The 69263-nt window shown below is 58.0% G+C and overlaps 3 protein-coding genes and 1 long non-coding RNA gene across 5 annotated transcripts in view; 1 reads left to right on the forward strand and 3 right to left on the reverse strand.

The window, feature by feature from the left end:
- The window catches only part of Gins2 (GINS complex subunit 2), a 9878-nt gene extending 6090 nt beyond the window's left edge, over positions 1 to 3788 (reverse strand). The window contains exons 1-2 of the mRNA XM_078032781.1: positions 3570 to 3788; positions 3236 to 3350 (exon numbers count right to left, since the gene is read on the reverse strand). Coding sequence (XP_077888907.1) covers positions 3236 to 3350; positions 3570 to 3659 — 205 coding nt within the window. The 5' untranslated portion in view covers positions 3660 to 3788. The remainder of the gene's footprint in view (positions 1 to 3235; positions 3351 to 3569) is intronic.
- An 8507-nt stretch (positions 3789 to 12295) lies between these two features.
- Positions 12296 to 17245, forward strand: LOC120888095 (uncharacterized). Its single transcript, XR_013431078.1, has 2 exons — positions 12296 to 15292; positions 16154 to 17245. It is a non-coding gene; the product is annotated as an uncharacterized LOC120888095 (long non-coding RNA).
- A 651-nt stretch (positions 17246 to 17896) lies between these two features.
- Positions 17897 to 39480, reverse strand: C15H16orf74 (chromosome 15 C16orf74 homolog; the record flags this gene model as incomplete). Its single annotated transcript, XM_078032916.1, has 6 exons — positions 17897 to 18295; positions 18756 to 18879; positions 20130 to 20270; positions 25196 to 25397; positions 36123 to 36167; positions 39406 to 39480. Coding segments are annotated over 6 exons (600 nt in total), but the record flags the coding sequence as incomplete, so codon positions are not given.
- A 20316-nt stretch (positions 39481 to 59796) lies between these two features.
- Positions 59797 to 69263, reverse strand: part of Emc8 (ER membrane protein complex subunit 8) — a 14166-nt gene continuing 4699 nt past the window's right edge. Inside the window, exons 2-5 of one of the 2 annotated variants that reach the window (XM_005335447.4) lie at positions 66342 to 66418; positions 61111 to 61180; positions 60510 to 60604; positions 59797 to 60225 (exon numbers count right to left, since the gene is read on the reverse strand). In XM_005335447.4, the coding sequence (XP_005335504.1) occupies positions 60066 to 60225; positions 60510 to 60604; positions 61111 to 61180; positions 66342 to 66418 (402 nt within the window). In that variant the 3' untranslated portion in view covers positions 59797 to 60065. The remainder of the gene's footprint in view (positions 60226 to 60509; positions 60605 to 61110; positions 61181 to 66341; positions 66419 to 69263) is intronic. The other variant, XM_078032782.1, reaches the window with a different exon arrangement.

Genomic DNA, 69263 nt, shown 5'->3' on the forward strand with positions numbered 1-69263 from the left:
ACCCTCAGACATTTCCACTACTCCCTTGGCCTTCCCTTTCCTACGGGCCTGAGAAGCCCAGTCCTGGCTGCAGGGACAAGGCTAAGAAGCTTACACATCCCTATCCTTTGGGGGTCCTGGTGCACTTGCCCTCTCTCCTTACAGCCAGCTCCTTGCAACTCTCACTGGACACCTTGCCAACTAGGCCTGTACCCCACTCCCCAGCCTCCCTGCTGTGTCCTCTCTGCAGGGCTAGCCTTCCAGTGGTACCCTGGTCCTCTCACTGCATAAGAACTCTATGTACACTGTTCTCGAGGATTGTCTTCTCTCTCCCTGCTTGATCATCCCAAATGATCAAGTCACAGAGAAAACCTCCCCTGACCCAAATCCTTCTCCATCTATCAATTCATTTTAGCACCAAGCTTCCAGCCGTCTGCCCCTCTCTTTAGTGTTCCCCCATTCACTTCTTGCCCCTCTACCAGTGCAACTCCCCAAGGCCTCCATCTCCACTCAGCCAAACCCAATGCTACTTCTCAGTGTCTGCACCTGATCGGTCAGTCCTCCTCCTCTAGTGTTGACCGTGTAGCTTCTGGACACCACTCTCCCTGAGCTTTTGGCCTCACTAGCCAGTCCTCACCTCTCTTGCCTATTCCTCTTGACCCCTCAACACTAGAGTACAAAGCTCAGTTCCTAACTCCACTCCACCTCCTAAACTCACATGCCCCCATTCGATACCATCTGTGCCATTTAACTTCCACCTGGGCATCTACATACATCTCCAATATAACCAGTTCAAACCTCAGTTCCTGGTGCCCACAGACCTCTCAAACGTGCTCCCCACCTCAGGAAACTCCACCTTCTCCTCCAACTCCAGCCCACAGCCTGGGGGCTCTCTCATCCCAACAGTCAGTCCTTCACCAAATCCTGTTGCTTATTCCCTCAGAACACACCAACCATAGCCCCTCCCCCATCGGCCCTGGCAGGGATCATCCCCTACTCCCAGCTCACACAGTGGAGTGGTTATTTTTCACTCTCCTCCCATACCTAGGGATCAAATCCCAGGCCTCATGCATGCAAGGCCGTTTTTTCCCCTTCTTTTTCTTTTCCATCTGAATCAGATTATGAGGGGCTGAGGACATAGCTCAGTTGGCAGAGTGCTTGCCTCACATGAACACCACTCTGGGCTCGATCCCCAGCACGAAAGAAAGAAAGAAAGGAAAGAAAGAAAGAAAAGAAACAGATTATGAGATCTCTCTGCTCAAACTCTCCAACAAATCAAAAAGACCGACAATACCAAACTTCTGGCTAGGGCATGGAAAAATAGGAACATTCCTGGAAGGAATAATGGCTCAACCACTTCAGAGAACAGCTGGCTGTTTCTTACAAACTCAAGCCTCATCCATACTATGACCCAGCAAGTCCACCAGTCCCAAGCATTTATTTGCCCGAGAAAAATAAAAACATATAATCACAAGAAGACTTGAACAAGAACATTCATAGCAGCTTTATTCAGAATAAAGCCAAGAAACTACTCAAACGCCCACCAGTAGAATAGGTGAGCACACAGCCTGCCCAGACAAGGAGCCACACTCAAGAATGAAACTGATGCACAACACAAGCAGCGACAGAAGTGAGCCACAGAAACACCCAGGAATACAAGAAGCCAGAGACAAGATGAGATCCTGGAGGATTCCATATATGAGACCCCAGAACAGGCAGGAGAATACCTAGCACAGCCAGGAGGCCGCGGCTCTCAGAGGGGCTGACTGGCTGGAGATACAGCTTCTCACCACAGTGCAGCCTGCTGTGTGAAAGCTCAGACACTCTCTCCACACCTTCACTGTGGTCCTGCACTTTGGGTCACAACAGGTCCAAGCCCCCAGAAGCTAATCGTGAACTAGGAGCCTAGACAGGTCCCTACTGGAGTCAGGCCTGCAGGGGCTCCCACCAGAGGCCCTCAGAGTAGAGGGACTAGGGATCCCCACTGCCAGAGCCACCTGCCCCTTTAGACAAGGAGCAAGGGGGACTCCCCCAAGCAGTCTTCCCTAAACTAAGTGATGTGGCTGGCTGAAGGCGTCCTTGCCTGCAGGAGGCAGGTACGCCAGGTACCTCAGGGGGAGGGGAGAGTCAGAATCACTCAGGGCTCTTCACTGTAGAAACATGCATGCCACACACCCCTCCCCAGCAAAAACAGTGAGGGTGTTTTTCTACTTGAAGCAGCTGCTCACATCTGATATAGCGAGATCATGAGTGCTCAGGACTGCCTGCAAATGTGATGTGCCCTCACTTCTGTTTGGAGCACCAAGATGAAGCCCAGGGCCTTGGCCATGTCAAGCAAGTGCTGTATACTGAGCTACAGCCCAGTCCTTTTTATTATGTTGGCACATGGTCTTGCTAAATTGCCCTGATGGCCTTGAAGTTGTGATCTTCCTGCCTCAGCTTCCTGACTGGAATTACAAACACACCGGGCTCTTTGATTTCTTTTGGGTACTGGGGATGGAATGCAGGGTGCTTAACCACTGAGCCCCATCCCCAGCCTGGAGACAGGGTCTCACCTAGTTGCCAAGGCTGGCTTTGAACTTTCCATCCTCCTGCCTCAGCCTCCCAAGGTACTGGGATCACAGGTGTGCACCCCAAGGTGGTGGCCTCTTGGCTTTTTCTAACACCTTTATCGAGGCATAATTAACACACCACGCAATTCACTCCTGGTAAGCGTATAAAGCAGTGGGTTTTGGCATATCCGGAGCCAGGGCACCGCTCCTTCAGTCAAGTTGGGAACTTTTTCCTAATCCCCAAAAGGAATCCCATCACCTCCCAAACCCAGGCGGGCAGCACTCTGTGCCTAGGGATCTGGGTGTCCGCACGGGTCACACAGGTGGAGCCCACAACAGGGGTCTCTAGCCATGGGCCACCCGGTGTCCCCGCAGCTCGGCTGGGGAGGCTGAGGCAGGAGGACGGCGGCTTCCGAGCCAGCCTCCGCAACAGCGAGGCGTCGAGCGGCTCGGCGAGACCCCGTCTCTAAGTACAAAATAGGGCCGGGGTGCGGCTGGGTACCCCGCGCGCCCAAAGGAGGAGTGGTCTCGGCCTGGCGCCCGGGCACGGGGCTTGGGCGTCAGCACGCGAGTCCCCCCGCGGCGCCACACCCACGGGGCGGCGACCGTCACCCTCACCCACGTCGGTTCCGTCAGGAAGGCCGCCCCCAGCCTGCAGCCCGAGGCGGCCCTCCAGGGCGTGCACCCCTCCGCCCGGGCCTTACCTACGTCCATCCACTCGGCGGGCAGCAGCCGGCACTTCTGCCTCTGCTTCAGGTTCACCGCCAGCCACAGGGGCACGGCCACCGGCAGGCCGGGGCTGAACGGGCCCAGGTCCCCCTGCCGGGCAAAGGCCGTGAGTGCCGCCGCAGGACGGGGCCCGCCGCCGCGCCCCGCCCGCCCCGCCGCCCCGCGCCCGGCCCCCCGGCGCGCGCCCAGCCCGCCCGGCCCGCCCCGCGCCCCGCGCCCGGCCCGCCCCGCGCCCCGCGCCCCGCCGCCCCGCGCCCCGCGCCCCGCCGCCCCGCCGCCCCACGCCCCGCGCCCGGCCCGAGGCCTCACCCCGATGAGATAGATCTTGTCCAGGCTGAAGTTGGGGATGATGGTCACCAGCTCCTTCTCCGCCAGAAACTCCACTTCCGCAGCGTCCATGCCAGCGACCGCCCGGCACTCGCTTCTCAGGCAGCTCGGCTTCCAGAACCCGGAGACGCCGGCGCCGCTTTCCCGCCACAGCGCAGGCCCGCCCACACCGGAAGACGGATTAAGACAGCCAATAGGAGTGAGCGAGGCTGAGCGGCAGCCAATGGAAGTGAGGGAGGCTGCGCGCCGCCCCGCCCCCTCCACGCCCCCTCGCCCTCTTCGCGTTTCTCCCCGGCTCACCACCCCCTCGCCCCCCACGCCGCCCACGCCCCCTCGCCTCCACGGCCCCCCACGCCCCCTCGCCCCCCACGCCCCCCCACGCCCCCTCGCCCCCCACGCCCCCTCGCCTCCACGACCCCCCACGCCCCCCTCGCCCCCCACGCCCCCTCGCCTCCACGCCCCCCCACGCCCCCCCACGTCCCCCTCGCCCCCCACGCCCCCTCGCCTCCACGCCCCCCCACGCCCCCTCGCCCCCTCGCCCCCCACGCCCCTTCGCCCCCCACGCCCCCTCGCCTCCACGCCCCCCCACGCCCCCCTCGCCCCCCACGCCCCCCGCCTCCACGCCCCCCCACGCCCCCCCACGTCCCCCTCGCCCCCCACGCCCCCTCGCCTCCACGCCCCCTCGCCCCCTCGCCCCCCACGCCCCCTCGCCCCCCACGCCCCCTCGCCTCCACGCCCCCCACGCCCCCTCGCTCCCCACGCCCCCGGGTCCCTCGCCCGTCACCGCTCCCCTTCACGCCCCCTTGCCCCTCCCCTCCCCAGTCCCTCCACGCCCCCCGACCTTGCGGGTCCCTCCATGCTCTCTCTACCTCTTGCCCCGCGCCCCTCTGGTGCTGTGCACCTGGTACTTTGGGGTCGTCCTGCAGCTGGCGCTAGTTTTGTGTCCCTGCGCCTGCCCCAGGCGCCTGCCTGCCCACACTTTGAGTGTCCTGGAGACGGCATCTGCACTGGCTTCCGAACAACAAGGCCAAGAGCAGCTGCATTTGTTTAGCCTTATTAGGCTCAGAGCTCCTGAATACTGTGTGGGCACCAAAATGGAGGAAGGGATTTTTCCTTCCATTTCCTACTCTGATGCCCTCTCTCTACACATTTGTTAAAAACCTATAAAGATGCAGATCCTGCCACCCCACCCCACACCTGTTCAATTCTGGCGCTGGAAAGGGAAGAGGCTCAGAATCAGCAGTTAGCAAGCACCAGGTGCGACTTAGGAGGGGACCCATTTGTGAACGTGTTTTCCATGCAGACCTACCTGCTGTGCCAGCCCATGCATACCCCATGCCTTCTGTGCCTTCTATATCGTGGACATTGCTGAATCAACAGTGCTGGTTAGCACCCTCGCCTGTCAGAATCTCTGGATGAGCCTGTGACTCAGGAATCCTGGGTGAGGAAGCAAAGCTGAACTGAGCCAGGCCTGTGGTGATTTTGGAAAGGTAGTCATAAGCCAGGAAAGTTTACAGGGAGGTAAAGAAGTTACCCTAGAACTGGTGAGGGCAGGCAGAGGACTGGAATCTAATTGAATTTGAAATCCTGATCATTAGATCCTGAGAAAAAAACTCAGAGGATGTGTATCTTCTACAGGATGTGTATCCTGTAGGAAAGCTGCCCCACCCCAGCTAACTCAGTGCCCTGCTCTCTGACTCCCTGAAACCTGCCCCACGTGGTGGGGTAGTGGGAAGGTGAGGTAAGGCCATTGACAAGTTTTACTCTCTAGCATGGCCTGGAAGCTCTGCCTCTTGTTCATCAGCATCGGAAGTTGTCGTTTGCAGACCCAGAGAGTTAACTATGTGTTACCTTCATTCGGTCATGTATCAAGACAAATCCTCTCCAAGAAAATAAATAACAGCTCACTCAGTGCTAAATCATGACGCTCTGAGTTTCAGTCTCCTCGGCTTCAAAATGAAGTAGGAAGACAAGGAGCCTGGGGGTGTTCAGGAGGAGGGGAAGCTGCAGGCCACCTGGATCCTGCCAAAATAGAATCTGCCTCCGGCTTCTGGAGGGCAATGTGTGCCAGCTAGTCTGGGTTTTGATTGACGGGAGAATATTTTCTTGACTGGCAAATATTTGTGTTCCCAAGTTGGCAAGGCTTCACTGTCTGGTCTCCGCAGCCTATAAAAGAGCAAAGGAAAATGCTGCTGGAAAAGTCGTCACTCAGAGAAGCAGCAGGAACAGGAGTGTGGCCAAAGCCCAGGTATCGGGGTCCCCCAGCCTCGCCATCCTTACTGGCAATGCTGCTACTTACCCCACTGGCTTGAGAACAGACGAGGTAGTGTGCACCCTACAGGTGCCCAGCGGTGGTGTCATGATGCCTCACACTTGCCCTGCAGGATTCAAAACGCCCAAAGCTCAGGAACAACCCAGTGTCCATCAACAGATGCACTGAGGGCAAGTGGCTCACCCAGGCTGTGGGGTATTTATATATATATATGTATTTTTTTCCATGAAATCCTGGCACAGCTACCTCGTGGATGAACTTCCAAAACATGCTGCTGCGTGAACGAAGCCAGACACAAAATGACACATATGGCAGACTCCATCCCGAGAAAGTGTCCAGAATCAATTGGCAAATCCACAGAAACAGAAAAATTAACAGTTGCCAGGGGAGGAAAGGAGGGAGAAAGGGAGGGAGGGAGGGAGGGAGGGAGGTGAGCACTTAATGGTACCAGTTTTCTTTGGGGGGAGTGGCAGAAATGTCCTGGAATCAGCCAGGTCTGTAATCCCAGCGACTGGAGAGGCTGAGGCTGAGGCAGAGGATCGCAAGTTCAAAGCTACCCTCAGCAATTTAGCAAGACCCTAAGCAACTTAGAAAGACCCTGTTGTGGGGCTGGGGTTGTGGTTCAGTGGTAGAGCGCGCAAGGCCCTGGGTTCCATCCTCAGTACCACTTACAAATAATAAATAAATAAATACTAAAGTTTTAAAAATTGTTTTAAAAAAGTACACTTGTTTGTTTTCCTGGGTTCCCCCCCCCCCTTTTTTATATATATTTTTATTTTTGGTACTAAGGATTGAACCCAGGGGTGCTTTACCAGTGACCCACATCTGCAGCCCTTTATATATTTTTTTCTTTCTTTCTTTTTTTTCTTTTTTCTTTCTTTCTTTTTTTTTTTTTTTTAGCAGGGTCTCACTAAGTTACCCAGGCTGGCCTTGGACTTGTGATCTTCCCACCAGGCTTCTACTTTCTGACTGGTAAGTCTGGGTGGGCCCAGGTACCCTGCATACTTAACCAGCTTCCAGGAGGTTTTTGCAACTGAGAACCCTGAAGTGAAGGGATTGGCTCCAATTCTGAGCCAGTCCTAGGACCAAGGCAGTGGAGTGAGAGAGTCTTCCAGAAGCCCAGCCTCACCCAGGCCTCTCTGAGTGGTGATGTTACAATAAACAGACAAGAGGAAACCCAAATGGAATGGAGCACTGGGAGCCGGAAGTAGTGGAGATGGGATGCTACTAAAGATGGGTGGCCATGATTTCCTGCTCTGCAAAACACCCACCCTAGCTAGCCAGCATGTTCCCACGGCAAGGAGCCACAGGCATCAGTGTGAACTCACATCGGCCTTAATATGGATGGGCATGGGTGCATATAAAAATATTTTCGTTCCAGGCGTGGTGGTGCACCTGTAACCCCAGCCACTCAGGAGGCTGAGGCAGGAGGATTGTGAGCTCAAAGCCAGACTCAGCAACTTAATGAGGCTCTAAGCAACTTTAGTAAGACCCTATCTCTAAATAAAATTTTAAAAAATGGGCTGAGGATGTGGCTCAGTGGTTGAGTGCCCCCTGGATTCAGTCCCGGGTACCAAATAATAATAACAATAATACTTTTTTGTGTTTTACTTTTTTTTTTTTTTTTTGAGACAGGGTCTTGGCTGGTGGCCCAAGTGATTCTCCAACCTCTTCTCCTGAATAGCAGGATCTACCAGTGCAAGCCACCATGCCTAACTTTCTTTCTTTCTTGATACTGGGAATTAAACTCAGGGCCACTTGTCCACTGAGCCACTTGCCAGCCCTCATTTTTGTAATTTATTCAGAGACAGGGTCTCACTGGTTTGCCAATCGCCTCCCTGTTGCTGAGACTGGCTTTGAACTTACTGTCTCAGCCTTCCTGTGATTACAGGCATACGCCACAGTATCCAGCCTGACTTACATTATTTTTAATTAACAATTAATAATTGTATATATGCATATATTTATAGGATTCAGTGTGTTTTTTCCTTCCGTATTGAAAGTATTTTATTTTCTTCAATATTGATGGTGCTTTGCCACTGAGTCACATCCCAGCCCTGTTTAAAAATCTTTTTATTATTTTGAGAACAAGATCTCACTAAGTTGCCCAGACCGGCCTTAAATTTGTGATCCTCCTGCTTCAGCCCTCCAAGTAGCTGGGATTATAGGCATTCGGCCATGAACAACAGGTGATATTTTGATACTTGCATGCATTGAGTAAGGGCAATTAACATATACGTTACCTCAAATACGTACTTCATTGTGATAAGACTATGTAAGACCCAGTCTCTGGGCTGAGGGTGTAGTTCAGTGATAAAAGTATATGTTTAGCATGCACAAGACCCTAGGTTTGATGCCCAGCACCCCCCAAAATACAATAAAACCCCTCTCTTTTAGGTAATTTGAATACATACTACATGCTGTAACTGCAGTCACTCTGCTGTGCCTGGCCACCAGCACTCCTCTTCACCTACCAACAGTCCCCTCCCCCAGTTGCTCCACACCCTCCACCTCTGGAAACTAGAGGCTTCTATGTGGTCAACTTGTGAGGACTCCAGATATAGGTGAGGTCATTCAGAGGCCATCCCTCTGTGCCTGGCTTATTCCATTTAGCATGATATTCATACATGTTGTTGCAAATGACAGAATTTTTCTGCTTTTTTAGGCTGAATAATATTTTACTGTATATGAATACCACATTTTAAAAATATCCATTCATCCATTGATGAACACTTGGGTTGATTCCGTGTCTTTTCTCTTCTGAATGGTGCTACAGTGAGCATGAAGTGCAGATATTTCTCCTGTACTGGTTTCATTCCCTTGGATTTGTACCCAGAAGCGGGACTGCTGTACCTAGGAATATGTCAACACACGGGTTTCAACACCTTACATGTACCGTTAGTGCGCATCTCCTTCCTGTAGCCACCAGGGGGCCACGCAGCAGCACCGCCCAGCAGATGAGCACACCCAACACCCAGATGTTGGTTTCTAACACCACCTCCAAGTCAAGCAGCCAGGGCTCCTTTGAGAAAGAAGAACTGACCAATTCTAGGGTTGTCAGGGAATACACCAAAAGAACATAGAGATCTTACAGCACCAGAGAATAAGGAAGTGCTCACCACAGACAAAAGGGAACCCCACAGTGTTGGTTCAATGCCAAAAGGACAGGAGGCACAGGTAGAACTCTGAATGGCGAAAGCTGGAACAACTCAGGCAAAACAGTATCAGTGTGTGTTGGATGATCACCCAAAGCATTAGGCGGATATTCACAAGTCCATACAGAAAGAAACCCTTGAACACTCATCTATGAGGGAGATGAGACAAGACCCCCATGCAGAATTCCAAATAATGCACCCAGGGAGCTGCTCCCTGGGGAGCTGAAGCCACTACACAGGGGGACTGTGCACAGGGACCTCCCTGCAGGGAGCAGAACTGGAGAGTCAGGAAAGAATGTACGGAGCAGGAACTTGCAAACACCACCTCAGCCAGCGGGCAAGGTCAGCAGCGTCAGTGACATTGCTGGTTCACGCCTTTGATAAGGCAGGAAGAGAGGGGCACTTTACTTCTGGCACCTTCCTCCCAAAGAACCCGTCACTTTAGTAGAATCATGAGAAAAACATCAGGCAAATCCCAATGGAGGGACCTTCTGCCAAACACCTGACTACTGCCCCCAGAACTGCCGAGGTCATCAAAACCAGGGAGAGTGTGGGAAAGAGCCACAGCCCAGAGGAGCCTCGGGAGACAAAACAACTAAGTGTCCAGTGGGGTCCCGGGCAGATGAGGACACGAGGCAAAAACCAAGGAAGTGTGAAAGGAGCACCTGCCTCAGTTAGCAGTGCGTCGATGCTGGTGCACGGACTGTGACAAAGTGTGCTAGAGTGATACAGGGTGAGCACCAGGGGGACCGACTGAGAAAGCACAAGACCCGCTGGCAACCCTTCTGGACTCTACAACTCTTCTATTATGGAAAGGTGGTTTTAAAAGCCCTCAGGTATGGCTGGGGATGTGGCTCAAGCGGTAGCGTGCTCCCCTGGCATGTGCGAGGCACTGGGTTCGATCCTCAGCACCACATACAAAGATGTTGTATCCATCGAAAACTAAAAAATAAATATTAAAAAATTCTCTCTTCTCTATCTCTCTCTCTCTCTCTTAAAAAAAAAAAGCCCTCAGGTCCTTCCAGCTACCAAAACACAGCAATAAACATCATTTCCTGGAACTGCGAGAAACGGTCCTCACTTTAGGATAGTCAGGCTGTGTGTGGGGGCACCCACCTGCATCCCAGTGACCTGGGAGGCTGAGGCAGGAGGATTGCAAGTTTGAGGACAGCCTTAGCAACCTAGCAAGACTCTCTCAAAAAAAATATAAAAGGGGGCTGGGGTTGTGGCTCAGTGATAGAGCACATTCCTAGCACATGTGAGGCCCTGGACTTGATCATCAGCACCATGTAAATAAATAAATAAAAGTCCTAAATAAATAAGGACTGGGCTGTAGCTTAGCGGTAGAGCACCTGCCTAGCAGGCATGAGGATCTGGTTTTATCCTCAGCACTGAATATAAATACAAGGACAATTGCTGCAGTATCACCCGGCTACATGGGAATTTGGAGCAAACAGCTCTTCTACACAAGCCATCAGCTTGGGTGTCTTTTAAAGCAGCAGGACTTTCCACAGTGATGAAATGTTGTGGCTATCCGCTGTGGTGGACACTAGCCACAGGTGGAAACAGCTTTACAAGGTGGCATGTACAACCCAGCACAAGGCCTCGATCTTCCAAGGGTTGATGGCTCCTGTGTCCAACTTTTTGGCTGGCATTACTGGGACAAGAACCACTCATGAGTGTGACCCAGGCCCCTCTGGGACTGAGCGTGTTTGGGACACCCTGTGGTCCACCTGCAGAGGGTCTTAGTGTGGACTTGCTTCATCTTTGTTGAGGTCTGGAGTTTCCTAGGGAAGAGACCAGTGGACCAGCAAAGTGAGGAGTCTTCTGATGGACTGGGAGGGGGAGCCTCCCTGGCTAGCAGCCCGTCTGTGCGGTGCAGCCACCTGGCCTCACCAGGACAGGACAGGAGGAACTGGAGCCTCCCGGTGTGGGCCTGGGCACAGGAGTCTCTGACACCCCAGTCAGGATGCAGGGCAGGCCCCCCCCTGCAGTCTCTGGGGAAGCTGTGAGCAGCAGGCACTGTGTCACTTAGATAAGGTCAGGGCTGGAAATATAGTCACAGCAGCAGAAAACCAATGCAGAATGGAAAACCCTTCTTTTCTTATCTCAGTGAAACAGTCAGGTGTGTGTGGAGCCAGGCCCTCGTGCTGAGCGGGGCTCCCAGCTGCACTCCCTGTCCTGTCCAGCAGCCCAGGGGCCAACAGTGCCTACAGCTCCCTGCAGGTGACCCTGCATGCCCCTGCTCCTCAGTCTGTAAGGTGGGATGGCCAGCTGGCAGCATGGGCCTATTCCAGCCAGCGGCAGCCGGAAATAGGGTGGGCCTACCCCTTCATCTGTTACCTATTTGCTGAAATTTGGTCTCACCTGGTGCCTGGCACAGCAGTGGGCAGTGCGTAGTGAAGCCGGCTCTTAGCGCTGGTGGAATTTCTTTCTCAACAGCCCAACAGGTATTGCTGTCCCTGTTGAGCCTGGTATTCTGCAAGGCAGCAGTGAAGGCAAAGACAGCAGGGCCAGATCCCAGGGGCTGCCCTCATGAGCCGCTTCCAAAAACCTGGTCTGGATCCCGAGGGCAGAAGGACCATTTAAAGCATGAGGTGGGGAGTGGGGGTGATGTGGTCCTGTGCATCTTAGATCTGAGATCTCTGGGTGGGGGGGTGTGCCGTAGCAGTAGTCACCCAGGGCAGGAGAGTGGTGGTGATGGCCCGGCTTGGGGGGAGAGTGGGCCTGTCAGAACCCAGAGCCCACTGGCTGTGCATGCCAGGCGTGGAAACTTCCAGACCCCACCAGGTGGCCAGGTATTTCCCATCCACCTGTGGCTCTGCACGGCTGGGTCTGGCAGCACGTCCGCCCTCCCACAGCCCAGCTCTGCCTGCAGCTGGCGCCTCCTGGGCCTGGCAGGGGGCGGCCATGACAGCCCACCATGCACTTTCTGGCTGGGCAGGCGATCCGGCGGGCCACGCGCTGTGAATTCGCTCTGGTGACTTTCTGCCATCTGCTGCTGTCGTTAAAAGATTACATTTCCATCTGTTTCGCACTGTTCTCCCCCCAGCTCCTTCCCGGAGGAGCACGGCAGGCTTCCCGAGTTGCAAGACCAGAACATTCCTTGTCTCTTGGAGCCTGGACACAGCCCCACGCAGCAGGTCTGGTTCACCTCGATTGCCTCCTGTTCTCCACTTACTGCGGCCCCACCCCCAGCCCCACGTGCTCCGAGGGCAGCCGTACCCCAGGTTTCTGGTTGTTGATTCTCATCAGTATACAGGTTTTGGCATTAAAAATAAATGAGAAACCACCCACAGCTTTGAGCAACCCCCTCCTCCTGGATGATTCAAGGGATAAAAAGACTCAGACGCTAGGAACCGGGGAGTGGCGTTTTGGTCCCTATTAAACCCTCACTCTGGACCAGCCCCAGGGAGGCACCCACCCACCTGTGCCAACTCCTGGCCTTAATGGAGTCTCCGGTTCCTACAGGAGCCACTGAGGCCCAGTGTGGCTGTGGCAAGCTGGCCGTGGCAAGCTGGCCGTCTGTGGACCTTCTCCAGCACAGCTGTGTGAACATCAGCTCATGGCTACCACTCAGAGGCTCCTCAACCCGCGGTCAGTGTGTTCTGGTCTTTGTGTGCATTCGTTCATTCAGCCCTCCGGCGGCCTGGTCATCATCCCCACTCCAAGACTGAGGAACTGAAGACCAGAGAGGCAGATGACTCGCTCAAGGCCACTCAGCTGATAAACAGAGGCAGGGACTTGTCTTGGGCTGGGAAGTAGGCCCCAAGAAAGGAGCCAAGTGGAGGGACTTTGTCCCCAAGGCTATCCCAGGAAGCACCCTGCAGGGCGGAGGGCTGGGGAGGCAGGAGTCAGGTCTCCTCACCGCTCAGGGTAATGGGCTCAGGTAAGTGAGCAGGCTTGAAGCCTGGCTGCTCAAAGTGAGGTTCTTGGACCATCGGTGTGAGCCCTGGGAGCAGGTCAGAGATGCGCAGCTGACATGGGCTGTAGCTCAGTGGTTGGGCACTTGCCTAGCATGCACCAGGCCCTAGGATCCCCCTCAGCACTGCAAACGGACAACGGAAGGAGGGAAGGAAGGGAGGGAGGGAGGCCGGCCCAAGTGCAGAGCCCACCTCGGAGCTCCTGGATCAGCGGTGCACGTGGGCCGGATCTCCACCAGGGCAGGTGACAGCTCGAGGAGCCGGGGCTTCCCTCAGCTGCCCGCCACCTCTGAGGAAGCTGGGGTACTATCCACTAGCCCCTCCACATGAGCAAGGGCTGCTCCCCATGTCAGCTGCCTGCTGCTCCGCCCAGCCTCAAGGAGCCCACCGCCCACCTGCCACTGCACCGAGGAAGCCCTGGAGAGCAGGACGGCGCTCGGGCAGAAGGCTGCTCTCCTGTGAGTGGGAGTCAGTGCAGGAGCACCGCCAGGTATGATCCCAGGTGGTCTGCTCCAGAGCGCTCCCTCTCGCCACCTGCCCCACCTTCACACCTTCAACTGGCCCCCATGTCATTGTCCCCATTCCCCAGTGAGCAGCCGAACCCTGGGAACACTGGCAAACTGCAACAAGAGGCCAACAGGATTGGCGCGGGTGCCTTGGGCCCAGGATACCTCTCCAGGAGATAGAGGAGCCCACTCAGGGCCCCTGGAGGACAGAGAGCCAGACCTAGCCTCCTGGGCAATGCAGCCTCTGTGAACCCCGCCAGCCTGACCAGCTCCCAGCCCTCAGCCCTGTTGCCATGGCCACCACTAACAGCCGGGATGGAGCGCGTGACTAGCCTTGGCCGGGGCTGAGCGTGCCGAGGCCCTCCAGCAGTGCCACTTCAGGTGGGGGCTCCTCCCTGCCTGCGGCTCAGCCCCAGCCCTGGGACCCAGCGTCCAGGGCAGGAGAGGGAGCAGGATGGGGCCAAGGGTCAAGTGTGGCTTCCCGGGGGAGGCGGGGGGCTCCGAGCAGCCAGGAGAAGGGGAGGCCGACTTAGCCAATCCAAAGAGCAAGAAGGGCCGACTCCTGAGGCTGGTCAGAGCCTTTCCCTGGATCTGTCTCCCACTTCTGCCACCTTGGGTGACCTTGGTAAGTGATGGGAACTTGAGGTCCCTTGAGTTCTCATTCATCAAACGAGAACAACAGTAGTGTCTCCTCGTGGAGATTCTCGTCCCCAGCGCCTGCCTCTCCCTCTAATGCAGTTTCTCACCCCTTCTCCACTGGGAGACTTCGCAGCCTCCTAGCATTAGCTGGGCCAGGGGAGCATGGACAGGCCATGGCCACAGGCCGCCCCGCCACGTGGCTCAGCTTGTGCTCTGCACCCAACGTCCCCGAGGGAGCACACTTGGGTTGTCCGTGAACAAGGGGACAAGGAGGGAACTGGAACTCAGGTGCAGCCCCGCCAGGGCCACGGCCAACATGCACACCAGCGAGTGGGGACCAGAGCTTGCTGTTCCAGCCACTGACTGTCGGGGGTGCTGTTCATGATGCGCACTATCCCAGCAAAAAGGAAACTGAGGCACACTGTCACAGAGGGTTCCCAGGAGAGTTCTGTGAGTGGGGAACCATGCCCTGCACAGAGAGTGTGCCAGCCGCCCAGGCCCTGCCTGTGGCTATGCCCGAACAGCACAGCTGGTAATTTAGAAAGAGCAGGGGAGTACTGGGCTCATGCTTCTGGAGCCTGAGAAGTCAAGAGTCTTGGGCCAGAAACTGGTGAGGGCTTCGTGCCACATCCCACCACGGCGGAGGGCACCTCGTGGCAAGGCAGAGCAAGCCAGTTGGTGTCTCTTCCTCTTCTTATAAAGCCACTGATGCCATGATAAGCCACCCTCAAGACCTCATCTGATCCAAGTGACCTCCAAAGGCCCACCTCCAGATACCACGAGCGAATGGATGTGGGGGTGAATTTCCAACACACAAACTTTGGGGGACACTGTGGAACCGTGGCATGGCCACGGCATCTCCCACCCCACACGCTCGCCTTACAGAGTGCTTTGACATTGCTCCCATCAAGGGTAGTGTTGACGTTCCTTTCCCTTGAACCCAGAGAGGCCGGGGCCTGCAGCAGAAGAGATGCATCGCAACCTCGGACACCAGCTTCCACCTGGTTTTCTTGAGATGCTCATGCGTGGAGCTGGGCTGCTATCTGTGAGGAAGCCCGCACTCCCCTGTCGAGGCTCTTACAGAGAGAAACCAAGAGCCCAGGACCACCTGTCAGCCATGCAGTAGGTGGACACTCCTCTAGGTGCGCCTTCTTGGAAGCCGATCTCCTAGCTAGATGACACGTCTCAGCTGGTGTCTCACAAAATAAAGGTGAGCTATCCCTTCAGACCTGCCCAAATTGCAGGTTTAAAAGCAAAACCACTGACTTTGGAGGCTATTTGCTCTGTGGCAATAACCAAAACAAGAGGAATGTGCCAAGGAAAAGCCAGGAGCTGGGCTGGCTGGAATGAAGGTGAGGAGGCGAATGCTGGCCTCCACTCCGTCACTGGGCGCTTTGGGAGCCTGCTAAGCAGGTGGTGCAGAGTGATACTAAGCTGGCACAGAGTGAGGGACAGAGGCAGAGGAGACATGGGGTAGGGGCGATGGGCTAGTGGCCTTGCCACAGTCCTGGTGAGCGGCAAAGGCCAGAACCAGGGCGATCGAAGCCAGACTGGAGCAGACAGGGCAGGAGGACAGGCATGGACTCAGTGGACTGCAAGTCGTGGATAACTGAAAGCAGAAGAGGCCGTCAGACAGCTAGGAGCTGGGGGCAGTGGGAGAGGTGATCCAGCGGGAGGAAGGGCAGCGGAGGGGCGGGTGGGCAGGAGGAGGGCAGGTGGCCGCCTCCCGCTATTAGCTCCCCAGTCAATGGGCTGTGCTGACTGTCCCTGTCCTTCTGTGCTGTAGCTCTCTGTTGTGTTTAAACCAATTTTAATCAAGCCACTTAAGTCACTGCTGTACTGAATGTCAGAATGCCAGTGTCCCTGCAAAACTCGTATGTTGGAAGCTAATAGGCAAAGGGAGAGTGTCAGGAGGGCCTTGGGGACAAGAAGTCCTAAGTGTCACCCTCAGGGATGGGATCAGTGTCCATACAGAAGTTGAAGGAGCTCCCTGGCCCTTCCTACCACACGAGAGCACAGGGCAAAGGCTCCATCTTTCTTTTTCTTAACATTTTTTTTTTTTTGGTTGTAGGTGGACACAATTCCTTTATTTTATTTTGATGTGGAGCTAAGGATCCAGCCCAGGGCCTCACACGTGCTAGGCGAGCGCTCACCACTGAGCCACAGCCCAGCCCCAAACCGCCATCTTTGAAGAAGAAAGCGGGCCTCGCCACACACCCCGTCTGCTGACAGCTTGTCGTAGACTTGAGCCTCCAGAGCTGTGAGCAGTGAATTGCTGATATTTACTACCCAGCAGAAGGGGTTCTGTAGCAGCACCGTGGACTGGAACAGCGCCATGGATAAAGCAGGCCACCACTGTGACTCCATCTCTGTGAAGTGTCACAGGACAGGCAGATCCACAGAGGAGGGGTTGGGAGAGCGGTGGCCTTTCCAAGGGTCCAGCAAAACCCGTGGGCTGGTGAGAGCCACTCTCTTGACCCCCGAGGGGTTTCCACAGTGGACGCACGAGCTCAGCTGGTTGTGTTGTGTGCGGAGGTTCCACGTCCTCCCTGGTGCAGGCGAAGCCTCATTCAAAAGCTAGAAAAATAAGGCCGAAGAGCCCGGATGCAGGAGCCAGGCTGCTCTAGGGTGCCCAGGCTGTGGGAGAAAAGGAGTGGCTCCTGAGACCCAAGGAGGGTGGCGGAGGGAGACGGCGGGCGCCCACCAGGCCTCCGTTGCCACTGATAACCGTCCTGGGGGCCGCAGGTGCGCAGATGTCTGCGAGGGCTGGAGGCAGGACCAGGACTGCTGCGCTTGCTCAGCGGGCGTCCTTTCCAGGCCGTTCAGCCAGGCGTGGGGCTGGAGGCTGGGCCCTGTGTCAATGTGCAGGACACATGTCCAGGCAGCCGTCCTTACCCTGGGCCCTCCACATCCCAAGGCCTGGCACCCAGCACTGCCCTCTGGGGGGCCAGCCTGGCAGGGCTGAGAGGTTCCCAGCATGAGTGCGAGGTGGCAGATGCAGGCTGCTGCCTCAACCCTAAAAGGGGGGATGTGAGGGGTTCACAGCCCCCAGATCCTCAGGGGACCTCAGCCTAGGTCCCCAGGGTCTCCAGCTCCATCACTCCTCTGTGGGCCCTTCCCTTCTTGCCTCTTCTCAAGCAATAAAGGGAGAAATGTGCCCAGAGGTGAAGTGTGTTCGTGTGTGGCGTGTCCCCTGAGCGTCTTTGTTTACCTGGGGCTTTGGCTGCACAGAGGGTGTGCTGAGGGGCCTCCAGCCATGTGACACCAGCTTGGCCTCTGAGCGGCTGGAGGCTGAGGTCACCCGGTCACACAACTGAGTCCTAATAAAAAGACTCCAGCCCCTGAGGCTGGGGGCAGCTCTCCTGATCGGCCACACTCCTTGGTGTGTCCTGCACACTGTCAGGAGGGAGAGGGACAGCGGGAAGCTTGCTCCAGGCCTCTGCTGGCCAGACCACACCTCCAGCAGGCAGTCCCCTAGTGAAGGAGTAGACCTGAGGGGGGTCTTGGGGCCCCTAGCTGACTCCCCATGCCCCTGCGTGTGCTGGGACTCCTCCAAGTCACTCGTGTACCTGATCCTTGCAGGCTCTGCTATGGGGACACAGCCTCTGGTGGAAGCCATAGGAAAGGACCCAGACACAGAAAGGGCCTGTGCTCTCAGTCCCCTGAGCCTACATGGTGGTGTGAACATCGAGGGCTGGAGAGCACCGGGGGCCCGGCACAGCCAGATGGCTCCCCCTGCCCAGCGAGCCTCTGACGCCCCAGACCTTGATCCCTGGGCCGCTGCATCTCCACCTGGAGAACCAAGAGCCTTCACCACTGTTTCCCAGGATCTTTATTTACAATGCAAAAAAGAAACCGTGAATCACTGCGGCATCTGCTCCGCCTCTGGGGCTTGTAAGAAAGGCAGCCGCTCCACTGGAGGGGAGTTCTTGCTGCCCTCGGGGGCCAGGGCCCTGGGAGTGCGTGCTCATTTGGGAGATGGCCTTCCTCTGGCACCCTGGCAGGCGTCACCAGGGCCACAGGACAGGGTCAGGGGGAGCACGGAGGCTGTGGGCCTCTGGCCTGAGGTACATCATTCTTCCGGCTGCGCCATCTTTGTCCAGGGCAGGATTTGCGGTCCCTGCCCAGTGGCTCAGCACACCTGCAGTTCCTCCTCAGGCTTCAGGGTCCATGTCTCCGTCATCTGGGCAGGACCCCGTCTCATCCAGCCAGACTAGGAGAAAGAGAGGTCAACATCCGGACCCTCTCCCACCCCATCCAGGCCTTTCCCTGGGAGCTGCAGGCCAGGAGGCAGGGGCCCCGAGCCTGCCCTGCGCTCCCCCCACGTTTGGGCAGTGATGTCGCTGGAGGCCGAGAGGGGACCCCAAGCCCCCCCTGGCCCATCTCCACGCCTTGCCCTCTGGAGTCTGCTGAGGTCCTGGGGTTGGGGGTCTTCTTGGCACAGCCTCACTGGGGAGGGCTGGGGGAGCCCAGTGGCCCCTTGTTTTGTGGACAAATTGAGGCCCAGCAGAGAAGGCTAATCAGGGTCCAGGAGGCTGCTGCTGGGGAGCCCCGGGTGGCTGAGAAGAGACCCCAGCAGCCTGGGAGGGCCTGGCCAGGCCCATGTCTGTTCTCCATGACGAGCACCAGGGGCGCCAGAGCTCAGCCCCCGCTTCCCACGGGCCTGGACCCACCTTGCCTTCTGCTCTCCGGCTCCCCTGGGCTCCCACTTTTCAGTCAGGAAACCGAGGCTCACGTTTGCAGCTGGTAAGGGGCAGGCAGGACTTGGGCTCCCAGGGTTCCCTGCCGGTCCCCCTTCTCCAGGGAAGAGCCAAGGACAGTCTGAGCTTGACACAGTAGATGAGAGGGGACGCCTGCCCCTGCCCTGGACTTTCCCATCTCGGAGCCACTGAGACCCAAAGGAAACCTCTGTCCGGATGTGGGCACCTGCCTGGGGCCTGGCCTAGGTCTGACAGGCCGCCCGCAGACCTGACAGAGTGTCCCAGCAGCCCTGGGAGTGGGGAAGGCAGTGGGGCCCGCTGTGCAGGGGACGGGGCCTGAAGACCCTGATGGAGAGCTAAGCCCTGGGGCTGCAGCCGCCCACACCCTGTGACTGGACACTGGCCGGGTGCGGGAGGAGCGCGGAGAGGGACTGCTCTTCTCTGCCTGGCTGTGTGCCCTTGAGTCACGGACCTTGTCTGGACCTGTTCTCTAGATGACAGACAGGGACACTGCTGACAGCCCTGAGGGTTGGGACGAGAGCCACTTGAGGCTGGTAGGAGCCTGAACCTGGTGTCAGACCCCTGGGAAGGTCAGTGGGCTATGGCTGCTGCAGGTAGAACGTGGCTGCCCCACGGCTCCTGACGGAAGCTGGGCCCTCAGCCTGCCATGCCAGGGGCCTGTGGTGTTGGGGGGTCCCTGGGGCTGTGGCCCTGGGTGGATGGAGGCTGTTCTGGTGGGACTCTGTTTCTTCTCTGGCTGGTTGTTAGAGAAGCAGGACGGGCCCCTGCACCAGTGCCCGTCTCACCTGAAGCACTCCCTCTCACGCACCTGCCTGCTGGGAGGACAACGGGTCCTAAATCGCTCCAGTGGCATGGACCGAGAGCAGGGGGCACCTGTCTGGCTTCTCCCTGGTGTGTGGTCCCCTCCCTGCCTGCACCCAGCTGTGTCTGGAAGGCCCAGGGTCCACCCACACCCTGGGCATGAGCTGTGACCAGGCCTCTCCTGAACAGCCCAAGGTTTGCAGCCAGGGAGACGGAGCACGGTCCTCCTGTGGGCAGGGGAAGGCGTGCCCATCAGTTTCCCTGGCTGGAGAACACGCAGCATGGCGGTCAGCCCAGTCCTCCAATCCCCTGTCCCTGGAGGCCGCAAGGCCGTCTAGATAATTACTCAGCACACGGGGTCTTGCTGGGCTGGTGTCCTGGGGAGGGGCCCTCAGTGGGGCGTCCCCAAACCTGAGCGGGTATTTTAATAAACCCCAGGGCAGGTGGGACGTGAACTGGGCACGGGGCGCAGGGAGGAGCGCGTGAGCCGCCTCCAGCCTGGCAGTGCTGGCAGGACGGCCTCACCTGTCTGCTGGGGGTCCCTTGGCAGCGTCACGCCCGTGGGCGTCGGGGGAGTGATGATGATGTTGGGCACGTCCAGGTTCTTGTCACTGAGGACCGGGGCTTCATCGTGGCTGCTGCTGGCGCTGACGCACATCTTAAAGCCTGGAAGGCAGGCACACACGTACACAGGACAGAGGCCGGCCTCAGTGGCCGCTGGAGCCCCCTCCCTTTGCCACCACTGAGAGCCAACGGCACTCAGCAAAGGGGACGTCACGGTCCCTCCTCCACAGACAGGAAAGCCAAGGCTGGGGAAGGTTGGATGAGCAGTGAGTGCCCAGGGCAGGGTGGACACGGGCAGGTGTCCAGAACGTCACTAGGAATGGCTGGAAGCAGTAGAGCCTGGATTTGAGCCGACCCCGGCCTCCACCATGCCCAGAGTCGCTTCTCCCTTGGGCGTGATCCCTGCTGCGTCCTCCTTGAGGTCTGAGGAACGCAGGGCGCGGCCACCGGCCTGGGGTTGTCCCCTCGCCCAGAGACTGGTGGCACAGGTCATTTGGCTCTGCCCAGTTAAGGACCTCCAGCTGGATAAAGTCCTTGCCAGATGTCCCCTCCCCTGCCCCACCTGGGCCAGTGGCACCTGCTGGAAACCAGAGCCTCAGTCTCCGTCTCCAGGCCTCCCGATCTCTTGGCCTGACTCTGCCTCCCCAGGCCTCTGCTTCTTCCTTCCCCTCTTCCGCCCTCACTCATCCTGCAGCCTCCAGGTTCGACCTCCCCTGACCCTAACCCAGACCACCGGCTACTGACAGCATTTCCCAAAGTCCGATCCCCGGAACACGGGCTTCCTGAGACTCTCAGAAACACAATCAAATAAGTTTGGGAACCACATATCCGTCCACTCTGCCTTCCTCTTCCATGTTCACAGAGAAGTCCTGCCGCGGGCGAGGAGCAACCTCATCCATTTATTAATTTAGCAGCTTAAACAACCATCAGCAGGGCTGGGGCTGGGGCCCAGCGGTAGAGCGTTCGCCTAGCATGTGTGAGGCGCCGAGTTTGATCCTCAGCACCACATAAAGAATAAAATAAAATAAAGTAAAGGTATTGTGTCTATCTACAGCTTAAAAAAAATTAGGAATGATTCCTAACTGCTTAACCCTAGGCTTTCTGAACTTCGATGACCTTTGAGTCCATTTCCTTCTTTCTTTCTTGGTACTAGGGATTTGACTCAGGGGCACTCGACCACTGAGCCACACCCCAGGCCTATTTGTATTTTATTTAGAGACAGGGACTCACTGAGTTGCTTAGCACCTCACCACGGCTGAGGCTGGCTTTGAACTCGCCATCCTCCTGCCTCAGCCTCCCGAGCTGCTGGGATGACGGGTGTGGCCACCACGCCCGGCCTTTGAGTCCTCTCTACAGACCGTGTGCTGATGTCTGGCAGAACATGAGTCATGAGGTGTTCTGGGGAATGCTGGCCTTGGGCCAGGCAGCCTCATAGTCCAGTGTGGGCCTTCAGGATGTATCCTCATCTCCTTGTCACCTGCCACTCTTGCCAAACTTCTTGCAAGGTCCCAAACTCACAGGTCCCCTGGGCCTTTGCATAATCTGCTCCCCAGACTGGACTGGGCTTCCTCTGCCAGGGTAGTGAGCTCCTCCACACCCTTCAGAACCGAGCAGGACAGGCCCTTGCCGGGGGTGACATCTCAGCAGACCTGCCGGCTCCCCCCTTAGCCCTCCGTACTGTCACTGCCGGGAGGATACTCAAGCAACCCGGGAAAAGTTCCTGTAGCAGGCAGAGCCTACAGCCCGCAGCCCGGCCAAGCCCCTGCGCCCCAGCTCAGCCTGCAGAAGAGACAGCAGCCCAGCTGCCGGCACACATGGGCCCTCATGGGAACCAGGAACCAGAAAATCCCAGCTGAGTCCCACGGCTGTCCACGGGGCTCCGGGCAACAAGGGCCACTCCTCAGGCTGCTCACAGCTTGTCACACTGGGGACGTCTGACAGCCAGCAAGCTGGCCTGGCCCTGGGAGAAGGGGTGGCAAGTGCATGGTGGGGAGCCACAGGGACTTCCTGGACCCTCTGGTCACCTAAGGGTATTCCTCAAGGGACAGGTCACACCCAGGCCGTCAACGGATGTTCTGTTTGAACCATGAGAACACGCACATCTAGGCCACCTGGAGCCGCGCAATTTGGGCCACGTCCTCTGTCCGTCTGCAGTGTGGCCGGCTGGGCTGAAGGCCCCAGGCCCAGGGAGGACACTGGCTTTGCAGCTGGACTCTCTGTGCCCCTGGGCAATCACATCCCTGTGGGCCTTTGTTTAGTAAAGCCCTGGCCCTCGGCCCAGGAGAGGGCTGGCCTCTGCTCTCCCTCTGGGAGCTGCTCGCCAGGCCCTGGGAGCATCCTGCTGAGAGGATGGAGCCTGTCCAACAAGAGGCTCCGGGCGTGGCCGTCAGGCCAGAGCCACGCCCAGCCAGGCTGCACCAGTCTGGGTGACTTCAGCAACACCCACCTGTGGCCTCAGGCAGGCCAAAGGTCAGGGTGGAGGCGTCTCCTGAGGCTGGAGAATCTCCCAGGCCCCTCTGCTGGCTTCTGGGGTCGCTGGCAGTCTGTGGCATCTGGGCTTGTCGAAGCCTCATATGGCCTTCTCCCCGGGCACCCTGGGTCCAATGTCCCTTTCTTGTAAAGACACCAGTCATCGGTATGACCTTGTCCTGACTAGTCACATCTGCCACACCCTGTTCCCCAAGGGCCTGGGTCTGAGGTGCTGGGCTAGGACTCAGACATGTGACTCCTGGGGGACACAGACACCCTTTGCACTGGCCAGCCTGCAGACACTGAGGCTCAGGCGCTCCCCAGATGGCCGCAGTGCCTGTCTGACTCACAGGGAGCAGACGGACGGCTGCAGGGCCTGCCCCTCCACTGCTTCCCCCGGGCCCTCAGGATGCATGTGGCTGAGTGTGGCTGAGTGTGGCAGCTCCCGTGTGATCGTGTGCCCCTCCACATGTCATCAACCCCAGGCTGGCTTGGGTGCAGCTGGCAGCAGAAGCGAGGGTGGTCTGTGTGTGCCTGGGTGTCCTTGGGATCCCTAAGGCCCAGACACGCCCAGGCCTTAGCTCCGTGAAGAACAAAGTCCTTAGGTTGACACAGACCTCCTGCCAGCCAGGCTCACTGCAGAACCTGCTTTTCAAGAATGAACAGGGCGGAGCCAGCTCAGCTCCCCTGGGAGACACCTGCGCTTGTCATTCAGAGAGCAGCAGCCCATCCCTGTCCCCTCCTACAATCCAGCTCCGGCCCACAGATGGGCCCCATCTGCCTCCCAGCGCCTGGCCTCCCCCAGGGCCTGGCAGCTCTCTAAGAAACCTGGTCCTGGCCTCGGCGCACAGGGAAGGCAGCCACTGCACCACAACTCAGCGTCTCCCAGGCGCACTCTTTGTAGTTTTAATAGGGCAGACCCCCGTGGCCGGGGAGAGTAGGCCAGGGAACTGGAGCAGGGCCAGGGCTGCATAGGGACAGAGCCCAGTCACCTTCCCTCTCTGGGGCCTGGGTTTGCTCGCTCATTCCCAGCATGGAGGACTAAGGCCCCTCCCTGATGTCTCCCCAGGGCCGCAGAGCTCCTGGGTGCCCTCAGCTCTCTGGGAACCTATCCTGCTGGGTGCGAGCCGGAAACGAAGCAGGGAACTACTAGAGTGGGCCTGCTGGGTCCGCTGGTGTCCCTCATCAGTCCTGACTGGTGCTGGGGCCCAGGTAAAGTGTTACCAGCCCATTTCAAAGACATGGACACTGAGGGCCCGGGAGTCATCCACACAGGTTAGGAGCTGATATGGCAGAGCCAGGGTCTGTGCTAAACCCAGCGGTGACTACAAAGGCCTGTGCTCCTGCTACCGTGATCCCAAATGGCAGCGCTGACCAGCTTTCTGAAAGGACCAGAAAGTTTTGCTGACTTGGGGCCACACCACAGCCCACATCCGCCTGCGGGAGGACACAGCCTGTGGGAAGAGCAGGCACGGTCTGACCCAGAAAAACTTGACTTACCAGTGCAGGCGGCCTGGGGGTGTGGCTAAGGCCTGGGGGTGCCCATGTGAGCTCTGCACGCCAGCAGGCCTGGGGAGTCAGCAGGCCTGGGGACGGCCATGCCCATGTCCTCATGGGCACAGAACCTTGGGAGCCCGGCTTCTTCCTGCCAGAGGCACGGCCACCCTGGGTGGAGTAGCACCTGCCTAGCATGACCTCGCTGGCCAGGGCCACCACACTGCCTAGCCCAGCCATGGACTTGCAGGACTCTGTCCGCCTCCTCCAAGGCTTCCAAACTGCTCCCTGAGGCCCAGCAGAAGGAGGCCCCAAACCTTAGTCTCCAAAGTTCTAACAAAAGGCACAGGAGAAAGGCCTGTCCCTCCAGGCCCACATCTGCATCTTAACAGGGTCTGTAGCTGCAGGAGGAAGCCCACACACTTCGTCTGAAAGGGGTTGCTCAATGCCCTGGAGAGGGGAGGAGGAGAGGGGAGAGGGGAGGAAGGAGGGGGAGGATGGCAAGAAGGGAGCCAGGGAGGAGCCAGGGGAGGAGGGCCAAAGGACAGAGGCCAACTGCCCCACGGAGCTCTGGGTCCCTGAGGCAGAACTGCCCCTTGCTAACTGGGTGCCCTGCCACCCTGTGGCCTCCTTGAAACTGTTCCCCAAGGAGAGGGCAGGAGGGCAGGAGGAGCAGGGAGGCTTCCGGAGGACCGAGAGCTTCTGCAGGAAGCCTTCCCTGGAGCACCTGGGTCCCCAGGCCTGACCCCAGTGCTGTGGGGCCAGTGTGGAGCCCGGAAGGGCCTTCTGTGTGGTCTCTGGAAGATGCAGTGGGACCAGCTGGGCAGGCTGGGGCTGTGTCACGCTCTGCTCTGCCCTCTGCCCCATCGTGGCCACCCACTGGAGTGGGGAGCTTAGCAAACACACTGCAGCCCCGCCCTGCCCTGGGGTCCCGCTCTGCGGAGGTGCCAGGAGGTGTGCACGTCTGGAAGGTTCTGGTGGCCTGAGGTGGGGTGACGTAGCAATGGGTGGCTTTACTCTCTGAGCCTGTTTCCCTGGTTTAAAAATGAAATCACCACACTAACCTGGTAGGGATGACATCCCTGTGCGGGGCAGGTGGGAGAAGTGACCCAGATGTCCTGCTGGGCAGGGCCGGGCGGGTGGGCACCGAGTGCCCCCTCCCTGCCAGGCAGCCAGCTGGCTTCCTTCCTCCCTGACTCTCTCCACCAGGCCTGCTTTCCCTCTGCTGTTGGTCCTCACACAGCCAGGGAGGAAGCCAGTGCCATTCTAGAGAGAGGAAGGACACACAGAGGCCAGGTGGCCGGGCTGGGGCCTGAAGTGTCCCCCTACCCCCTTCTGTGTCAGCCCCCACTTCTCTTCCTTCCAAAGCCCTGGTTCTGGCTCAAACCCGAGACCCCAAGTCCATGTTCTGCCAGGATGCTCCATGCCACTGGGTACTGGACACCATTCCCCAGCACAAGCTCCGGGTTCCCCAGGCCACCCACAGGCTACCACTGAGCCCCAGCTGGCCCAGTGCCGGCACTGTGGCTCACAGGCTCCCTCTACTGGCCCCTTGGAGAATAGCACCTTGGCAGTGCTGGGTCCCTTCTGGTGACTCCATTCCCCATAACACACAGGGTGGACTCTAACCTGTGGGACCCACGGAGCAGAGGAAGGCCAGGGGGTACACCTGGGCTTCCTTCCCGAGCAGCCACTCCACTGTTACACACACTTTTCAGGGAGAAAATCCCAGAGCTGGCCTTGCACGCTCCAAGAGCATCGGCTGGCATCACCTCCATGGGCTGTCCCCAGCACCCACGCATGGATCCAGCCAGTGTTGAGCAGCTGCTGGTATGCACAGAGCCCTGAACACAGGTCAGGGGCCTCGTCACCCTGCAGGTGCCCACTGGGCACTGACAAAACACTCCTGACTCAAGCATAACCCCTGGGGACGACTTTTCCTTCTTGTGCCAGAATGTGGGCTGGGGAAGGAGGGACACAGTCTATGACAACTCCCTGGCTTCCCACCTGTCGCTCGGCTGAGTCCCACAGCCCAGGTACACCCCAGCATTGAGCCTGCCCTAGTGGTGCTAAGGTGACGGGCACTTGTGTCACTCTACTGTGTGCCTCGTTCCAGGGCCTGGGGACCCGGCTGAGAAACAGTCTCCATAGGTCTTTCTCCCAGCGCTGCCTCCCCTGCCTCCTGCTCCAGGCTCCCTCAGCAGAAATGGGACCCAAAGGTCGCAGCGTCTGCTGGGGACAAGCAGGGAGGGTCCCAGTGAGGGCAGCCCTCGTGGGAGGGGCCACGGCTGGGCTGGGAGCTCACCACCTCGTGAGCACCTGGAGGCCAGGGATGGGCTGCTGGAGAGAACTGGGGAGCAGCCAGAGAAAGGGGCTCGGAGGGGCACGGGGTGAGAGGAAGGCACCCCGCCGTCCTGCCCCGCCAGGCTGTCCTCCGGCCTCTGGCAGAGCCCCCTTCCAGCCAGGCCTGCCAAGGTGCAGCAGCCCATCCTGTCCACCTGCAGAGGCCCTTCCAGGAAGCTGCCCAGCCCTGGGCCACAGAGGAGGGGACTCAGCCTTTGTCCTCTGAACGAAGCAGATGGTATTAGAGCAGGCACCGAGAGGTCAGGGACCCCTCCCAGGACCGTGCAGGATTTGACGCAGAGCTGCCGTCCTGGGGCAGAGGCTCGTAAGCCCCCAGAGCCTGGGTCAGTTAGGAGAGGGACACGGACACATGAGGGACTGGTCACAGCGGGGAGAGGCGGGATTGAGGGGAGATGGTGGGAGTTAGAAAGGCTTCCCAGAGGGGGCAATCCTAGGGCAGCAGGAGAGGGAGAGCGGGCACTGGGTAGCCCTGTACCTGCAGAGTCCCTGGGCAGGAGGACGGGCTGCGCAGGGCAGCACCAGCCTGTCCCTGTTGGTGGGGTGTCTGAATTTAGGGCAAGTCTTTCAGAAAGCAACCTGACATGTTGGGTGTGCCATCGTGAGCCCAGCTATTTGAAGGCGGAGGCCGGTTCCCGCCCTCCTGAGCCACTTTGTGAAACCCGGTCTCAGAATTTAAAAAGGGCTGGGGGTGTGGCTCGGTGGTGGAGGGCTTGTGCGGCCCTGGGTCAATCCCCAGCTCTGCAAAAAACAACTCAGACAAACAAACAAACAACCCGACTAATGCTGGAGAGGGATCCAGATGCATCTAATCTTTTTTTTTTAATTCCAATTACAGGGAAAGCCTGGTGTTATCATGGATGAGACTGGGGCAGCCCTGGTGGCTCTACCTTTTCAAGGCAGCTGGGCCCAGCCGAGACAGCAGCGGAGGTTTTAAATCTCTTTTTAATTAAGGAAAAAGCCTCCACTTGCGTCAGGGATGAGCTGCTGGAGAGAACTGGGGAGCAGCCAGAGAAAGGGGCTCAGAGGGGCACGGGGTGAGAGGAAGGCCCCCACGCTGGGCTGTCCGGCCAGGCCGTCCTCCGGCTTCTGGCACAGCCCCCTTCAGCCCAGGTCCAGCAGCCCATCCCCGTGCCACCTGCAGAGCGGCCCTTCCAGGAAGCTGCTCAGCTCCCGGCCACAGAGAATGGGGGGACAGTGCCGAGGGCCGGCACAGAAGGCTCAGGACCAGCCCCAGAAGCAGTCCTCCTCAGCAGTGACGCCTCCTCCCCCCCGGCCAGGAACAGGCCTTCCTCTGAGGACAGCCCTGAGCTCTGAGTCAAAGAGTGGCCAGGTGCGATGGCACACACCTGTCCAGTGACTCGGGAGGCTGAGGCAGGAGGGCTGCAAGTTCAGCCCGGGACACACACACACACACAAAAAAGAGCAAGGTCAAAGCTGAGGTGTGGCTCTCCTAAAGCACAGCAGGAAGCCCTGCACCCAGGGGCAAACAGCAAGAGACTGGGCACGGTGGCTGCCCGGTGATCCTGGAGACCCCAGAGGCTGGGGCAGGAGGATCCCAAATTTGAGACCATCTAAGCATCTTAGTTAGACCATGTCTCAAAATAAAAATTCAAAATGGCTGGGGATATAGCTCAGCTCAGCAGCAGTAAGCCCTGGGCTCCATCTCCCCTGCTGTGTCGGAGGGGGGGGGAGGGGGAGGAGGAAAAGACACAAAGTACCTGGCTGCCCAACAGGCTGCTGACCTGGCTACCTCACCCTGCTAGGCCCTGGGCAGAGCCTTGTTGGGGGGGCTCTCCTGTGACTGTAGTGCTCAGCAGAATCCCCAGTCTGGGTGCTGTTTCACCCCCAGCTGTGACAACCAAAATGTCTCCCAGACACTGCCAAGTGTCCCCTGGGGGTAGGATTTCCAAATAAAGTCTAGGTGCCCACGGGTCATTGTTACTGTGCATGTGCCATGTAGTATTGGGGACATATTTGAACTGGACGGCCATTCCTTGTTTATCTCCACAGGGGAACTGGGAATCGTGGCTCGTGGTTTTCCCCTTGAGATCGGGTGGCATTTCATGGGGGTGGGCTGGACACGGCTGAGAGTGACAGTTAGTTGTCATCAGCGGTGGCAGGGCCAGGCACCACCCCTGGCCTGGAGCGGGCATCTGAGAGCTGGCCCCACTGCAGACCAGTAAGTGGCGCTGGGGCAGGGCCTGCACCAGAGGCCCCCCACCTCAGGCTGCCCCCCAAGCCTGTGCACTTCTTCCCCTCTCTGAGCTGACCGTCAAGGCTGATCGTCTGTCCACACTATCAGCCCCGAGGGACTACACACTGCCCTTGGCCCAGTCACCCTCACCCTGCGGGGCCTTCAGAAGGACACGCAGTTCCTGGGCACCTGCCAGGGGCAGAGCGCGGGGCATTGTGCTGTGGCGGTGGCCGGCATCGGTGCCTGTCTGTGTGCAGGACTTGGAGAGGAAATCCGTGCTTCCTGCTGGACAGAAACACTCCTCGTCCCCCAGGATGCTGTGTTCACCTGTCAGATTGGCACAGATGAACGAAGCTGCTACCGCTGTTGGTGCCGTGACCTTCACGTGGTGGGCAAAGTAGGGGCACGGGTCTGCCCTCAGGGGATCACCTGGCAAAACCTGAAGACAGCAGGGGCAGGCCCCCACCATCTGGAACATTCTGCTGCTGGCTGCCTCCCGAGTGCATGGCGGCCCAGTACGCTCACTGAAGTCCTGCTTGTGGAGGGCAAGCTGGGGGCTGGCTCACAGGGCGGCCCCTCCAGTGTGGACTTCCAGCTACAGAAGGGGTGGCAGCTCTCAGCGGGGCCCCTTGCCTGTGTGTTGTCCAGGGGAAGGACCCAGGTAGGGTGCTCCCAGCCAGACCCACGTCTATGCAGCCTGGTGGAGCCAGGCCTTGCTGGCCACGAGGCCCTGGGAGGGAAACGTCAGCCCCCAGCCCTGCAGCTGAGAACCGGTCAGTGTGGCCATTAATTCTGGGTCCCTGGAGGCACCAAGGCAGAAGACCTCACTGGAGGCCCAGCAGCGGCCTCCCTGGCCACTGGACTCTGGAGGCTCACCTCCCCTTCAGCCACCCTACAAACGCTTTCCGAGCACCTGGATCAGGCCAGGCCCAGGAGACTGAGCCCCAGGGACGGCAGAGCAGCTGCCCTGATGGCAGGCAGGAGGTTTGGGGAGGAGATTCCATGCCTTGCTGAGGTGGACAGGTCATTTGTTCCACATCTTGTGTCCCTACTGTGTGCTGGGGCTACAGGATGGACAGGCAGCAGGATTCCTAAGCCGGGGGAACAGGTGTGCAAGGAGGACCTGGACACCAGTGGGAAGTGCCCTCTGGGTAGTGACCACCAGCGCTGGACAGGAGTCAGTCAGCAGATTACCAGGACACGGAGGGAGAGTGGCTGTCACCTGCTACAGGACTGGCCAGACCCCTCCTTCCCCAGCACAGCAGGTGCTCGAGGTTTAGCTTAAGCTAAATCCTGCTGTGAGCCGGAGGGCTCCGCCTGGGCTGGGCCAGCTGAAGACCGGGCGCTCCTGCCCTCCCCGGCCTCCCAGGAGCTCCCAGGGTGCCGCCCTCCCTGGGGCCTCTCCCTCCTGGACTCAGCCACAGCTAGTGCCCAGGGGGCCATCTCTTCACCTGTGGGCTTGGCCCTGGGACCTGGGCCAGGGCGGAGCCTATAGGGACACAGTAGGTGTGTGTGGAAGGAACAGGCCTCCACAGCTCCTGACCGCAGCTGTCCGCCCCTGGAACCAGGTGTTCATGCGGCTGACCTTGGGTGAGCTGGGGCCAGTCTTGAACCTGTGAAGGCCAATCAGAAGGATGGCCATCCCCACAACCAGCCACTGGCCAAGGGTCTCAGGCTGAGTGAAGAGGCTTTGAGGTCCATGGGAAAGGCAGTTAGGCAGGTCCCAGCTCCCCCGGCCCGACCCAGGCAGTACCCTGCCCTCCCTGAGCCCTCGCTTGGCAAGAAAGACCTGCAAAACCCCAGCCTCAGCCAGGCCTGATCCAGAGCAGCCCACAAAACCCTGCTGGTCAAGGTCCCCCACAGCGGTCAAGGTCCCGAGAGCAAGGACAGTCTGGGAAACCGTCACAGCCCAGGGGAGCCCGAGAGACCTGTCCTACTCCACGTGGGAGGGACCCTGACAAGGTCTGGGACAGGGAACCTGAACACAAGGTGGCCTCGGTGGACCCCTACCCAGTGCCAGTGCATGACCCCAGGGCGGGAAACGGGGCGGGACCCACGGCACCTCCGACTCTCAAGTTTTTAAGAGTTAAAACTGTTCCCAAAGCAAAGCCTGCTCTAAAAACACCTTAACAAACCCAGTAACAACCCCACCCGCGACCATCTCCATCTCCGCGACTGGCCCAGGCGTCCGGAGGACTGGCCCGTCTGCCTAGCTCAGGGGACGCCCACGCTGCACTTCCAGGGCCACTGAGAACCCTTGGTATGCCACCCTCTGTGCCCAGGGGAGCAGCAGGAAGACCGCGTGCCTCGCCCCCCAGCTGCTGGGCCAAGTCCCTCCCAACCCACCGTGTGGCCTGGAGCTGGCGGGTGCTGCCCTGTGCCTCAGTCTCCCCGAATGTGAAGTCGCTGTTGGCGTCCTGCTGTGTAAGGACGAGTTGTGCCTGGCTCCCAGGGACACGTGAGTGTCAGCCCTCAGAGGAGGGGCGCCAGGGAGTGCTCTGGCCACGGCTGGGCCCTGGGGGAAGGACCCCACAGAACACAGTGCTGGGCCCACTGTCCTCGAGGGAAGCAAACGGGTCTCAGCATAGCCGGAGCTCCCCTCGGATGTCACCCTCCATGTCCCCTTCTCAGACTGGCAGATGGAGGACTTGCTCCTGTCCCACACACCAGAGGGCTTGGAGGGGACATGATTTGTAGTGGGTTGAACAGTGTCCTCCAAAATCCACACCAACCTAGGACCTCAGAATGTGGCCTTATATGGGAATGAGGGCTTTTTGCAGATGTAATTAGTTAAGAATCTTGTGATGAGCTCATCCCGGATCAGGGGGTCTAAATGCAATGACATGTCCTTACAAGAAAAGGCAATGTGAAGACGAAGGTGCCATGGGAAGACACAGGCAGGCCCTGAGCCAGGGACGCTGGAGCCACCAGGAGCTGGACGAGGAGGAAGGAGCCTCCCCGGCAGCCCCAGAGGAGTGTGGCCCGTGCCACCTGGGCCTCAGACGCCTGGCCTCTAGAGCGGTGGACAGCAGAGTCCTGCTGCTGCTGCACCCAGTCCTGGTCGATTATCACAGAGCCCGGGCACCCGTGTGCTGGAGACAGCGGACCCCAGGCAGCGCATGCTCATGCCACTCAAACTGGCTCCTAGGGGAGGGGCCAGGCCTCTGTCTTCCTGCAGACGTGACCCTTGGGGCCTGTGGAGGCCCAGGGGGAGGTGGGGGGGGAAGCGCTGGGTAGCCGGGAGCGAAGCCCAGAGACAAGGGCCCCAGCCCTGGGTACCACACACCTCAAGGGCACGTGGGCCCACCTCATGTTCTTGTTCCTCCTGGGGAGTGAGAACAGGTGGTGGAGGGCCTCCTGGAGAGGCACCACAGCCAGGCCGACTCCAGACTCGTCCTGCCTCCCTGGGCCTCAGCTTCCCCACTGAAAGGTGAGGCTTTGCAGGGAGCACAGGCACCTTCCAGCCCAGAAAACAGGCGAGATTCTAGAAGATTCCCAAGGCAGGAAGGAGGAGGACGTGACAGCCACGGTGAGCCTCAGAGCAGCCCACAGACCACCCAGCTGGACCCTGGACTCCACCACCCAGGTCCCTTAGTGCAGCCACCCAGAGCCTCCCAGATGGACCGGAGATCCCTTAGACCTGTCAAATGGAGCCCAGCCTGGCCAACTGGTCCCTCCATGCTGGTGTCCGGGTTACACTGGATTAAATGGGACAGTGACCCAGGCAAGGGAGGTGGCTGGGTGGCACCGTGCTCGTGCAGCATGCTCAAGACCCTGGGTTCGATCCCCAGCACCAAATAAATAAATAAAAATAACTTGGCCTGCTTGTTGTTTTGTTTGTCCCTGTCCCCGGGACGGCCACAGTGCTGGAGTCTGCTCTCTGCTCGTGGGACAGCGCAGCTGCCTTGCTGAGCCCCGCGCAGCCGACCTGTTAGCTCTAAGCACTCTCAGAACCCAGCACACAGCAGGCGCTCAATACACAGTCAAGGGCCGGGTGAAGGGCCCTGAGAACAGGGAGACCTGGAGAGACAAGGTGGCTTTCCCCAGGGCGGCCACGCATGGCTGGTGGACTCCGGGAAAGGGGGACTGCGAAACCCTGCTCGGCACTGACAGCAGCCAGTGTACCGGGCCGCCCCCGCAGGCCCTCTGTGGCTGCAGGGGCCATGTGCCCACGAAGCTGGTCTTGCTCCAAGGCCCAATCCCGATAAAGGACAGAGCTGGGATTTGAACTAGGAAGTACCTTGGAGCTGGGCACGTTGTGAAAGGGTCAGGCAGGAGTGGCTGGGTGGTCCCGAGCCCTGGCCCCAGTCTCGGGGCTACAGCAGAGGGGTCAAGGGCCCGGTCCTAACTGGATCCCTGTCCTGGACTGTGCGCTGGGCAGGCTCTACCACTGAGCCACATCCCCAGCTGTAGCCATTTATTGTCGTCTGACCCAGTCATTCCGATTTGGGGGACTTGTCCCAGGGAAGTAATAATAATAATAAAACCAGAAAAAATCAAGATGCCGACATGGCGTCACCTACACCACAGCCGGCCAGGACAACTCTGGGCAATCCGACGGTCTCCCGAGGGCTGACCCAGAGCCGTCTCAAGAAACACCACCCCCAGTCAGCATAGGACGCACAGACCACCTGTGGCCCCCGGGGAGGAGGACGGAGGAGGACCTTCAGCTGCGAGGGCCTGTGGGGAGGACACAGGCAGGGCACCGGGAGGAGGGCCAGGGCCCGCGGGCTGGGTCTGCCTTGGTTGGGCACAGGGCCAGGGCTCTGTGCTGGCACTGCCTAAGCCTGGAGCCACCGCCATGCCCGTGTGGACTCCAGAGGCCAAGGCAGGGTGGGCAGAGGCCTGCAGGACCAGAGCCAGCAATGAAAAATGGATGAGCCGCGCCCGGCCTGGGGGCCACTCCAGCGCTTACCTGAGCCAGCGCGGCCGGAAGGCGGCCCTCTTAAAAGCTCCGGGCCCAGAAGCCCTCAGCCTGCCGCCAGGCTCTCAGTCCTGTGGGGTGGGAGCGAGGGCTCAGGTATCAGCAGGGTCCCTGGCCCCTGGGTCTGCTTCCCTGGTTGAGCCCTGCTGGGTCAGCTCCAGGGGTGGTCCCTTGTCAGACGCCCTGACCTGACACCCAGAGGAGCTCACAAGTCCACCAGGAGGCCAATGGGGGACAGAACGGCCTCTCCATGCTGTGCGTCTGAAGCACCCCCAGGGCCCATGCCTGGCAGCTGTGTCCCCAGCCCGCGGCACTGCTGGGAGGCGGTGGGGCTTGTGAGCACCTGAAGGGGACGTTGGGATCCTGACTTCTCCCACCCCTCCTGCCTTCCTGGAGATGCACAGGCTCTGCTCCCCTCCCCTGCCCCGGGCCAACGCCAGGGAATTCTGAACCACATGGGCCCAAAGCAATGGGCCTGGTGATGACTGACCGAGCCTCTGAAGCTGTGGGCAGAATAACCCTGGCTCCGCAGAAGTCGTTCATCTCAGGAACTTTGTCCCAATGACGCAAGACTGACAGGGCAGGCACAGGGGAAGGCCCTCAGCTGCACAAGGAGACGAAGCTCAAGCACAGAGACAAACACCGGGATCCATGGGTGTACGCCACCTTGTCAAGTTCACGGAGAGAGAAGGCAGGACGGCGGCAGCCGGGAGCTGGGGAGGGACCGGGAGTCGTGTTCAACTGTCCAGTCCCCGGCTGGGAACATGACCTATGATTTCTGGAGGTGGGTGGGGCAGTTTTGCCACCGACCTGTACGCGTGTGTCATGGTAGAGATGGTAAATTTTACGTTTGTATATTCTACCACAGTCAGAACACAGCAGCAGCACAGAGCTGTCCTTCGTGCTAACCGGGCCCTGGGAGGACCCAGTGGCCACCTTGCAGTCAAGTCTCACTCAGGGCCGACCTCCCAACCAGGGACTGCTCCAAGACCATCCCCCACTGCCCACAAATACTCCGCAACTCTCTCTCACCCTCCCTGGGCTCAGCCTGGGGACTCGGTGGGAACCGGGCCCTGGCCACGTGGGCGCCAGCATCCCAGCCCACTTTGCAAACAACACCCCAGTCCTCTCCAGAGGAACCTCTCTGTCCAAGTTGACATCTGGGTGGCGCTGTCATTCAAGATGCCCCGCCCCCTTGGGCTCTGGAGCGGGCCAATCAGATGCCCTCCTGGAGGGATTCCTGAGTGCACGCCTGGCGCCTGGCCGCAGAACCTTTCCACCCCGCTTCATTTCGTCACTCTCGGGGCTCCCTGCGCCTCCCTTTCTGGAACAGTGGCAATCACAGCAACTTGCCACCAAGACCCCGCGGGCTGCCTCGAGCTCCAGGCAGGGGCCACCGAGCCCGGTGCCTTTGATGAGAGCAGTAATAAAACCAGTCGGAGCAGCTGGCCCGGACACGTGGTGGAAGGAGGGCTGTGTTCTGGGTGCTCCCCGGGAGCAGGGCTCTTGTGACCCCGATTTCACAGACCTGGAAACCCAGGCGCTCCTTCCAGGGCTGCAGCAGCCAGGCGCAGGCTGGTGCGAGGCAGAGCGGCCTGCTGTGGCCCAGCACCTGGAGGACGGGGCAGGGAGGAGGCCCAGCACCTGGAGGACGGGGCAGGGAGGACGCCCAGCACCTGGAGGACGGGGGCAGGGAGGACGCCCAGCACCTGGAGGACAGGGCAGGGAGGAGGCCCAGCACCTGGAGGACGGGGCAGGGAGGAGGCCCAGCACCTGGCTGCTGCGTTCATAGGCGGCTATGGGGTCCCGGCCACCACCCTGTGCACCTGGGACTGAGCGGGTCCCCACCTGGAAGACACTCCAGGGACAGCCGGGGTGAGACCAGCACAGCTCTCTGGAGCTTGTCAGGCCCTGGGCCTGCTGCACCTGGCCAGGGGCCGGCCAGCGTGACTCTGGGACTTGAGGCTGGGAGAGGAGGGACAAGGGCAGGACACGGAAGAAGGACAGCGTGGGCTCCTGGGCAGAGGTCTCTTGGGTTGGCCACACTGGTCTGAGGTGCCAAGGGCCAGGCAGATGCTGGACAGAAAGGCCACCTCCACCAAGACTACAAACACCCCTCACTGATTCTGTGTCCTTCTAGAACTTTCCCCTCCTGCCTTTGCTCTCAGCCATCCCCCAGCCATGACTCCCGTCTGGGCCTTCTCAGGCTCTGGTGTGTTGGGCGACAACCCCAGTGTCCAGCCGCTTCGCCGGGGCCTCCCTCCCTCTCCCCTGCTTGCTTCCCTCTGGGGCTGAAATGGAGGCCCCAGGGCCCCGGGACTTCCCCACTGCTGACCACCAGCGAAAGGAAGGAGGAGGGCGCAGAGTCAGAGCAAACATTTACAGAGCACCTGCTGTGTGCAGGGCTTGAGCAGGGATGGTTTCCCGCCTCTCCCCGTCTGGACAGCAGCCCTGGGCCTCCTGGACCTGCCTCCCACTCCCATCACCCCAGGCAGAGCCTCCTGCTTACCTTTGAGGCAGGACAGTCTGAGCCCCATGGCGGCTCCTCTGTGGCCTGTGGAGAGAGGAGAGCACTCAGACAGGCCCGGGACCTGTTTTGTACTGGCCCTTCTGGGTGACCACAGGAAGCAGCGGGAGGGACACACCATGGGCCACAAGTCATGGCACCTGCTGTCTACATTGGGCTGAATTTGCTCAAGAACGGAGTCTGCTGATCTTCAGGAGCCTCAAAGCTAGAAATGCTGGAGGGCTGGTGGGCGGCGGCCAGCCGTGAAGGTCAAGGGGAGACGGAGGCTGGGGCTGATGGTGAGAACCAAGACCACCACGCCTCTCCTTCCAGGGCCTCAGAGCATTGGCCAGCCATACGGACGGGGACCCTTGGGCCAGGCCGTGGCACTGGCCGGAAGCCAGGAGCGGGCAGGGCTGCCCCTCTTTTCAGTTCAGATTCTTGGAGGCCGAATGGGTTAAACCATAAAGGGGCACTGTCCCCGGTCCATGGGAAACGAGAATTGTCCTAACCCTGTTCCTTGGAATTCTGAGTAATTGGTGAGCATAGTGGTGCACATCGGGAACCCCAGCTACTCAGGAGGCTGGGCAGGACCACAAGTTCAGGCCACATATCAGTGAGCCCCTGTCTCAGAATAAAGAAAAAAGGGGTAGGAGAGTGGGAGAGCACGTGCCTGCCAGGCTCAAAGCCCTGGGTTCCTTCTCTAGTACCAAGGTCAAAAAAAGGGAGTCTTAATAATTCATCAATAAAGATGCAGCCAGTGGCCTGGGGCCCTGCATGCCCCCGTCTCTCCACCTCAGGGACACTCTGTGAGGGACTTCTGCTGCCCCATTTTGCAGATATGGAAGTCAAAGCTCAGAGAGGTTGTGTCGGCTGCCCAAGGCCACCAGCTTAGTGGAGTGTGGAGCTGGGAGCGAGGATTTCCCTGACTCCGGGGCGGGAGTCCCACCTGGCCCAGGCAGGGCTCGGCAGGCCCATCTGAGGGAGACCCAGAAGGGCCCAGGCAGCCCCGGCCCGATGGCAAGTGAGGGGGCTGGGACAGGGCCAGACCAGAGGAGGCTGGAGAGGGTCTCCTAAGGAGGTCGCTTCCTGCTTGAGGAACGTGCTAGTGGACACAAGTGGGGCCCAGTCAGACTGACGCTTCCGGCCTCCTGCTCCTAAGAGGGGTCCAGTGGAAAAACGGACACAGACAGTGGACAGAGGGAGCAGATGAGGAAAGGAGGAAGTTCCAGAGGCCACAGAAAGAACAGGCCCACACCCCACTTCACAGACGAGGAAGGAGGCGAGGGAGGTGAGTTACTTGCACAGGGCCTCGGGGGCTGCAGGGTGGAGCGAGGGTCAACCAGCGCTTCCGACTCTTCCCACCGCCCGGCAGCGCGAGACTGTGGGTCCCAAGAAGCACAGAGCCCCGGGAGTGGCGTGGTGGGCGCACCCCGCCTGTCCCCGCTTGCCCTCCCCGAGCTGGGTCTCCTGTCCCTGAGGCTGCCCGCCTGCCCTGGGCCCCGCAGTCCTGACGCGTTCAGGCCCCGAGCTCTGGCCTAGGGAAGGCTGTGCTGTGTGGCGGCAGCAGCAGCTCCCAGAAGGACTGTCCCCAACTGACAGGCTGAGTCCCCGGGGCAGTCCTGCAACTGGAACAGTGCCTATAGGGAGACCCTCGGGGACGAGGCCAGGGAGGAAAGAAGAGGATGGGGACCAGCAGTGGCTCCAGCCTGGTGGCACTGGAGACCCAGAAACTGGGCCAGGTCCAGCAGATGCAGCATCAGGGGCTCGTGTCCAGGTGACAACTCAGGCTTCCTGCTGGAGGGTCCTGTGTGGCTCAGCCGTCTGGGCCCAGGCTGCCGTGTACCACGGTGCCACCACCTGTGACCAGGATGTGTGAAGGCAGTGGGCAGGGGAGCGGCCGGGAAGGCGAGGAGAACATGCTGGGCTCAGTGTCCTCGTGTGCCACCTGGGCATCGTGCCACCAGCCTCCAGGACAGGGCTGGATGTATCTGTCACTGTGGCCTTCCTCATGTCACCATCCCTGCCACCATCCTTGCCATTGCTATCACTGGGATTGTCATCATGTAGAGTCCCCAGGCACCTTCCAGGTGCTGCACAGAAGACCACAAGACCCTGCAGCATGGTCCCCACTGAGTCGTTCTGGGGACAGGCGTGCATGGAGGGAGCGTGGAGCTGCCCACTCCTCGGTGGCAGGGCCAGCCCCTGTGGGACTCAGGCGCGTGCATATGAGAGTCCCCGGGTGACCTAAGGGCCTGGGAGCAGGAGCTGGGTCTCAGAGGTGAGCTGGGCCTCCAGATGGAATTCTGAGGACCTGAGGAAGGGGTCTGCTCACCCAGGGCCCCAGCCCCTTGTCTAAGGTGGTGGCACCCCCAGGGCACAGGGACCCTGCAGGAGGGTCACCTTGCTCCCCACCACCTTCCTAGATGCAGCTGATGGGCGCCAAGCTCACTCTCTCGGAGGCCCGTCCTGGGCTGAGTGACCTCTAAGAACGACTCCTGACCTGACGAGACTGAAGAGGAGCTCAGGTGCGCAGCGTTCGCGGCCAGCGGAGGGAGCTGCAGCCCTGGACTACGGACTCCAAAGCCGGGGCCATTCCCACGCTGAGCTTTGGCGCCGTGTCCTGCGAGCCCCCAGCTCTGTATTGTTTGAATTTATTACCCGCGAGGACACATTGAAATCAGAAGAGTGGGAGGGGCCCGAGCGTGGCCAACGGCCCAGGAGTGAGAGGAAGGGACACCTGTGATCTCAGCTACTGCAGGGGGATCCCAAGTTCAAGGCCAGCCTGGGAAACTTAGCAAGACCCTGTCCCCAAATAAGAGATGACAAAAGGCTGGGGACAAAGCTCCCCATGGGCTCCAGCGCAGGGTGGAGGCCCCGGTCGCCCAGCACTGCGGTCTCTTCACAGTGAGCAGGGGGTGAGCCCGCCCTCTGTGTTTCCGTTCTCTTTAAACCCTGGAAGGTTGGGGAGCGCACCACAGTTTCCCATCAAACGGGCTTTTCCTGGCACGAGGGATAGTAATCTCCCCACACCAAATGGCCACAGGACTGTCCAGTGATAGTGGGCAATATACAAACCAGCTTCCTCCTGCAGGGGTCCCCCTGACAGGGCGAGGGGGCACACCACACAGTGGCACTGCCAGGGAAGGGCGCTCTCCCAAGCTGTGGCCACCATGTCCCAGCAGCCTTGGAGGAAGGAGCCTCAGCTGCCAGCCCACAGTGGTGGCCGTGCCAGCTGGCCTGCCAGGATTTCAGCTCAGACAGAAAAGTAAAACAAGGAGTTTACCCAGTCCCTAAGATGTGGCGGTGAGGTCAAGGCACGGAGCCGTCTGCTGGTGGAGTGACCCTGCTGTGAGAATCCTGTCCTCGCTCAGTACTTTGGTGGGTCCTGCAGGTTCAGCTCCAGTGGCTGAGATAAGCTCTCCTGGAAAGAATGGGACACACCCAGGGCTGGAGTGGCTGGGGTGCCAGGGCAAAGGGAGCATGCCCATTCTGGACACATGCACCCTAAGAATCATGCACTATTGATGTGCACCTAAATTTGGCTGGGTGTCCTTGTTTCCCTTTGCTGAACGTGGCCACCCTAGCAGAGGTGGGTTCTGACGTCTGGGTGGCACAAAGAAGAAACTGGATGCTCAGGAGGGAAAGTGACAGATGGCAGTCAGACTGGAGCTCCACCTGGCTTGGTCTCTGCAGAGCCACCTCCCAGATGAAATCAGAACAGGCCTACAGAGGTCGTGAGTCACCTAGCCCCACCTCCTTAACAAAGACCTTCTTCAAGGACCAGAGGGTGGGGAAGAGTCAGGGCTGAGGAATGTGTTAAAGCCTAGGTGGGTGGACTTGGTAGGCAGAGACGGTTCCATGCCAGCTGGGGGAGGCTGGCCAGGACCCCACCTGTGGACTCCTGTCCTTGTCACAGACACAGAGAAGGGTGCGGACCACACCTCTGCATCTCAGTTTTCTTTGGAAAAGGCACTTCCTCCTTGCAACGGGATTAGAATCTCTGCAATTCCAGGCCAAGGGCTGTGCTAGGGACAGATGCTGGCACCAGATGCCGCCTCCAGGTCCACAGAGGGCATACCCGATTCTCAACAGGAGGACCTGCAGGAGGCCACGGGCCTCAGGGAGGCTGGCAGCTGCCTGGCCACAGCCTGTCTCCAATAGGAGGAGGGGGCAAGGTGCCCACTGAAACCCTACTGGGGCCTGGGTCTTGGCCTCCCACTGCCCACACCCCCTCTGGTCCACTGTGATGGCTCCACGCTTGGGCTGTGCACACCTTTCTGCATGTTGCAGGCCAATGAAAACATAGGTCAGCCAAGGAAGCACATGGACACAAGAAAAAAGTGTCTTTTGTGCTTTCTGTCTGTGGACTGTGGAGCCACAGTGGACAGGGCACTTTTGGAAGTCCGGTTACTGCTGGTGGGGAAGGCAGCACGGCTGGGAGGAGCATGTTCTGCCTCTTGGTCTGGGGGACACGCGTGTTGGGTGTGAATTACTGTGTGTTGTCCCCCACTGATCTGTGTGAGGTCAGGACACGGAGCCGTCTGTGGGTGGAGTGACCCTGCTGTGAGAATCCTGTCTTGCTTAGTACTTTAGTGGGTCCTGCAGGTTCAGCTCCAGTCGCTGAGATAAGCTCTCCTGGAATGAATGGGACACACCCAGGGCTGGAGTGGCTGGGGTGCCAGGGCCAATGGAGCATGCCCATGTGGGGCACATGCACCCTAAGAATCATGCACTGTTGATCTGCACTGTGTGTGTGTGTGTGTGTGTGTGTGTGTGTGTGTGTGTGGTGCTGGGGAAGGAACCCAGGGCCTTGCACATTCTTAATCTTTCTAGGGTTGGGGCTATGGCTCTGAGGTAGAGCACTTGCCTAGCATTGTGCAAGGCCCTGGGCTTGATGCCCATCAGTGAAAAAATAATAATAAAATTTTTAAAATAGTGCATGTGTGTGTACCTAAAGTCATTCCACTGGGGCTTACACTCACTGGTCCACAGGCCTGGCTGGGCCTCTACCATAGACGAGGGCCCTTCCCTGCAGGGCTCGGGGGAGCAAGGCCTCATGGTGTGGGTCAGTCACTGTACCTGTTCAGGCCTCTGTTTCCCACCTTTAAAGCAAGGAGAGGAACAGCATTTGGTCAGGGGTCTGGTGTGAGGGTGAGAGCAGAAAACAGGGTGGCACAGGAAAGTGCCAGGTAAGCACCAAACAGCCCTGATCCAGCCGTCAGCCGGAAGCTCCCTTTCACACGGAGGAGGGACCTGACCTCTGCTGGGGGAACCCTCCTCCTGCCTGAGCCCCCCACTGGCCCTCCAGCACCAAGGGCTTCCAGGCAGAGATTAGGCGGGAGCTCTGGCCTCCTTGGGCTGGTGGAGGGATTAGGTCTTTCCATAAATACTCAGCCTCCCTCCCAAGCAGAGGACCAGTGCCCAGGGGTGGGGACGCACCACATGAGGTGGGCGGGGCCTGGACAGGTAAGGGGTTGCTTTCTGTGGTTAGTATAGCCCGGGACAGGGCCTCCTGGAAGTGGGGGGACGGGTATTGGAGACACCAGAGCCTGCTACTCTGAACCTCAGTTTCCTCATCCATCAAATGGCTGTCCTTCCACCAAGCCTGCACAATCTCAGAAGTGCCTGGGCAGGGCTGCCTTTCCAGCCCTCTTGGCGGTGCCTCCCGGCTGCTCAGCCTGCACGCACTGCTGCCTTGATTTCCATCACTGTCTGACAGCCAGAGTTCCCACCGGCCTTTAGACCCCGCCCACCACAGTCCCTGGGGAGCTGCGGGTACCCTTTTAATGAGCGCCTCCCCCCAGTTCGGCCAGAGCTCAGCCAGCCAGGAGAGGTGCGCCTGCGTTCACACTGGTCGCCCTTTGCGGTTGCAAACCTGCTTTGATGCCCTGGGAGCGCAGGGGGCCCCTAAGTGAGGCGGTTCATAAATAATACATTTTGAAATACTCGATAGAGGGGAAATGGTTCCTCCCGAGGCCGCCGGCTCTTTGCCATCTTTCAGGAAAGGCGGTCTGGTCCTTTCCCAAGGAACTCGTGACAGCGCGGGCTGTCAGGTGGAGAGAGGGGCCAGAGGCAGCCACGCGCAGGGACACACCCCCGCCGCTGGTGTAAGTGGCAGCGCGGCCAGAGGGGGCCCAACTTTCCCGAAGCCCAGGTCTCCGCAGCAAAGTCTGCGGGAAGTAGGGGGCGTCCCCACCCTGCCCGGGCCGCGCCCCTCCCACCGCGCGCTCTTGCGGGGCGCGGACCCGGGTCCCAGCGAAGGGATGGGGTGCGCGGGGCAGCGTGGCGCGGGCGCGGAGCACTCACCGCTTCCTGGAGGGCTCACGGCCGAGCCGCGCGGGGCCCGGCACGCTGGTGGCGGCCAGGTTCGGGGGGCGGCGGCAACAAGCCTGCAAGAGACAGCGGCGGGGGGTCATGGCCCGGCCCGCGCTCCCCGGCCGCCGCCTCGGTGCGCACGCCTCCCCGCCCCGCGGCACCTGGAGGGCGGCGCTGACTGCGGCCCGCCCCGCCCCGCCCCGGCCCGCCGCAGCCCTGGGCGCCGTGATTGCAGCGGCCCGTGGGGCGGAGCGGCCGCCACCGCCTCCCTGGGGAGCCGCCAGGACCCGCCTGCCCGGCGGCCCGCTCCCCTGCCCGCTTCTCCCCGGGGAAAGTTTGGGCCGCAGCCTGGCGGCTCCCCACCGTGCGCCCTTCCCGACTCGCGCGAGCTCCCTGCCGCGCAGCTCCGCAGCCTGGGTGGTAAGAAGGGGCGCCTGCCAGGGTTCCTCGCCCACGCCTTCGCCTGGACTGCGGAAAGGGGAGGGATGCAGAGGGGACACTACCGTCCATCATCCCCCAGCCCCTGAGGACCATCTGTGGCTCATGACCCTTGTGATCATCCCAGTTTGGGGCCCACACTCTGCTCTCCACACAGGCCTCTTCACCCGCCTCTGGGAGTGAACCTGGGAGAGTGGCTGCAGACGAGGGTCGGGTTGTCTGCGGCCCCCCAGGCCTCCAGGCTTTCGGTGATGACCCACTGGCACTAGCTGCCCAGGTCCCCCCAGTGTGTGCAGAGGCCCTTCATCCGAGGGTTTCTCAGGAGGCACCCCTTCCCTGGAGGCCTCTGTAGACACTGCCTAGCTCAAAAAGAGGGAGAAGAAGGACCCCTAACATGTTTCTCATGTCACTGTCCCAGCCTGTTGTGCCATCCCCACCTAAGCTCTCCACATCCCGTGCTCTGTGTGCATATGGAACTTAGAAGGGGAAACAGAGTCCTAGAGCAGGAAAACGACATTCCTTTGGAGAATGTGGGGAAGGATTGCAGGAAGTGGAGTCAGCATTTCCTAGCCCTGTGTTCTGGCTTTAAGTCACTCCAACAAATAGAAGGGGACAGGGTTAGACAGAATGCTCCTTCCCCACTGTCCCCACCCTCCCGGAAGGGATGGGAACTGCTGGTGCAGGCCTGTAATCCCTCGACTTGGGAGGCTGAGGCAGGAGGATTGTGAGTTCAAAGCCCCCCTCAGCAATTTACTGAGGCCCTAAGCAATTTAGCAAGACCCCATCCCAAAATAAATAATAAGAAGGGCTACAGATGTGGCTCAGTGGTGAGGTGGCCCTGGCAACCCAGCACCAAAATAAATAAATAAATAAATAAAGGAGGGGATGGGGTCTGCAGTTGGCCTGTGCCATTGGCCCTCATGTGTCCCCAGGGGTTTTCTGTGCAGAGGAGCTCAGAGACCTGGGGGTGGGGGGGTCCTGATGAGCTGAATGTGGGCATTTCAGGGCAAGCATTATGCCCCTGCTGTGTGCTAAGGGCTTCACTGGGCATGGGCTGCTTGGGCTGAGGCCTGGAAGCATAGCTTCTCGAGCTGTCCTCTGTAGCCTCCCAGCCCTGCTCTCCCCGGGGCAGGTGCCCTGCATAGGATTCCTATTTGTCTCCCCCTGCACTGCTGCTTCTTGACTTTCTCCTGGGGGCTCCTGGTGCCAGAGTCCCCAAGAGTTCCTGGGCCCCTGGAAGTGCACCACCGCTCACAGGTCCTGGGTGGCCCAGGTCCTGTACCCAGTTCTTCTTCAGAAGAGCTATGGGCAGGGTTGCTCTGAACTGTGTCCTCTGGTGGTGGCAAGGGAGATATGAGGAAGCCCCTGGGGACCAGGCACAGTCCCTGTTCTTGTTCCAGAAGGGCAGGAAAGGATGAGGAGGACATTTCTGCAGCAGGAAAGCCCTGAGCAGGCTGAATGCTCAGAGCGCAGAGCTTTGCCCTCGGGGGAGGGTGTCCAGCTCCTCAAAGGAGAGAAGGCGTTCATTCATTCCCATCAGTAAGGACTGAGCACCAGGTCTGTGAGGGCCCCGAGGGCATACTGGTTTCCCAGGTGGCGTGCGGCCTGTCTGGCTCTGCCTGGCTCTACTCCTGGGCTCTCCTAAGAGCCCCCAGTCCTGCTGGAGAAGGGGGTGCACTTCAGAGGAGCAGGAGTGTGTTTTATCACCTGCATGGTGTTGAGCCAGGAAGGGAAAGATGGAGACTCATCTGCCCCCTCTGCTTCTGGAGGCTTAGGGTTTGTGCCACGGCACAGGGCTCCAGGTGGGCCCTACCACTTTGGGTCTCATCCTCACCTGAGCACTGAGGGACACTGAGCTTCTCTGGCCCCTACCCGCCAGGTTCTGGTAGCTCCATCCCCCAAAGCTGAAACTATCAAGAACATCTCCAGGCATTGCCAGGGTCCTTTGGCTAAGAACCCCCCAGTATTTTTCAGGGGTTCCCAGTCCTGGCTGGATACCAGAATCCCCTGGGGAGCTTAAAACCAGTAAGTGAAAGTGAATCAGATCGCTCAGGTCCTGGTCTTGCTCCAGGGGTGGACTTAATTGTTCCAGGCAGGTCCCAGGCCCAGGTCTGCAAAACCTTCCAGGTGAGCCAGGTGTGGTAGTACACACCTGTCATCTCAGCCCTCAGAAGCCCGAGGCAGGAGGGTCACAAGTTCCAGGCCGGCCTGGGCAACTTAGAAAATGAAAATGAAAGAGAAAGCGCTGGGGTGCTGCTGGGGGTGCCACTAGCCTTGCGTGGGCCCAGCTCTGGGTTCCTTCCCCAGCACCTCGAAAGACAAAAATAAAATCCCAGCTGACGCTGACCGTCTGCTGTGCCCGAGATCAGAGGGTCCAGCCTCAGGAGCCTACCTGGGCTTCGCTCCCGGCAGCTCCCTGCGGCTGCGGCTGGGAATCATGGTGGAGTAAGTGTGGGGGTGTGTGTGCAGCCGTCCATCGGGAGGGCCACAGGAGCGCCCACCCTGGGGAACATGGCCTGCTCTTGAGGTGAGGTGGTGGTGCTGCTGCTTGTAGGGCCCATGAGCTCTGGGAGGAGGGTGGCCTCACCTGCCCACCCTTGGAACAGCCACAGGGAGGCTGAGAGCAGCCAGAGGGGAAGCCTGCAAGCCACGGCCCTGGAGCCCAGGCCAGTGCTGCCCTGCACTAGACCAGAGCCCCTGGAGTCTAGGGCCAGGGGTTCCTCAAGCACAGCCCTGTGCTGGGCCTCTGAGCACGCCCTCTGTCCTCAGCCCTGAAGCTCCCCCCCAACCAGCGCGGGGCTACAGAGGAAGCAGAAGAGGACCAGTGGGCAACAGCTGCCCTCCCCTCGGGGACTAGGGGCTCAGGCAGTGACCTCCTATGGTGACCCCTCAAGTTCCAAACTCACTGAGCAGGGACCCTGAACCAGGCAGACGCTGCCCTCGAGGACATCAGAGACAGAACAAAAGAGTCTGAGACATTAGAGAGGGCAGTCCAGGAAAGGACTGGAGTCCTAGGTCAGGGCACAGCGCAGGGGCAGAAAGGAACCCTCCCACTCCCTGAAATGACCTTCCTGCTGCTTCCCTCCACCCAGGTGGTCCCTGTCACCTTTGTAGCTACGAGCAAGTGTCCTCTGCCAGTTTGGAGCCACATCCTGTGGGTAGCCAGTCCCTCGGGCCAGGGGCCCTGTCTCCTGAGAGCAGGCAACCCTCAAGTCCTTGTGCTCGGCCACCGTTGGGCACTTAGCATCTGGGTCGGAGCCGGCACCAGGTGTGCATCCACAGATGTCACAGACGCACGGAGGTGTGCGTGAGAGAAAGCAGGACCGCAAGTCCTTGGGTCCCCGGGGGCCAGGAAAGCAGATGCAGCCCAAGTAGAGAAGCAGATGCCAGGGCCCGTTCCCAGAGGAGACCATCTGCCAAGTGCCAAGCAGCGGCTGCCTGGGAAGCCGCAGGAAGCGGCTCTGTGTGGCCTTTGTGCCCAGGAAGGGGAGGCTGGTCCCATCTGTGTGGCCCCACTCTGTGCCTCCACAGTTTCCAGTGCCATAAAGCAGCAGGGTGGATGCTGAAGCGGGGGCTTCCCATGGGGGGAGGGGGATGGCACAGAAGAGGGACCATGCTGAGGGAAGAGGAGGGACAGATGTGCAGGTCATGGACACTTCAGGACAGGCCCTGGACCAGCCTATCCTAGCTCAGAACAGCCTCTGTCTCCAGTGTCAGCAATGCGTGAAGAGCAGGGGCCCCAGTGAGAGTGAGAAGCTCTGGTCCTCCTGGGCCACCCACCCTGGTTCAACCTCCCATGTCCAGGAGTGCCAGCGACTCACACCCAGAGTCCCCATCATTTCTGGGAGGGGTCACAGAGGATGGAGCTGGGGGAGACCATCTGTCCATTCACAGCCCCAGTAGTTTCCACGGCATGTCCCCTGAGTGTGGTGGCAGGTTAAAGAGGGCTGACCGTCCTCCATTCCTCTCCCCATCCAGCGGCCAGGCTGATTCCCTGCTGCGGAATGTGGGCGGGCCGCAGGATGAGTAGCAATGGAATGGCACAGAAATGGCACTTTGTAGTTCCAGAACTGAGCCTTCGGGATCCTGGGGGCTTCTGCATCCTGTCCTTGAAGGCTTGCTCTTGTGTGCCCCAAGTTCATGTTGACAGCCCATCCCCCCGTGCAGTGTGTGACCAGGGGGGCTTCAGTGAGGAGCCCTGCCTTTGCGCAGTTAGTGAAAGAGGCTTGAGGGAGCTCCTTCCTCCTCCTGCTGTGGGAAGACCCAGGGAAGGTGCCATCTTGGAAGGAGAGCAAACCCTCATGAGACTCTGAATCTGCTGGTCCCTGGATCTGGGACTCCGGTGTTTTTGTTGTTTATAAAGTACCCAGTGTAATTATTTTGTTACCGCAGCCCAAACAGAGTGAGAGAAGAGGCTCCTTCTCGGGACCCAGCTGCCATGCTGAGGGGTGCCTCAGCCGCTGGGAACACTCCGCCTGCGCTCCCAGCTGACCACAGTTATCCAGTCTACCATGCGGGTGTGCCAGCGGCCACTGCAGCCCAAGAGGGCATCCCATGACAGCAGGTCCTGCCAGTGCGAGGAGCTGCCTAAGAACCACTGGCCAAGGCTGGGCAGCCGCAGGACTGGGAGGAAATGGCTGTGGTTCCAAGCTACAAAGTCTTGGGACATTTGCTACACAGCAAAAGACAGTTGAGACAGCTCCTCTGGGTGCCAGGCAAAGAAGCGTTCCAAGCTAGTGCTTTCTTTAAACGTTGCTAAGTCCAAACAAGTTAGGGTTACCAAGTGGTTTTACCGGCAGCCGGATTCTCCCTGCACTGGGGGTGAGCCCAGGGCCTCACCATGCTGAGCGAGGGCTCAGCACTGAGCTGTATCTCCAGAGCCCTTCTTAGTTTTATCTTGCGACAGGGTCTCACTGGGTTCCCCAGGCTGGCCTTGAACTTCCAGTTCTCCTGCCTCAGCCTGCCTCAGTGTGTGGATTGCCCAAGGAAACGCACCCTTCGTGTTTATCACCCAACTGGAGTAATCCAAGAATCTGCTCTTGTCCTTGAGGTCTTTCCCTTAGAGACGGGTGTCCCTGTGGGGCCAGGAGCATCTGAAACAGCGTCTGCCGGACTCATCAGGTCGGCGAAGCCGGCCTCCCTTAGCCACCCGGGAGCAGCCGTGGGGAGAGAAGCAGCAGGGTCTGGGGTCCACTGACCTGGGCCCAGCCGTGGTGAGCCCCTCATGGGAGGGGCGGCCCTGAGAAAGTCACTGTCTCTCAGAGTCTTGGTGTTCCACCTGAGATGAGGGGAGGTGCACTGGTCCCGAGGATGGAGTGAGGGTGGATAGTGAGCGAGAGGCCAGCACCGTGGGTCAGAGCCCAGACCATGCAGGGGCACCCGTCCAGCTCCTCGAGCCCCGCCCACTGATGGACCCGGAGGCAGCGCGCTCGACCCTGCAGAGGAGCACCTCACTCTGCTGTTCTGAGGTCATGGGCCCGGGTTCCTGCCCCAGGAGCGCCCAGGCCATTGCACCCCACAGAAAAAACAGCACCCTGCAACAGCGGAAGTCACAGGAACTGATGGCCACTCACTCAAAATAGAGCTAGTCAGACGGCGCCACGGGAAAAGGTGGCCGAGCCCAGCTTGGAGTTATTGGAGTCAGCGGCCACACATCACATCTCGGATGAAGGACCTCTGGGGCATGAGGCGCGAAGCTGGGAGGGGAGGTGGTGCTGGAGGGGAGGTGGTGCTGGAAGAGATCAGGAGGGGGCACAAAAGAGAAAGAGCCAAAAAGCAGAAGCAGAGCTGCGTGGTGGGAGGGGAGAGAAAGGCCACAGGCCTGCGTGGCAGTCACCCCCTCCCACAGAGGGGCAAGGCTGGGGAGGGAGGGCCAGCTGGCCACGTCCCCTGTGAGACCCGCACATCTGGAGCTCCAGCCACGCTGGACACATCTGCTCCTCCTCAGCACCTGCATCCTGCCCATCTCCTGCCAGTGTGGCAGTCTGGAGGGGACAGGAGCCCTCTGCCATCAGAGTTTGCAGGCCAGCAGAAAGGGGGAGTGGTGGCAAGATCAGCCTGCAGAAACCAGGCAGGTGATGGAGTGTGGGCAGCACCCGGCAGGCAGGTCAGCGGTGGCCCGGCAGCCAGCAGGCTCAGGCATGTGGACACTGCTGCAGCCGGGGTGGGGCGTGGAGCCCGGAGGTACCTGGAAGCCACTCTGTTCTGGGAGAGTGCGGGTGGGGGTGGGGCAGAGAAATCAGTCTGGGCTGGGGTTGTGGGGGAGAGGACAGCACCTGGGCCAAGCTCTCCAGGAGCCCATCAACCTGCCCCAGAGCTTCGGGGACAGCAAACCACAAGAACCCGGAGAGGGCCCTGCAGCCAGGAGAGGCAATGAGGAGACCTCGGGCGCTCTCTGGAAGGCAGGCGGACTGCACTCCCCTGCGCACAGAGCATCCCTGGAAGGTTCCAGCCGTGAGAAAGGCGGCGGCCCCAGAGGTCCTGGCCACGCTGCCCTGCCCTTTCCTTCTGAAACAAGGATCACGAGAACTGTCGCCTGGGGAAAAGTTAGATAAGCACCGGCAGGCAGAAGCGAGGACTGTGGTGTTTGAAGACTGGGAAACGTGTGCCTCACCAAATTTGGTCCTGGGGACAGTTTCAGGACGTTTGAAAGCCATGCAAGCTTAGCTGGTGAGCGGGCGTTCCTGAGAGTGCACCCGTGTCCTGCCTCAGCCACGGCGACAGCTCAGTCACGTTTCGCTGAACACTGCCATTTCAAACGGAAGACCGACGATATTGTTTTTCAAATGTTCAGAACAAACCATTCAATGATGGTTTAGGTGGGATTCTTCCAAGCTCACTGGCCCTGGGGTGGGACCGCCAAAGCAAAGCACTTGGAGGCCTCCGCCTGGCTGGGGTGAGGCCAGGGTGTGGGAGGGTGAAGTGGGGGTGCATCTCAGATGGGCATGTGGGACAGGATTGGTGGCCACTGGATGAGGCAGGGGAGGGAGGAATTGAGGACGGCTGCAAGATTTCAGCCCACGGAGGTTTGGTTTGTTGAATGAATTTTCATATCACCCAAATCGGGAAATAGTGGGTCTGGGAACCACGTTGACAAAGAGGGTGCCCCCAGGATGGGTGCTCCGTGAGCTGAGGAGCCAGGGGCTTGTGAGCAACAGGCAGGAGAATGATGTTGCCCGTCACACACTGAGGTGTCCACCAGGGACAGTGATGTCATCTATTCAAGGGCACATCCTCATCTGTCCACACCTTGACAGGAAGCCAGGAGGCAGAGCCAGGCAGAGGGGCATAGAGGACCAAAGCCAAGGTCAGAGGCCACCCACATCCGGGCAGGAGCTGACCCCTCCCCTTGGCCGCACCTTACAGGTACCGTGGGTGCAGGCCCAGCATGGCAGGTGGAGCCGTCTGGTGGGGATGGAGGCAGCTGGGGGTGAGTGGGCTCAGGGGAGCAGCTGAGGACACAGCCAGAGCTGAGGAGGAGTCCAGCACCAGAAGAGGACAGAGAGCTTGGAAAGGAGACTCAGGACCCACAGGTGTGGCTTCTGGGGACTGCAGAGGACAGACCAATGGTCCTGCGTGCCCAGTGGCTGGAGGATGTCTCTGTGCACCTGTGCAGCCCAGGTTGGTCACCGCTTGTCATGAAGAAGGGACTAATGCCATTCTGAGGCATCATGTTCTAAGGCCATGAGGGTGTGCAGAAGACCATGCTCAGCTCTGTCTGGCAAACCAGTGGGCAGACTTGCAGCAGTCCAGTTCTCTGTGAAAGCCCAGCTCAGTGCAGCGGGCAGCTTCAAAGCCACCCTTCCTCAGGCACCAAAGTAGGCACTGTAGGGAGCAGGCCCTGCCCGAGCATGCCCAGGCACTGTGCCCAGGGCCCAAGCACAGCCCTGGCATTCTGTCCTGGGAACTCTGGGGCAGGCAGGCGGCTGTCTCAACCTTCTGCAGAGGGGTCCTGGCCCTGGTGGGCTTTGGGTTGAGCTTCAGGGTCAGCAACAGAAGGAGGGGGCGTCACATGGAGGGCCAGGGTGCTTGCCTCCAGTCCCATAGCATGTTACTCCCTGTGGGACGAGGGGCACTCTGCGGGCCTGTGCAGGGGAGGCTGCTGGGAGTGCTCAGCCCACTTCCTGCAGCGGGGAAGAGGAAGGAGGGGTGTCAGGAGTGCTCCTCAGGCACGGGCCTCTGTGTCAGGGCCGGGGATGGGCCAGGGCTCCAGGGCTTCATGGTTCTTCTGTCACGTCTGGTCATTCACACAGGCACTCATCTGTCCACCATCCCTGTGTCCGGGAAGCTTTCCTGAGGCACCAGGCCAACTAGGCCCCAGACCAACAGAAAGCTAGTTCGAGTCACAGGTGCCATTTAGGATTTCCTAGAAGCCACATTAAAAAAGGGAAAAAAGTAAAAATTCTCTGTAATAAGATCTTCATTTAACCCAACTTACCCAAAGATTACCATTTCAATGTGTCATCAGTATTGAATTATTAATAGGATAGTTGACATTCTTTTGTCCTAAGACTTCAAAAAGTGGCATGTATTTTACATGTTCATCTCCCAGCTCCTGAGAGGCTGAGGCAGAGGTTCATGAGTTGGAGGTCAGCCTGGCAACTTAATGAGACCCTGTTTCAAAATAAAAAAAGATCTGGGGATCCCAGTGGTAAGTGTCCCTGGGTACTGTGACCAGAAACCCACACACACACACACACACACACACACACACACACACACACACACACAAACGCACACACATACCCCGAATACATCTCTGGGTGGGTGGCTGGTGGCTGCCAACCTGCAGAACTAGGGATCCAGGCCATGGTCACAGCCCGACCCTCCCCACAGGCAGGCAGACGGGCAGCCAGCTGGGGATACCAGCCAGGCTTGGTGAGTCCCCAGGGACGCAGAGCAGAGGTGGGTCTGGAGTCTTCCACTCGGGTGGGCCTCAGACCTCACTTTTCACTGGTAGGTGCCCAGGCCCCTGGCCAGTAGCTGTGCTTGTAAGCATGATGAACTGACCAGGAGGAGAGGCCACCCTGTGCCTACTGCCTGGCAGAATGGAAGCCATGGTCCTGGGCAGAGAATGGGGGTGGATCTGCTGAAACTCTTACATTCCACTCATGGAGCAGAAAGGGGTAGCTCTTGGGACCACCTGGCAGCATCTGGGAGCTCGCCCCCCGGGGCCTGGCAGCCTTTCTAAAGGTCCACATCTCCTGGGACCCCCCTCATGGGGGCCAAGGGTGGGCCTGGGGGGCTCCCACAGCAGTGTCTGCAGAATGTTGAAATGGGAACCAAACGCTCACCCACGAGCTTCGTGGCGGGGACCACGACACAGCCAGGACTGAGGAGCTGGCCCAGGAGTGTCGGTGGGAAACCGCCAAGGCCATCAGGCAGAGAGCGGGTCAGTAGGCCGTCCAGCAGCAGGTGTACCTAACAGTGCAGGGCTGCCTGAGAGCACACCAAGGCCTCAGAGGAGGGCCAGGGAGAAGGCAGGGTCAGCGCGGAGGACCAAGGGGTCTCATCACAATGTTTTCTCTCTTAAAAAAATTAAGAAAGTCAGCAAATGGCTGAATCTGGGGGGAGTTAATGGGTGCCTGTTAAAGTATTCTCTGTATTTTTCTATGCTTTAAATATTTTATGATAAAAAATTAAGGCTGGGTGTCGTGGTGCATGCCTGTAATCCCAGTGTCTTGGAAGGCTGAGACAGGTGGATCGCAAGTTCAAAGCCAGCCTCAGCAAATAGCGAGGCACTAAGCAACTTGGTGAGACCCTATCTCCAAATACAAAATAGGGTTGGGGATGTGGCTCAGTGATCAAGTGCCCCGGAATTCAATCCCTGGTACAAATAAATAAATAAATAAAAATTAAAACCCCTCTGAGTGGAGAAACCAAATCAATGTATGGCCTTGAGAAAGTCACCTGAATGCTGTGCTTCATCGTCCACCTCTGAGAGACAGGGTACAGCAGCACTGGGTTGGTGCGGGCAGAAACGTGGCCGTGTCTGGAGATGGAAGCCCTTGATCACCAGTGGTCTAAAGATTCACTGAGAGCTTACTGAGTGCCAGAAGCAACACACTCAGCGAGTCACAACGACAGCCCACCAAGGCACAGAGCCACCAGTTGCCGGAGTCGCCCCCGGTGAAGGGGTGGAAGTGGGACCTGCGCCCAGCGGTCAGGGTGCAGTTTGCATGTCCCCCTCTGTGCACTGCACAGTGGCCAATGCTCACCTCCTCCCTATTCTGGAGACTGAGAATCATTCTTGAAGTTTGCAGGTGCCAAACCGCCCACCAGCACTTGGCACCCAGGCAGCCCCTTGAGAGGCAGGTGTGGCCTGCTCTGGCTGCTGGCGACACACAGCTGGCCCTCTCCCCAGCATGTACAGAGGCTGCTGGAAGAAGGGGCCGCCCACTGACAGGGGTGCCCCGAGCACATGGAGCCCAGCCAGCTTATTGAAGGAGCTGAGCACTTTGCAACCAGCGGCCCCATGGTGTGCCTCTGCCATCCAGACCTCTGACAAGGTGGACAAGTTCTGCCCTGGTTTGTCCTGGCCACATGCACAGCGAGCTCAGCGCTGAGGGCCCTGGTTAAGGAGGACCAGGCTCACGCCCTCTGCGGCTCGCGAGAGCCCCCTGCTCAGACAGTCTCCAGAAGCAGAAGAGTTGTGCAAGGAGGGAACACCGCCCCTCCATGCCCTCCAGCCAGAGCCAGTGGTTTGCCTTCTCTCCAGGCAACACTCCAGGCCACGGCCGGGCCAGGACCAGGACCAGTAGAACAGCCTTGGCTTTCTCCAGCACAGACTTCTACAGTAAAGAAACCCTACAGGAGCCCACGTACGGCTGCTAGAGAGCAAAGATGACGCTTCGCATTCACCAGGAAGAGGTACGAAGCACTGGCTCCTGAGCACCAGGGTGGAATCCAACACGGGGGAGGCTGAGCAGAGGCCAAGAGGGGCCTCCCCCTGCTCCCATGACGCCCCTCCCAGTCCCCAGTGGCCTCCTCCTGGGACAGGAGATCACTGGCTGTCTTGCACCCCAGGGACCTCGCTCAGGTCCAGCTCAGCCACTCTCTCTTCTGGGGCGGCCAGCTGGGCATGGCTCTCCCTGTCCCCTCCTGGCCAGCTCTTTTCTAACTGCCCCTTTGGACTAAATGCCTGGCCTCTGTAGGGAAGGGAAATTTCCCTTCCTAAGCTCAAGCCTGTGATCACCCTGGGGCTCTTGGAACCTTTAGTCCTTCACTTCCCATGCCTGGAGTCTGGCCCAAGGTAGGAGGGATTGGCCAACTGCAGTCCACGCAGGTGGCAGCAGCCAGGAGGCGGAGGGAGTCAAACCAACCAACTGGGAGGAGCAGGGACAGAGGCACTTCCTGGGAGTCTGTCTTGGGGAAGGCGTTGTGGGCATCTTTGGGGTCCTGGGATGACACTGGAGTCGGCTGTGGGAGTTTCAGGAGAGGGTCTCTGAATAGCAGCAGCGAAGTCAAGCTGTCTCAGAGTGTGTTCCCCGAGTTTGGGGGTGTCATGCCTGGCTGACCACCAAACTGGATTTCCCAGAGCAGATCTGATAATCACTGGGGCTCTTTGCAACCCGAGAGTCAAATGTGCCTCCTTGGACATGGTTCTCTCTGCCCAACTAGGGTCAGGTGGGCTGAGTCCTGGGAAGGGAGATGGGCTGGAGGCCACCTGAGGGTGTGCCCAGAGTTGCCCATGCAGTTCCCTCTTCTGCTCCTGGAGACTATCTGTGCAGGGAGAGCCACAGCTGAACTGTCCGGGTGTTGGGAGGTCTTGACCTGGCCATGGCTCTGTGTGGAGAGTGGACCACATGAGTAGCTGTAATCTCAGCTCCGTACTTGGCCAGTGGGCCTCTCCCTCCCCCTTAGATAGGAAGCAGAGTTCCTCCTGATGGGCTGTCCCCCTCTGGGGCTGGTCAAAAATGTACACTCCCAGTCCTGGGGTCTGGAGTGAGGCTGGTGGACTGTGTTGGATAAATGCCCCATTGTGGTCAGCTGGGGTGGCCAGCGGTTTCCTGGAGATACCGGACAGGGTGAAAGGTGGGTGAGCCTAGTAGGTGGTGGGAGGGGGGGAGCTCCTAACTAACCCCAGCCCCCGTTTGCTGTTGTCCTAGGTCACTGGTCCAGAGATAAGAGAGACCTGCGTGTCCTTGTTCACTGGAACACTTCTGAGGTGCCACTTGTGGAGCCTGCACAGCGAGCACCCCACTTCCACAGTGTGGGGTCTCGGGGTCCTGCCTGCTCTGGATGCTCAGTCACAGGAGACATGGGGCCACGTGGATCGACGAGACATGTCGGCTGTGACCGCGTTCCCCAGGCTGGCCCACCACCAGTGCTTTCCTGTGCTGACTGGCCAGCAACGGGGGACAGAGGGAGCAGATGGCGGGAGCCAGGAGAGCAGCAGCTGAGGCAGGAGGGCTTTGGTCCTCCCAGATCATCTCCTAAGTAGCTGACCTCCACCTGAAACCCCACAGGCTGGGCCTCCCTGGCCACCCCTGCCTGGGACCCTTCTCTCCGCCAGGCATCCTTCCTCCCCACCTCCTCCAGGGCTAGTCCTGCAGGGGAACTCCAGCCCCCACCCATCTGCGTGGGGCTCTGAGCTCCTTCCACGTGGCCACACTGTGCGGCTGGCGGCTCACTCCTCTTTGGTCAGTGACCCAAGCACAGGTCCAGAGGGCAGGGGAAGGAAGAGGGAGTTTGTCAGTCTGGAGAAGAAGGACCAGGCTCCCGGGAAATCCAGAGTGGAGGGGCCATCAGCTTCCTAAGCTAGGTCCAGCAACAGGCTGGTGTGTGCCCACTCATCACACTCCCTCCTGTAGACCTGCTTCGCGCTGGACACCCTGGGCACCACATGCATGATCGTATATCAGGTAAACAGGAAAATTCACGCACTAGATAGCCTACAAACTGTGGATTGGGGTTCAGAACTTGTAGTTCTGTTCTCCTCTGGGCCCGCTGGCATAAACAAAGTTTGGAGTTCTCCCTTCCTAGTGCTGCCTGCTGCTTCCTGCCAGTCTGTTTCCGCAACAAAACACGTGGGTATTCATACTGGACAGGAGTCTTCTGTACGGTAATCGTATCACAAACATCTTATCTCACTGTGTGATTCCCCTTTTTCTTTTAACCTTCCCAATTGTTTAAATATATTTTTTTAGTTGTAGATGTATACAATACCTTTATTTTATTTATTTATTTTTATGTGGTGCTGAGGATCAAAACCAGCACCTCACATGTGCCAGGTGAGCACTCTACTGCTGAGCTACAACCCCAGCCAGTAATTGTTTTTTTTTTTTTTAAAGCAATATTTCTTAATTTTAATGTAACACGTGTTACCTTAATGTGTCCTGGGTTCACGGATATATCCTCTTGTTCCCTAGAAGCACTACGCAAGAATCCATGAGATACTGCTACCCACCACTAGAATGGCTGACACTGAAGCCAAGCCAGGTCCACTGGCACCTACCTGTAATCCGGGCTACTCCACTGGGGAGGCTGAGGCAGAAGGATCACAGGTTCAAGGTTACCCTCAGCAACTTAAGAGACCCTGTCTCAAAATAAATAGAAAGGGCCGGGCGTGTGGCTCAGTGTGGGGCACCCTGGTGTCATCCCTGGTACTGGGAGGAAGAAAAGGCGAGGTGAGGTGGAGGTACCAGGTGACTCCAGCAATGCCCACGTCAGCCGAGAGCTGGTGCTCACGGTGGACAGACCGAGGAACACAGCAGAGATGGGTGGACACGGCGCCTCAGAACAGGGCGGGCTGCACACACACAGGCTTGGACATGCAGGCCGCCCTCTGTGCTCACTCAGGGGATTCTGAGCCCCCGGACACTTGGGATTCGTATCCTTTTCCCAGTATCCTTCAATAGGTGTCCTACCAAACAAACCAACAACCTCCGCCGGGCTGGGACGTGGCCCGGAGGTAGAGCGCTTGCCCTGCCTGCCCGAGGCCCTGGGTTCAATTCCCAGCTGGGATGTTGACCACAGGAAACAAACAGAGCTGAGGACCCTGGGTTCTGGAAATGAAGTGTCTGAATGACTCAGAAAACGTGAATCACAGTCTCACACATGAAGGTGCTCCGTGCTCTCTTTCAAGGAATGAAAGCCCAAGGCTTCAGGACTCAGAAATGCAGATGGCCCCTGGAAGCTGGTGGTCAGGATTCCCAGGAGATGGGGCTTCAGAGGATTTTGCTTCTTCAGCTTATACCTGTTAAAAAAAGTGAACAAACAAACAAAACTCAATAAAACACGACCTTTGTACAGAGACAAAGCTGTTTTCAAGGAGACAGATGGATGCTGTGTTGCTGGGGCTCGTCCTGCACACAGGACGAGGACAGGGCCCTGGAGTCATGGCTGCAAAGTGGCCCATGAAGGGAAAGGACACAGCAGGTGGGAGGAGACCTTTCTGAAGCTTGAAGCGAGCTGCTCCGTTCTGGGCGTCTGAAATTCTTCACACTGAAGCTGGAGCTCTGGCCAAGGTGTTACTTCAAGGGTAGCCTGAACCCCCCTGCCTCGACGCGGCTTGGCAAGGCCCTGAGTCTGGGAGACAGTGCTCTGGGCTGAGCCTAGGAATCTGCCTCACTCAGCGCGAGCGTCTCTCAGCCCAGGCCTTCTCTGCAAGGCTAGATGACCCCACAGGTTACTTCTCTTCCTTACCTTGTCTTAGTGAAGGAGGAGGGACCGGAGGAAGGAGGGACAGAGGGAAGGGGTGGAGAAGGGGGGCAAGAGGGTAGAGGGAAGGGAGGAGGGACGACAGGAGGGTGGAAGGACTGAAGGGGCAGGGGCGGGAGGCTGGAGGGGCTGAGTTTCCATGTTCTCCACTGGTTTGTATCAAGAAGGGAAATGTAGGGAGGCTGAGTGGGAAGGCAGCCCTCCCTTGGTACTGATGTTTCAGGTTTTAGTTGCTTTTTCTTCCACACTTGCCACTGGATGTCACTGAGTAAGCACCTCAGTGTTTATTCTGGTCAATGAAATGTCCCAGAATTATTGTGGAAATAGTAGTGAAGAACTTTTTCACTTTTTCTTTCTTTTTTGGACTGGGGACTCAACCCAGGGGTGTTCCACCATTGAGCAACCTCCCCAGCCTTTCTTTTTGGCCTAGAACTTGCGATCCTCCTGCCTCAACCTCCTGAGTCCCAGGGCTGACAGGCCTGTGCCACCATGCCTGGCTGGAAAGGTATTTTAAAATTCAGTTCTCTTCACTAAAATTGCTCAAGCTGTGCCAGGGTGTGGAGACCGAAGCCTCCAGCCGTTCTTGGGTTTCACAATTGTGTCCGAGTAGCTGATGCTTCCTTTTGGAAATTTAAGCCTGACTCAGTCACAAAGGGAACCAGGGACCAGATACGGGATTTAGGCCTAAATCCAACCCAGAGGATGGCATGTGCTCCTCTTGGGAGGTTGGAGGAAAGGAAAATGCTACAAGAAGACACCTTGAAGGGCTTCCAGACCCGCCTGTGGGCCTTGATGCCACTGCACCAGTGTCCTGGCCCTGAGCTGGCCACAGCACAGACCGGCTTTAGTGCAGGGAGACAGCCTCTGACCCAGAGCTGCAGGGACCCCTTCTCCTTCCTGGAACACAGAGGCCCACTTGGAACTCCAGTGGGGTGGCCGCAGGAGAGAGGAAGGTGGGGACTCCTGCACCCCACGCCTTCCTTCTGGGACCACTGGAGAACGTCAGCTGAGAGGCTAAGCACAAAGGCAGGCACGGCGGGGCACCCTGTCGCCCAGTGACACGGGAGACTGAGGCAGGAGGAGTCCAAGCTCAAGGCCAGCCTCAGCCCCTCAGGGAGACCCTATATCAAAATTTGAAAAAAAAAAAAGATAAAGGGGGAGATGCTGGGATGTAGCTCAGTGGTTGAGAACTCCTGGATTTAATACTCAGTATCAAAGAAATTAAGAGTAGGCTGGGGCTCAGTTCAGTAACAGAGCACTTGCCTCGCACATGTGACACACTGGGTTCCATACTCAGCACCACATAAATAAAATAAAATAAATGATAAAAAAGTTAAGAGTAAGGAAGGGAACTTGGTGGATGAGACAAAGCAGTTATTCCCAGTGGTGTCTGAATTTTTTCCTGCTTATGAAGAGAGAAAATAGTGAATGCTTTATCACAAGCCCTTAGGTGTATTAGGTCACGCCAATTAGAAACTCCTTCACACAGACAGCAGGAGACGCATCAGTCACTGCATAAAGGAAATCATATTAAAAGGAAAAATGTAATGATACCAAAAAGCTTCCCTATCAATTTCCTCAGCTGGGGTCAGAAAATGTGACCCTATGTTCCAAACTGAAAAATTAGATACTGCTCATAACCACCCAAGTTTTGAGTTGAGTTCAAAAGAAGTTCCTATTTTTAAAACCTGGAATCACCTGGCTGACCACGCAGATCAGCTGACGGGATCCATTCCTGCTTCTAAGACAACTGTAGTGCAGCCTCTCTTCCCTGTTTTTTTATTGGTACCAGGGACTGAACTCAGAGGCATTCGATCACTGAGCCTCATCCCAGCCCTATTTTGTATTTTATCTAGACACAGGGTCTCACTGAGTTGCTTAGTGCCTTGCTTTTGGTGGAGCTGGCTTTGAACTCACAACCCTCCTGCCTCAGCCTCTCAAGCTGCTAGGATTACAGGCATGTGCCACTGTACCTGACTCCTCCCCCTTCGTGACTGTGGCTGCGAGGTTCCTGGCTGACTGGCAATGTCAGTTATTCCCACTGTGGGACTGGGGCTTTGGAGTACCAGAGCACCAAAGCCCGGCTCTCAAACTTAGCTGGGGACGGCACTGTGCACTCTGCCTCACCGCAGGACCTCTGGCAGACACTGGCTCAAGCAGGATAAACACACGCACACATTGGAGTATAACAAGTGAGCTTTTTTTTTTTTTTTTAATAGTTCATAAGCCTTAAAAAGTATCCTCTCCAGATTATAAAAGGTTAGTTAAAACTGTTTAATAGGAACAATCTTGGACAAGCAGAAATAGCTCTGATTTGTAAGATGACAGCAACATATGACTGAGAGAATCCGCAGGGACCGGGCAGTCTGGGCCTCCCTCGGCCTCTCCCCTGCAACGCTGCTGTCTGGTGTGCTGCTCTCCACGGCACAGGCCACTTCAGCTCTCCCCAGGCTTCAACTCTGCTTTAAAAATAGGTTTTCTTCTTCAGTGTAGTGGAAATGCCCCTCGAGCGGTCACCGTGGCCCCTGCTCAGCACAGGTGCAGAACAGCTTTGTTGATCTCTGGGTTTGTCCAGTCATTCCGAATGTCATCCAGGTGGTTATCGAAATCCACGAGCGTCTCGTAGGACCGGCTGTCCAGGAGTGAGGCTGAGATCCTCTGCGCCTCGGGCCAATCCTCACAGTAGTCACTGCGGGTGAGACATGGAGAGGTCAGCCTCTAGCAGGCGCCTCCAACAGCGTCTGGGGAAGACCAGCCCCCCCACCCTCCCCCATGTTGTATAAAGGACAGGAGGGAGTTGGCAGTGTAAACACACAGAGTGGACGCAAAGCACCCTGCACATGAAATGCTGGGAAACCAGAGGCAGGAAGACTGCAGCACCACCCAGGCTCCCCTTGGCTTGGAGGCCTCAGGGGCCCAGCCTCACTCCTCCTGGAGCTGGGGAATGCGGCACCCAAGGGGACGGGCACTCACTGGTGTGGGTCTCTGCACCGCCACCTGTTCTCCTGCTGCTCATACACATGGATCGTGGGTGCCACACAGTCCATCGTAAACCTGGTGTTGTCCACCTGAGCACGAGGTGAAAGACACAGCATGAACAGGGCAGGCGTGAGGACAGACACCACTTCTCCCTCCCTCCTGCCCAGAACTCTGCAGGAATCAGGGCTGCAAACAGCTCACCCCTTCCTCCCCAGGGAGGGAAGTGCTGGCTGTCCTAACAGGAGGGTCCTCACCTCTGCATGGGCACCAGTCACCTGGAAGCACCCAGAACATGGCCTGCTGCCTCCACTCCACTCTGTGTTCTGGACTCATGGGCTGGGTGGGGCCTAGAATCTGCACTTCTAACGGGCTTCCAGGTGGTGGTGGCAGGGGGACCTCACTGTAAGGACCTGAACTGAAAAGACCCTCTCTGGATATCCTTGTGCTGTGTGGGCAGCGGTACCCAAACCACAGTGCAGGGGGAGGGTGCTACAGGAGGTAACGGCAGCCCTGGAGGAGCGGGTGGGAGAGGCACCCAAGGAATGCACAGAGATGCTCCACGGGTGCAGCCCGCCAGCAGAGCCAAGCGGCTTACCATGATGAGAGCAGTGTCACTGAAGCCCTCGGCGATCCTGGAGGCCACCTTCTCCGCAACCTGGTTTGGACTACAGACAAGAGCCAGTGAGTTCTACTCCATTCTAGTCCATGCCATCTGACACTGTTATGTCCATATAAGCATGTCACCACCACTCAGAGCTAACCAGCAATGACAGAAAGGATGATGCAGATGACAGGCTGTTTGCTGGCCCCAGGGAGGTGACCATGGGCACCTTGTCCGAAGCCAGTCCTGCTTCCCTTCTCCTGCAAGCCCTTCTAGGGGGAGCTGGAGGACTGCTTCTGAGCAGGAAGGCTCCCGAGCCTGGTGGAGAGCTTCCTGAGCAGCAGAGGAACCCCCTGCTGGGCACTCCCAGTGGTGCCAGCCCCTCCCTCTGTCCACCACCAGACCGGGCATCTACTGCAATAAGTCACAGAGATCTCATGGCTGCAGGCAACCCAGTCGTCTTAAAATTTGTTTTTAAAATCATAAGCCATTCCACATGTTCCGGAAGACCACGAGCCTGCCAAGTGCTGGCCCTGGCCACCCAACCTTGATAAGTGACGCTGTCTACCTCACATCAACAGAGCTAATTATGGAGTGGCTCCCAGGTATCTTGCTACCTCCAGTTATGCTTCTGCCCCGTCTCAGGAGGGGCTTCGTGCCCACAGCCCACCCACTCTGGCCTTCTCCTGGGGCTGTGTTCATAACCTCTCTCTGCTCATGGCTCCAGCCTCTGAGGACGACGCCAGTTGGTGCTGCTGCCTTCGGGTGCCTACCCCTGTTCCTGATCCTGCCTCCTCTCTCTCCCTGCTGCCCCTTTAGCTCAGGCCATCGCTGTGGCACCAGCTTTCTGACTGTCCCCCAATTTCTAGGCACTTCTTGTCCAGCACATCCTGAAAACATTTCTTGGGTCAACTTTCCTAAAGGGAACTGGTGCGGTGCCCGTTGTGGCCACGCCCCTGCAGACGCTGCTCCCTCACCTGCGCACTCACGGCTGCTGTTCTCAGGGGCAGGCTCAGGCTGCTTCTCCTACAGGGAAGACAGACCCTGGTGTGGAGGGTTGGGAGCTGGGCTGCAGGCTGCCCTACTCACACTGTCCCCATCTGGCCTTCCAGGCCCAGCCCTGCTTATTTAATTCTGATCTCTCCACCCCCATATAGACTGGCCAGACGGGCCTGGGTCAGGTCCCCTCCCTCTTAGGCTCTGAGGCTCTAAGATGTTCCAACATGGGGGCTTGTAGGCAGTTTCTTTTTTGTGTATCTTATTTTCCCTGCACAGTTTCAGCTTGAGTAGGGACTGAGCTATATATGAATCTTAATAACCATAAAAATACACTGTGAGTTCATTTAAAGAAACATGCTATAGGGGCTGAGGGTAGCTCAGGGGTAGAGTGTTTGCCTAGTACATGCAAGGTCATGGGTTCAATCCCCACAGCACCATGAATAAAATAATAAAAAGGAAATACATGATAGTTATAATCCTTTCCTTGTGACTGGGCTAAAACAAGCAGATTAATATCATTTTATAGAAACAATTTCATCTGATTATTCCGCTTTCAATTTGAAGGGATGCAGCAAGTCTACAACTGACAAAGAAAAAATGGGAGCTATGGGCAGGTTTCCAGGGGGCCCACTGTGGTGCGCAGGAACTCAGCACCAGGCCAGTTCCCAGCTCAGTGAGAAGGGGCAGGGAGTGCTGTTCTGCAGCTCGAGGCAAGCGGCAAGCAGCTCTCCACGCCCCTGCTGGCCTGCAGGACCTGCTAAGCTTGTCCCGAGCACTCAGCATGTCATGCCAGCCCTGACTTTTACTGGGAAGGGAGTGAAGAAATATTTGTGAAAAACAAGAACTGCCATTTCAGATGCCCATGACTCAAATCTAAAATTTACACTTTTGATGGCTAGGGATACGGCTCAGTTGGTAGAGTGTTTACTTCGCATGCACAAGGCCCTGGCTCAATTCCCAGCACCCCCCTCCCAAATACACACACACACACACACACACACACACACACACACACACACACACACACATTAGTGAACTGTCGATGTATTTGAAAGGGTTGCCTATTTTGTTTACTTTTTTGGTGTCATATTCTTTTTATTCTCAAGTACTGGTCTACCATGCCCACTCCTCAATGTAAGACCACCATACTGTACCACTCATACCAGTCATTTGTTTTCTACGGGTCTGCCTAAGTCAGCTGCCACAGAAAATGCAGGCACCCTGAGGGCAGAGCCCGCCTAGGTGCCTTCACCAGGAGGCCCAAAGCCAGTGCCACACACAACTGGCAGCTATATTTTAAAACTGAAAGCATTTTCTTGAGCATTCTCTCCAGGCCAGGACAACCTGCAGGGTACTGAACCATTCCCACATGAAATGTTAATTATGCCAGGTACAGTGCAGTGGTGCATGCCTGAAATCCCAGCAAGTTGGGAGGCTGAGGCAGGCGGATCCCAAGTTCAAGGCCAGCCTGGGCCACTTAATGAGACCCTCTCTTAAAAAACTCCCGAAGGCTGGGAGTTTGGCTTAGTGACAGAGTGTCCCTGGGTTCAATTCCCAGTATCGCCAAACACAATAAAATGATATAAAATGTTAATTATTAAGCAAAACACAGGCAATCATGAGATGACAGAATAAACCTTGACATACTGATTTTAGTTTAGGAAGCATTAAAACATCAACCAGTCTTTTAAAAAGTAATCGTAGCACAGGGCAGTGGCCACTGTGAACCGGACACAAGGCTCGACGGGTACGTGTTATCTCACCCTGTCCTCAGAGCTCTACCACAGAGCCCAAGGAGTGGCCTAGGATTTGAATTCAACTCTGCCTCCAAATCTCATGCCCTGAGACGCTGTTAACCGGGTGACATTTCTAGAAAAGAAGCAAGATTTTCAGGTAAAAGTGAGCAGCGTGGAAGAGTGAAGGGACCATGACCCCAGCTCCTGACTTCCAAGTTGCATAGCCTCTGTGAAGCTACTGTCCCAAGCCCCTTCACCTGCACACGATGAGGACCCAAAGGGGCAGCCACACAGGCTTCCTCCTCTGAGCCCAGCAACAGCAGGGGTGGGTGTACTCAGGTCTGGGAGAGACTTGTGGGGTCACTAACCTCTCCAGCACCCTCAGCTAAGGTTCCAGTGCTCCCCGAGGGCGGGCCTGACCAGTGGAGGTGAGCACATGGCTGGGGATGCAAAGCCTCCTAGGTGTGCCGGGAAGGGGCCGGGACTTTGTGAGGCACAGAGAAATCCCAGAGGCCAAATGGCAGAAAACAGTCCTGGCAAGGTGGTTCCAGGCAGAGCTGGAAGTCGGTCAGGACAGCAGCAGGAAGATAAGACAGGACAGGCTGTGAGCCAGACTTCTCCTGCACAAAGGAGAGGACCAGGGAGCCTGGGCATGTAGGCCGCGGCCTCCTCGGGTCAGGGAGGCATCCATGCTACCTGACAATCCCTCTTGCCCACTCTCCTTTCCCGTCTGTGGGAGCAGCCAAAGGAGACACCGTGTGGTCCAGGCGAGCCCCTGGCCAAGGACAGCTCCTAACTAATCACAGAATAAAGTTCAAATGCTTTTAGCACGGGGAACCCTCAGGTTCAGCCCACCCACCTGCATAGCCTGGCACATCCCTCCTTGTGGTGCAAGCTGTCCTGCCCCACTCCTGCCTTGCTCCTACCTGTCTTCATCCTGCAGTCTCCTGGCCAAAAACGCTCTGGCCCTCTGGTCTCCAAGATTGCCCTGAAGCCCCTCCCTGGGGCTTCCTGGGCGATGCCACTACGTGTGAATCCTCCTGGCTCTTGCTGCCATGGTGCTCCTCACTTCCTGGCCCAGGGTCTGCTCCCACACCACAGGACTTTCACACTCAACTAGCCACAGCAGGCAGGACGGGGGTTTCACCTGACCTAGCATGGAGCTGGCCTATGTGGGGTCCACACCTTGTCAATCTTTCCATGAGACAAGGACCAAAATGGACATGGTCCTAAGGGGGTGCTCACTCATGGATGGACAAGCAGACAGAGTCACCAACACAGAGGGAGGATGAAATCACAAAGGAGGTCCCAGAAGGACTGAGGTCCACGAGGGATGCCCTGAAGCAAGAGGAGAGGCACTGGGCTCAGGGAAGAGCAGAGGCTGGGAGAGCTGGCAAGTTCATGTGCCCAGGTGCCTCTGTGTTCTAAGCCACCAGCAGGGGTCTGGTCAGACTCCACATGAGCCCGCATCTTTCTGATCATCCACCTCCCCTGGTGCTGTGCCAGGACCCAGTCCACGGAGGGCCACATGGTTAAGCCTCTCCAGAACTGCTGTGCCTCACAGGTGGGCAAGCTTGGTCGCTAGCTTTCTGAATTACTTCCAGAGTGCTTTTGAGGGCACCCTATGGCAAAAGTGGACCCCGCTCCAGAGGCCTTCAATGCATCCGAGTCTCTGGACTCTGGGTCTGTCAGCTGTATCTGACAAGGCAGGAAATCCCATTGCATACTGTGGGGACACTTTCCAGGCGCCCCTGGCTTCAGCCAAAGGAAGCCTATGGAGGCCATCAGAGAAGAGAGATGTCAGATCTGTGTGTGGCCCAAGCACAAACCTAGCTGGCTGCTGGCCACATCCCTTAGCCAAACGGCATTACCCAGCTCCTTTCTTACAGACCTTGGAGGAGAAGGGACAGTGACACCTCTTGTGGCTAGGTTTGTCAACACATGTTCTATTGTGAGTTCTCCTAGGTACAGCCCACCCCTTTAGAGGCAGCTCAGGTAGGAATGTGTCCCCTGTTTTCTCTCAGGACCCAGGCCCATGCAGACAGTTGACTTCTCAGGTGAGTGAGAACGCTGATGGGGAAATCTCTGGTTAAAAGGAGCTAGGAGACAATTAGGGCAGCAAAGACCACATGTCCATCATAGCACCAGACCCAAGCGCCCAAGCCTAGAGCTGCCTGTTCATCCCTCTCCTGGCTTGGACTTGGGAGGCAGCAGGCTGCAGGCAACAGAAAGCCGGGCCCCTGACTGCTTCCACTGAGCGAATACCTCCAAGCAAAACAAAGACGACAGGACACAGAATCCCAGAGTTAATCTAAATGTTTATGACTTCTGTTGTTTGGAAGCATCTGCACGGCAGCGACTGACCTTCACACACCATCAACACACACGGAGGGTGGGGGGCACAGCTCTGACTGCACACTGGAGCCTGTGCCTCCACAGCAGGCTCCTGCCAGCACTGCCTGGCCAGCCTGCTGGGGTTGTACCACATACCTGGCGTCCTTCACTCGTTCATTAGCTTGATAATAACCAGCAATCACGTAGCTATTATCTTTGCACCATGAATCAATCTGAAAGAGGAGCACAAATTGGGAAGATGAATGACTTTCACTTAAATGTAGAATCTCAATAACCACAGGAGACCCTCCCTTAAGTGCTGGGACAAGACATGACATAATCCTGGCACCCTTCTCCCCAGAAGAAAGGCCACGACGGTGAGATGGAAAAACCAAGTCTCAAGCTGGCCTGGTGGTGCCGTGAGCTCTTAGGAGGCTGAGCAGAAGGCTCCCATGCTTGAGGTCAGCCAGGACAACTTAGCAAGACCATGTCTCAAACACAAACAAAAACCAAATCACAGAGGCCAGGGGGACAGAAGGAAGAGGGCCTCCGACAGTGCGCTGTGCTGGCTAGAGGGCCACTGGGCTTGCTGGAGGGAGACCCCTTGTTGACAGGCCCTGGGTGGTTGCAGCACCGTGGGGAGCTACTCACCTTCTCTTATGATACACAGTAGTGGGCATTCTGGGGCAAGCACAGGCCTTGCCATCACCTAAACAGCCCTTCATAGCGGAGGGAACTAAAGCTCAGAGGCCCAGGACCCAGATCCCAGCACTCAGCCACACGGAGAGATGCCTTGCACTGGGCATGGGGCACATGGGCAGGCAGCGGGCACAAGCACACACACCAAGTCCTGGCAGTGTGCTCTTACAAATGGAAGCCTGGAAGACTTTGAAGTTTCTGTTCTGTTTTTTTTTCCCTGTTGTTGTTATTGTTTTTGGTACCAGGGATTGAACCCAGGGGCGCTTAACCACTGGGCCACATCCCCAGCCCTATTTTATATTTTATTTAGAGACAGGGTCTTGCTGAGTTGCTTAGGGCCTCGCCAAGTTGAGGCTGGCTTTGAATTCGTGATCCCCCTGCCTCAGCCTCCCAGCTGCTGAGAGGACAGGTGTGAGCCACTGTGGCCCGCCTCTGTTCTTTTTTTTTTTTTTTTTTTGGTCTCTTGGGTATTAGGGATTGAACTCAGGGGCTCTAGTCTACTTAGCCACATGCCCAGCCCTATTTTGTACTTTATTTAGAGACCGGGTCTCACTGAGTTGTTTAGCACCTCGCTTTTGCTGAGGTTGGCTTTGAACTCACGCTCCTCCTGCCTCAGCTTCTCGAGCCACTGGGATGACAGGCGTGTGCCCCATACCCTGCTCTGCTCTGTTCTAATACATGGCTCTTCTCTTGTCAGATTCAGCCTCAGGTCTAATGCCATTATTAAAAACTACAAAAGGTCATCTGGCTTTGCCATAATGGCACTTTAAATATATTGTGATAAATGCTATTTTTGTTCTGCAGATGAGGAAATAAGATGGATACCTCTCTCTTTTTTTTTTTTTTTAAGAGAATTAACTGGTTAAAAATATGTGTCTGTATAAACGTGACCCTAATGCCATTTCCTCAATTCTGGGTCCCTACCCAGTCTGCCTCATGACCAAAAGCAGACACTATATGACAGATCTGGTCTACGGGCCCCTGGCTCGAACAAGGACGAGAACACTTCTGGTCTCCTATGAGCTCACAGATTACCATATTGGGTCAAAACCAGGGCTCCCTGAACCGACTGGACATTCTGGTCATCCACCCAGAAGACCAGGGTAATGTGCCCAGAATATTTAGAATGGCTCCACCACCGAGACAGTGCTGCAAATCACTCCTAACTAAGCACATCTGTCTCTGTTGCCTCTTAAGGGAATAGGTTCTAGAAACTCTCTTGCTGCTTAGAACAATTTCTTCTATTTTTTCCCTCAAACTTATCTCAATGTAGCATCAAGGGCCTCACTCTAAATTTGGGATTTGGCCGTGTTCCCTGAACTCAAACCTGCACAATGAGCTGGCCCTTTGGCGGAGTGCACCAGGCTGTTTTCAATCAAAGCTGGCCTCTGGAGTATGTCCTCACTGGAGGTGACCCTTGCCTCTGCCCACCTCTCCAGGGCAGGCTGTCCTTATTTCCAGGTCAGTTGGTTACCCTTTATTTCCCTACTGCCCTGGAGCAAAGTACCCAAACCTAGTGGCTTAGAACAGCACACATTTTTTATCTTACAGGTCAGAAGTCTGGAACAGGTGAGCAGGCCTGGGGACCCTGTTTTTGGCAGGTGCCCACACTCCTGGGCTCATGGCCACACCAGTGCCTTCTGCCTCCACCTTCATTTGACCTCCTGCTCTCCCCTTGTAAGGGCCCTTGTGGGCTTCCGTGGAGAATCCAGGATAATCTCTCTACCCGGTGGCCCTTTCCTTAATCCTGCCTGTGAAGTCCTGTTAGCCATGTGAGGCCTGGAGATTAGAATGTGGGCCTCTTTTGGAGGGGGGTCTTATTCCGCCGACCACAGCTGAGCTACATTCACTCTAAGGGTGTGAAAAATGCCTTTGCTGATGACAACATCCCGAGGACCCCCGGCAGCAGTCTTTAATGCACAGTCCCTTTCCTCGGATGAGGCAAAGGCTCCAGACTTGCCCCCTTACCCCGCCCCTCACAAATACATATCACCCTGTATGGCCTCAGAACAGAGACAGGGCTGACACAGACGAGGGCTCCTGCAACAAATACAGCACACACCCCAGCCTACATTCTCCCTGCAGAACGCAAATTCCTATGTGAAATACCCCAACAAAAGTCCATCCAAATTCTAGCAGAAAAACAATGTCATGACCTGGAACATCTAGAGCTCTTGAAGTCAGGTCACAATGGCTCTGGCTTGGCTTCGAGAACTTTTCAATGACCCAAACAATAACCTAGTCAACGACTTAGATGCTGATGACTGAGATAGAAAATGGGCTAAGCCATCAGAGATCACAGAAGTAGGGTAAGTTTTAAGGATAGGGGAAGTGTTAGCTGGGCATGGTGGCCCAGGCCTGAAATCCCAGCAACTTAGG

The sequence above is a fragment of the Ictidomys tridecemlineatus genome, chromosome 15, assembly GCF_052094955.1.
Source record: "Ictidomys tridecemlineatus isolate mIctTri1 chromosome 15, mIctTri1.hap1, whole genome shotgun sequence".
NCBI lineage: Eukaryota > Metazoa > Chordata > Mammalia > Rodentia > Sciuridae > Ictidomys > Ictidomys tridecemlineatus.